This window comes from Ricinus communis, chromosome 9 (genome assembly GCF_019578655.1).
Source record: "Ricinus communis isolate WT05 ecotype wild-type chromosome 9, ASM1957865v1, whole genome shotgun sequence".
NCBI classification, from domain to species: Eukaryota; Viridiplantae; Streptophyta; class Magnoliopsida; order Malpighiales; family Euphorbiaceae; genus Ricinus; species Ricinus communis.
Window position 1 is genome coordinate 25,772,194 of NC_063264.1, and position 72,089 is coordinate 25,844,282.

The following is a 72,089-nucleotide window of genomic DNA, read 5'->3' on the forward strand; positions in this document are numbered from 1 at the left end:
TTTTTAATTACTATTCTCCTATTTCCAAGAAAAAAATACTCTTAAATCCCATTTTTCAGTTATTTACTTATCTCTTCTTGTCATTTATTTAATTTATTCAGAAGTAACCATAATTTTGTTCAAGTCAACTTCTTCTTTCTTATATTTGTCATAATTTTCTTTCTATGGACGAGTAAATTTATTTTTATCCTTTTTTTCTTATTCTATGTAAGATTAATTAAATTCAAACAAATAGTCATTCTTTATTCAAAAAGAATGTTTTAGGAGATGTTTTTCCTTTTCTATATACATCTCTGTATTTATAAGCTATTTTTTATATATTTAGTATAAATTTTTAAAAATTTATTATCATATTTTCTAACATAATTTTTTTTATACAACACTCTTTCTATTTTTTTAGAGAACTTCTTTTCAATTAGTGTATTCTTTTAATATATTATTATTTTTTTCAATGATTTAATCTTTTTCTCTTAGACTTTCTCTTTTTCTCTTAAAATTAGATAATTAAGAGATTTATTTATTTCATTTAAACTTTTCATCTATCTTTTTTTCTTTACTTTTCCATCTAAGTTTTCAAACTTTCTTTCTTTTATTATTTTTTCTCTTTCATATATAACTATTTCATTTTTTAACTCTTATTCTTCTTTTTTCTAAAAAAAAATTTATTAATCCCATATTTCAGTTATTTAATTTTCTTTTTGTCATGACCTGATCTATGGGACCATGACCGACACTAGGAAATGGGTAAGCTTAAGGCCACCAAATCTCGTAGTAAGCCTGACTATTCACTAACTCAATCAAATTAAAATCTGAACTTAATTCTAAGCACTTTTTCCACAATTAATATTAATCATCAAATTCTACATATTTAATTCGTCTACCAGCATAATTAGGCAAGACTCGAATTTACATAAAATTACCACTGATAAGTCTAAAATTTCTACTGCGGAGAATCTAAAATTTTTACAAGTCAAACATACCAAAATCAATTACATCAACCCGATGATGAAGGAGTCGGGTTGCTAGATAAGAACTGCGAGAAGACTAACAATCACCTGAAAAACAGTGAAATTGAGACTGTCGGTCTCGAGAGTGAGTTAAAATCATATATCCAAAAATAATTACAAATACTTCTATAAAATATTTATTTAATTTGAATTAAACATTAAGTCATGCATAAATATACATGTCATGCCATGCGTAAATAAAAATATAACTTTCACATACTATGGGACAGAGTACTTCAGTAGAACCCTAATCCCAACACTAACATCTCGACTCTCTCATTCTAACAGAACTGGCGCCCAGAGAGCGAAGCTTGACCATGGTCCTTAACTCTAGTCTGGTCACTTAATTATTACTATCACTCTTAGCCTTCAGGCTCTCTTACTCCAACAAGACTGGCGCCTAGAGAGCGAAGCTCGACCAGGGTTCTTACCTCCAGTCTGGTCATTTAGGTTTCCAAATAAGCCGGCGTCCAGAGAGCAATGCTCGACCAGGGACCTATACTCTGGTAAACTCACTTTACTCAGCCCAGAGAGCAATGCTCGACCAGGGCAAGTCCTAAATTTACCTTTTAAAAATTTACAAACCTTTACCCCTTTATTTTTTGTCTCTGATTCATACTAGTGCAACTCATCGATAGTATGTTCTACAGCCGTCCCCTCCCGAGTCAACACGACAACACAAAACTATAATGCATTAATGAAACATATATGAATAGTGATTAAATAAATAATTAAAATATTAAATTATTTAATCAAAACTATCACGTAAAATCTTAGCATGATATGTGAACAGATATATGACTTTAACTCACATATCTAATAACCTCCTAGCTTTGCTCCGATGCCTCGAGTGGAGCGAGCCGAACTGACGGATTATCTAATCACGGAAAATAATTTAATCAATAACATTGAAACATTTGAAAATTAACCCTAGGTCTAGATTCCTAGGACTCACTGTCTAAAAATTCGACTCGGGTAAATTCTACCAAAAATTCGACAGAACCTCCCCTAAACACAGACGTTTACCCTCCGTATAACGGGTTCAGGACCAGCTAGAAAACACTTCAATAATTTCAACAATTTATTTTAACGGGAGTCAGGTCTCCAAGACTTCATTATTTTTCCCCACTCCACAACACATCATAAATCACGACTAATGGTAGACAGTCTGATAAACTATTTATTTAACTAATAAACTTCACATAATTTTTCTAATAATCAACACCACAAATAAACACATAAATTTTATCAATGAATTCTAAAATCAACGGGCCAGAGAATTACCGAGACGCTTGATCGCTCGGTCGACTCGGCTCCAGCTGTTGGAGTCCGATTGACGATCCGAACGCGCCAACGAACTCCAAACGACGCGCTGATGATGATTCTAGCTTTCGATCTTCTGATCCAACCCGATCATTCGGAGAGATTCACAGATGATCTTGGCCATCGATTTTTAAATGGAGTTCGATCGCCACGAAACCAGTGCCATTGGAAAGCTTGAGCTAAGGAGAGTTCGGATATGCTCTCTGATCGGCCAAAGTTCACTAGAGCTCGTCGGAAAAGCCAGAAAACGCCGGCTGCCATCCACTTTCTCTTTCCACCGCAACTACCAACTCCAGTCACCATTTAGGTCGCGACTTCCAAAAGAAAGCCAGCCGCTTCCTCTCTCTCTTTTTCTTTCTTCGCGCTGCACCTCGAGCTCGGACAACTCCTCCTCTCTCCCTCTTCCTTCTTCCCCCGACGCTGATTTCCTCTTCTTCTTCCTTTCTTTTCCTTTTCTTTTCTTTCTTTCCTTATCGGCAATTAGTCCCTGAACTTTTCTTATTTACCATTTAGTCCCTCAACTTTTTTAATTATTAACAATTTTGTCCTGCAAAATCTCCAATTAACCCTTAAACTTTTCTTTAGCTTTTCAATTAAGCCCCTAACTATTTCATTTTGGCCAAAACAGAATTATTATATTTACCCTTGTTTTTAAATATAAAATTACCAAAAAGTCCTTGCCGACATATTTAATTATAAAAATACCAAACATATAAATTTTTATTAAAACCTCATATTAAAAAAATTATATTTTGAATCCTTATTCCAAAATAAATTTCTAATTTAATCCTAACACAATTAATTTAATTAATCAATTTGCTAAATATTTTTTAATTAAAATTAACACCATTTGCTAATTAAAATTTATCATTCCCCGATAATTCTTTTATAAAAATATTATTTACTAATTCTTTCATAACTCTCAAATATAGAATTTTAATTCATATATTCATTTGGGGAAATTGAATGACCAAAAATATAATTTATTTCCCAAAGAATTTACTTAATTAATTCCTTAAAAAATAAATTAATTGGATATAGAAAATAACTCCCTTGTTTGTCTAGCATTAAAATTCCATTTAAATCATTCCAATTTAAACCAAATAAAAATAAAGTAAAATTAATTTAAATAAAAACTCATTTATTAATTATTATTAATATTATCATTATTAAATAAAAATTTCGGGTATTACACTTTTCTTGTCATCTATTTTACTTTATTCACAAGCGAGTCACCATCTTCTTTAACTCAACTTCTTCATTATTCTTATATGAGTCATAGATTTTCTTTTCAAGGACTATTAAATTTATCTTTTATTTTCTTTTGCTTCTTCTATGCTATATTAGTTAAATTCAAACTAGCAGTGTCTCTCTCTGTATAAAAAAAGTATTTTAGGAGATGCTTTATCTTTTCTAAGAATCTTTTCATTTTCTAAAGCTATTTTTATGCATTTTGGTATTTAAGAGTTTATTATCTCATATTCTAGCATAGTTTTTATTCTTACATGACACTCTTTCTATTCTTTAAGTATATTTCTTTTGATCTGGTGTGCTCTTTTAACATATTAAAATTTTTTTCTCTTCTTTTCTTAATGATTTAGTCTTTTTTCTTATGTTTTCTTTTTTTTTTCTCTTAAAATGAAGTATTTAGGATATTAACTTATTTCATTTAAACTTTTTGTCTCTTTTTATTTCATTATTGTTCCTATCTATATTTCACTTATTTACTTTCCTCTTCTTGTCATCTATTTTATTTTATTCATAAGCAAGTTACTGTATGTTCTTTAACTTAATTTCTTCATTATTCTTATGTTAGTTATGTATTTTCCTTTCAAGGACTGGTAAATTTATCTTTATCCATTTTTGCTTCTTCTATGCCAAATTAGTTAAATTCAAATCAGTAGTCTCTCTCAAGTTAGTAGAAAGAGGCTTGTTAAATGATTAAGGAATAAAAGGCAAGTTGAAGCTCAAATTTTAAGAATTTCTACTTGAGCTTGAAAACTCAGAAATTATTTTGATGCCAAGCAACACTAGTGGTTGCGGGTCAAAGTGAGAGTAATAAAATAAGAAGGCTGGTAACAATGGTATGATTAAATCAAAAGTGTTGGTATAGTGGTGGTTAATGGGTATGCAAATAGTTGATTTCTTTTTTATTTGATTTTCATGTCCTAATAGTCTAGAATCGTAGTCCACTAAGGAAGTCATGGATTCTATTGATGGATAGTACAAATTTTAGAAGTTACTTCTATTGACTTCCATAATGGAGCACTTAATTTCGCACAACACTTAATTCTATACTTGGACTAAAAGGTTGTTCTAATACCATTTGTAAAACCGAGCTGCATGAATTGTTAGCCAAACAACTAAAGGTGGGGTTGGACCTTATCTATGTGGCCTGAAAGCCAATCCCTGTATACTAATAATAACTCATTTAGACTCTTATAAACACATTAAATCCATAATCATTTTTCAATATGGGATAACATTACAAACTCCCTTATTCAAAGTGCTAACGTCCTCGTCAAAGTCAGGGTATATAGCCCAATAGTCCAGAATCGTAACCCACCAGGTGAGTCATGGATTATAATAGCAACTCGTATGGATTACAAAGGTGCCTCTCACCGACTTGGCACTTAATTATATACTCGCGTCTAGTATGTTGCTTGGTGTTATAGCTACCTGGCGGTGTGAGTATGGAACTAAGTGTTATGCCAAGTTAAGTGCTACATCATGAATATCAATGGGAGGCACCTCTATAATTTGTACGAGTAACTACTAGAATTTATGATTCACCTAATTGGCTACGATTCTGGTTAAGCTATGATTTGGCTTTAACGAGAGCTTTGAGTGGGGAGATTTTACACCTCATCCATATTAAAAAGTGATTGTGGATTTTGATGTGTCTATAAATGTCTAAATGAGTTACTACTAATACTAAGGATTTGACTTTTGGGCACATGGATAAGGTCAAACTCTGCCTCTAATTGTTAGGTCAGTAGTTCATGCAGTTTTGGGTTTTGTGTTATTCTTGGTTAATGACGATAGTCATTATCAATGGTGGATTTTATTGACAGCAGCAATGGTTAGCTGTGGTAGCGATCTTGTTATTGGTGGTGATGGAGAAAGTGACACCGGTGGTTAAGTTGCGAAGTTTGCAATATTGGTTGGTTATATTTATAATTTATTCAATTTTATTATTTGATTTAATTAATTTAGAGGGTGTTTGGTTCAGAGATTTAATATATCTGACAGTTGTTTCTCACTAAACAACTATATTAAAGTATTTAGTAAAGACTTAAAAAATAACAGCTGATAGCTAATTTGGTCGAAATCAGTTATTGATTGTATCAACTCTATTGTAGAGCTTTTTTTATTAGTTGATAGCTGATTTGATTTTTATTTATTTATTTGGACACTATTATCTTTATTAAAACTTATTAATAATAACTTACTTTAAGTTGATCTTGCATAATTAAATTTTTATATTTTATAATAAATAATTATTATTTGAAATTATTCTTAATAGTTAAATAATTATAATATTTGAATTAGAGAATTTTTTAGTAGAATTTAAATTTAAATATTTATTTTTAAAATATCTTTTATAAATAACTTTTATAATAAATTAATTGAGCTAAAGAAAATAAACTATAATATTTTTATAAGTTATTTTTATTAATTTGTATCATTGAATATAATATAATAAAATATATTTAACGATAAATTATGACTTCAATAGTCATTTAACATAGTAACAATAACTGCTAATAAAACTTTACCAAACAGTTTAATTTATCAGCCATCAGCTACAAGCTATTAACCACTGGCTAGCAGCTGTATTGATCAGTCGAACCAAATAGGCTATTAGTCTATTTTTACTTTTGTATTTTTCTAAAGAGCAAAAAGAGAGATAATATTTTAAATATGACTGATTTATATTTAAAATGGCCTCACTAATCATGCAAATTTTAAGACCGTTAACAATTAGACTTATTTGAACTTTTTATGAAAAGGTAAAGGGTGAGATTGAAGCAATTTAAAGAATAGTGGCTTAATCAGCTATCCCAATTAGTTTAAAGATTCTTTTATATCTTCTATTTAATCAAATTATAGTAGTGTCTAAAAAAAAATAATAAAAATGATACTGTTAACTAAAATTATCATCTATAATAATAACTTAATAGTATATATTACAAAGCAATTTAACAAAATTACTCTAAATACTTTTAAGATAATTGTGTTAAAAATAAGAAAATAAAACAAGTGGAAATACTAATTAATAATGTTTTTTAGACACTAAGTAACTGGTAAAAATTATGGTGAAGTTAATCTCAATCCAAGATTACTTCTTTTTTCTTTTTTGAAAAATAAAAAAATATTTTCTCTTTATCTAGTTTCAATGAAGAGAGAAAATGAAAAGAAAGAGAATTAAAATATAAAATTGATGTTAGGCTTATATTAGAAATAATAATATAAATAATCACTAAATATAATATTTAATTTCATTTTTTATTTATAAAATTTTAATTTATTTATTTCAATTATTAAATATTAATTTTGATTTAATTTAATCATTTTGTAAATAACAGATTGTCACATAGCAAAAATAATTAAGAAAAAAAGTGTAATGAAGAAAGAAAATCGTAATACGGCAGTTTCTTATTGTTAAGGTGACTAAATTATAAATAAAATTAAAATTATATAATTAAAATAAAATAATCTAAAATTTCATGGCTAAAATAAAAGGTTAACTATTTATATCACCATCTACCTATATTAATACTTCTCCCCAACTTTTTGGAGTGAAAATGGATAGAAAATAAATGAAGAGGCAAACATAATCCTACTGTAACTTTTCCAAAAGAAAGAAACAATGGCTAAAATTTAAAGCTCAGTTAGAAGAAAAAAAACAACTTTCTTTTCTAAGAATCAGAATGATTAGGGTAACTACTCATTTAAGAATTTATAAATTTGAATGATTATATAATATTTAAATTTATTCTAAATTCATTTAAAAAAATACATGTGTTATCCGATTCGTCTAAAATCTAAATATAAATATATACATACTACTTGAACTCAATAAAAATTCATTTAATAAATATAGCTATTAAATAAATTCTATGATAATGGGTAGCAGATATCTTACCTGTTAGATATCTATTTATATAAATATTCGTATAATTAAATGTCCATCCATTTATGAACCTGTTTATAGTAATTAAATTTTAAAATATATTAATAAAAATTACAAAATCTAAACTATATAGTTTTAAATAAATTTTATAATTTTAATATTTTTATTATTTTGCTTAGTACACATAATATATATATATGGGTATTAAATAGTGAATTCAGATATATATAGTGTATTCTATATCTGTATCTGTTTAAATAATCAGATTCGAGTAACAGATACTTAAAGGTTCAAATCCAAATCCCACATGGATATTCAAATTTAACGTCTAATCCATTCTAAATCCATTTATAATTATCTATATTCGTTATATTTGGGTTCGGTTGGATCTAGTAGCCAAAAATACCAGTTGGATTGCTATCCCTATTCTTTCCTTCTATTTTTCTTCCTTTCTAAACACAAAGCAATGAGTTCTTTTATATAAAATTACATCTATTGAACAATCACAATTTATTAATTTTTTGACATTAAAATAAGATAGTATATATATATATATATATATATGTAAATTAAAGATAAAAATTTGATATGAATTAAAAAATATAAAAATATCAATATAATATAAATTTACCTATAAATTGAATAGAGAAATGTTAATAGTTTATATTTTGTATTCCTATCACATATTTCATTAAAACTTAAATACATAAACAAAATAGTAGAAAATGAGAATCCAAGGTGTCTTTTTATTTTTTATTTTTTTATCATTATGCTAAAGTTATTGCCTCTACGTTTTGGTCTTAATTTAAACTAATCACTTTTAAAATGCTATACAAGAGTTTGGACTTAATTTAAACTAGTCATTTTGTACGATTATCGTTATATTTTAATTATAAATAATAATATAAAATAAATTTATAATAAATATTATTAGAAGTTCCAAATATATTATAATTATTTGTCATATTATAGAAAATAATAACAGTTTAAATATTTTTGGTGTCTTTGTTAATAAATTTTGAAATATGAAATTTTTATTAATGCAATAAAAGCAACGTTTATTTTAAAAATATTAACTAATTAATTCTTTAATTCTATATATAAATAAAACCCAAATATATATTTTATAATTAGAAATCATAATATAATTAACAAACTAACTTAGTAGTTTATATATATTAAACATATATTAAAATATTATTTTTTAAAATTAGAATCATTTTTAATTAAATAGTTAATTTATTAATTAATATAATTTTTAAATATAATTTTTAAATTAAAATTACTGTTTAATTAAAAATAAATTTATTAATTAATAAATTAAAATAAAAAATTATAAAATTATAAAAATTTGAATTGCATGTGTATTTAGATAAGCATATATCTCAGAAAGAACTTTATAAATTAAAATTGTAATACATTTCAGAAATATTCTTTATCTCATATATATATATATATATATATATATATTATTTTAGCTAATTAATGGTCTCAATTTATAAAGAAATTTTTTTAATATTTTCACATAATTTATAGTTTTGATAGATAAAAACTAAGAGAAATTTGAAAAAGAATATATACTCTTCAACTCACTCAATAAAAATTGGCCTTTATAGAGAATGTTGATCAAAGGCTAGAAGACAAGAGAATGTTGAACCTCAAGAAATATTTTCTTTTCAGGGGTTGGAAACATTAAATAAAAATCCTCTAACTAAAAAATAAAAAATATAATTAAATGCCAAGAAAATAAGTTTAAAATATTTTAATTTTATATTATTATATTTTTATTTTATTAATATTTCGAAATTATTAGTTTGAATAAAAATAAAAATAAAAACCTTAATGAAAAACTATAAGACATGTATAGATTTTTTTAAATTCTAAATCAAAAAAAAAAAACACAGGAGTTTAATAAAATAAAATAAAAGTACAGGGATGGATAAAATAAAACTGAAAAGTTAAGGGGCTCAATAATAAATTTTACCTAAATAATAATAATTAATAAACAGTACCAGAAAACAAGAAGTTTCCCTTTGTAAGTTGCAACAGCTAGTTTTCACAAATAATATTTAAATAATTTAAATAGAAAAATAATAAAAGCATAGTGGATAAATGAAGAAGAAGACAAATAGATTTTCGCCATATAAAAGCAACTACCCTGCTCCCCTTTTCATTTCTCTTTTCTCTCTCTTCCTCAGATCCATACATTACTTGCAGATCTCATTTGCAGCTCCACCGACATCTATTCTGTTGTATTTCCAGTTTCACTTTACTTCTTTTACAATTTCAAGCTTGTTTCCCTCTTTATTGGATCTTTTACTAAATTTTGTGTTAGTATTTTGTGAAAAGATTGAAAATTTGAAGTGGGTTCTTAAAAAGATTGAAGAGGGTTTCTTTTATGTTTTGTTTTGATGGTTGATGAACATAGAAGGAGTTTGAAGAAGAGAGTGAGGAGGAAAGTTTGAAAGTAAATGAGGCTAATTTTGCATTAGAAGAGGAAAAGATTTGAAGTGGGAACCCATTTGTTTTTTTTTTTCTTTCTTTTCTTTTTTGTTACTGTTGAAATAAAGCAAAGCGATTTTTTTTTGTTTTCTTTTTTTGATCCAACAAGAACAAGAACAAGAACAAGAAAGGGTCTTGTGGGTTTTGTAAAAAGATGCAGCGAGATCACCAAAAGAAGGTTTGCCCTTTACTTTTCTCTCTTTAATATATATGATCTGGGTGGTTGTTAACTTTAAAAATTATGCAAGATCATGGGATACTTTGAACTTAACGAAATTTGTAATTTTTGATTCTTTGTGCTTCTTTCTAAAGATTACTAATAGGGTTAATAATGGGTTTTTTGTAACATTTTTTTTACCTTGATCATGGGAATATTTTCTTTTATTTTTCAACTTCAACTTTATTTTTGTAGATCTCTGAGGGAGTATGCAATCTTTTTGTTTCAGTTTGTGAAAGTTAGGATCTGAATCAATCTTATTATTAACTCATGTCTCAATGTACTTATTTTGGATTAAGTTGAAATTACATTTCAAAATTTGGATAATTAGTTTATGTAGAGATGATGAAGTTGAGTTTCTTTTTGCTGTTTTATAAACCTTGATTGTTTGTTTATGTTAAGTTCTGATTCTTTTAATTTGCTGTATTTCCAAATCTATGAATTAATAATGGCGATTTTTCCTTTTTCTTTTTTAACTTTCTTTAATTTCGTTTTCAAAGTTGGGGAATCGGATTAACAACAGCAGAAGCATACTTTTTCTCCATTCTTCTTTTCTAAAATTTTAATGCTGGGTTTCACACACACATATATATATATATATATGTTTTCTGGTTCTTGATTACATATTTTCTTGTTTAAGTATATTTCATATGAATTGCTACTATAATAATTGGGAGTCAATTGGATTTTGCAATAGATTCTGTATTTGATTATTCACTAAAGCAAATTGTTGGGCCGTGGTCACTGTTCAGAACCTGATTCTGTTTCCTAAAGTTGATTACCTGTCTAAATCCATCTATTTATCTCTTGCTTTTCCAAGTTCCCTTTTATTTCGTTTCTAGTACACTTGGAAGTATGCTATTAGTCATTTGCTGGTGATGGAATTGTACCTCTCTATGGTGAGGATAACATAGTATTTATACATGTCCAAGAGTTGACAATTTATGTTATTGTATCCTGATTATTTTGGCTTCATGCCATTTGTATGTGTGGGAGTTAGAGCATTCTGTATTTTGTGGTCACATGCATGTTTATTATTTCTCATACTTCTTTTATGTATTTTTTCCAAAGGGTGTCCTCTTGGATGAATTTTGGTTTTCTGGATTTCAATTTTACCTATTTTATACATGTAGGAAGATCTATACAAGCTTGAATGTGAGACTTTGTTTTATTATGTTTCAGGACTTGAAAGAAATTGACTTTTTCACTGAGTATGGGGATGCCAATAGATACAAAATTCTGGAAGTCATAGGAAAGGGGAGCTACGGAGTTGTTTGTGCAGCAATTGACACCCACACTGGAGAAAAAGTGGCAATAAAAAAGATACATGATGTTTTTGAGCACATTTCTGATGCTATTCGGATATTGAGAGAAGTCAAGTTGCTTAGGCTTTTGCGACATCCTGATATTGTTGAGATTAAGCGCATAATGTTGCCACCGTCAAAGAGGGAGTTCAAAGATATTTTTGTCGTTTTTGAGCTGATGGAGTCTGATCTTCATCAAGTTATCAAAGCTAATGATGATTTGACCCGCGAACACCATCAGTTTTTCCTTTATCAGATGTTACGGGCACTGAAATACATGCATACAGGTGGATTTTCTTTTTAATGGCATTGTTGTCTCTTCATTTTTTGTTGTTTTCTCTTGTTTCATTGATGCTCTTTGTGACGCCTTTGGTGCATTTGGGTTTGTAGTCTTTTATTGGCAGCAAAAACTGCTCCATTGTCATTCTGCACCATGCTTACGTACTCGGTTTAACTTAAGATTATTGTTAACATTTGGCCCATCCGAACTTAATTTGATTTTGTCTTTCTGTTGCAGCAAATGTTTACCATAGAGATCTTAAACCCAAGAATATACTAGCAAATGCAAATTGCAAGCTTAAAGTTTGTGACTTCGGATTAGCTAGAGTAGCATTCAGTGATACACCAACCACAGTTTTTTGGACGGTATGTAGGTATAGTGCAATTGTTTTTAATGCATAAGAGCTGATTTATATCTCTTACTTACAAGTATTTATTGGCGGTGCATCGTCCAGGATTATGTTGCAACAAGATGGTATAGGGCACCAGAGCTATGTGGATCATTTTTCTCAAAGGTACAGCTGGCCTATCCTGTGTCTTTCTTTTTCTGAGTGGCAACATGACTGGAGCATGATATATATATATATATATATATGGTATCATAGACCCAATTTTGTTTTTTGGCCCGTTTGTTATTGTTTTCATCTCAACCTTCTACCTGCATGTTCACAAGCAGATGGATCCATTAACCTTCCTTTGGTATTATTTGACTTTAAATTCTGTGCTCAACTTCTTGGGATATTTGCTGCTTTAGTTTCACACTGTATCTCTTGAGTTTTCATCTTTGTCAACTTTGACATAATACTATTTCCTGTTCCTCTTTTAAATTTTTGAACTAGTATTATATTGTTTTGTGAACACGTCACTTGTCTGTGGGTGTTGGGGATGCTGATTTGGTCACATGCACTTGTTTCATGACTTTTTTTTTTTTTGAAATCTATTAAGCTGAAGCCCATGCTAATAGATTCAATAATTTCAAACTCCTCTCCCAAAATAAATAAATAAATAAATACAAATGAAAATAAAATAAAATAAAACTCCTATTATATGTACTTGAATGTTCTTGAAAAGTGCTGTAATATCCGTAGATTATGATGAAAACACACGGTGTTATTTTATGTTCTTTACAAGTATGTTAATGCATGTTGACAATGATGGACAAACTTCTAGTCAGTGTTATTCATGCTACCCCTTAGTCCTACTGTGTTTTCCTTAATTCCTCCAGGTGAACCTTTGTCTGGCAATAGAAAGCATTAGTCCTTCGGGATGCTTATCTGGCATAGCATTGAAGAAATATGGTTATCTATAAAATGCTTCTAAGTGCTTTATAGTAAGCAGTAATGCCTAGATTATAATAATTCTTGTTCAGGAGGACTATGAACTCTCCTGGAAGTGAATATCTGTCATTCAGGTAATCGTGTCAGGTTATGCCAATTTTCTGGAGTAGTTAAAGTGTGAATTGAAGTTTATAGTACTCTTCTGATCTGCGTTTTAACCTTTTCTGCAGTATACACCAGCAATTGATGTTTGGAGTATTGGCTGCATATTTGCTGAGGTCTTATCGGGGAAGCCACTGTTTCCTGGTAAAAGTGTTGTTCATCAGTTAGATTTGATCACTGATCTTCTGGGGACTCCTTCACCAGAAACTGTATCTGGAGTATGATGCCTCTTTAAGCCTTTTTTTTTTTTATTTTTCTTTTCCCTGTATTGTTGTTAATTTTAATGTTCTACATTCATGTATTGACTGCATTTTTGGGAAAAAAACACAGGTTCGAAATGACAAGGCAAGGAAATACTTGACGGAGATGAGGAAAAAGCATCCTGTGTCATTTACTCAGAAATTTCCAAATGCAGATCCTTTAGCACTCCGCCTGTTGCAAAGATTATTAGCATTTGATCCAAAAGATCGACCAACTGCTGAAGAGGTCATTGCTTTGTCCTATTCTCTGGCTTGTAACAAATGCTGTCCTTTAAGATGTTTATAGTTGTTAAACTAGTGTAGGTTCTTATTTTTGTTGCCCGAGTGTCTACGATTCCTGTTTTATTTACTATACTGAAGGCCTGTAATTCTTGTTTTTCTTAAACTTAATAGGCATTGGCTGATCCTTACTTCAAGGGCTTGGCCAAAATTGAGAGAGAACCTTCTTGTCAACCAATTTCAAAGCTGGAGTTTGAGTTTGAAAGGCGAAGGGTGACAAAGGAGGATGTCAGAGAACTGTTATATCGGGAAATACTGGAGTACCATCCACAGCTGCTGAAGGACTACTTGAATGGAAATGAAGGCACTAACTTTCTCTATCCTAGGTTATAAATGCTTTCATCTAATCATCATTCTATATTTTAGTATGTTTAAGCTTGTTCCCCACAACTGATGGCATGTAATTTCAATGCAGTGCTATAGGTCATTTTAGAAAGCAGTTCGCTTATCTTGAGGAAAATGGTGGTCGAAGTGGACCAGTGATTCCTCTTGAAAGGAAGCATGTTTCCCTTCCACGGTATGAACATTTATGAATGGAATTCATCATTTCTAGCAGTTAACTCTTAACTGCTAAATCCATGAATGCTTGAGATGCTTTTCCTATAATTATGCTGATCAAGTGTGTTTTTCATCTTCTCTACTTTTTGCAGGTCTACTGTACACTCAAGTACAATCCCTCCTAATGTGCAGCCGACTTCAACTGCATTTGATAACCGACAAGTTGCTGAAGAGGCTGCTAAAAATTATAGAGCAACAGATTCAATTTCTGGAAATGCATCAAAAGTTTCTCGGCCACCACCACGGGTACCGGCAGGTATTCACATATTTATTTTGCTTGCGTAGTGTTGAAGGGCCGTTGATTTGTGGAGGACTTGTGAAAATTGTGAAAGCCTGAGTTGCTGAAGTTGTGAATGGATTAATTGGAATTTCAGATGGCTTAATCATCAAGAGTTATTGCTTTAGAGGCCAAGTTCTTTATATTTTAGACTATTTTAGATATAGAAACGTGAATAACATGAAATCTCTGATATTGAATTTACCTTCTGATAATATTTTGAATCTGGTTCCAAAAGTATTGACTAGCATCTGTGGCTCAAGTACTGTAAAAACTGATATGGGTTTGAAGACCAGAAGCTGGAGTTACGCTTCTAGGTGATCTTGGAAACTGTATGACTATAATTCTTTGAGAGCATGTTATTCTGCTCATGAATGGAGACTTCCTTTCTTCGCTGTTTTATATTATCCTGCTCATGAATGGGATCTTGCCTTGTTTCTTGGCTTGAATTTTTTCGCTGTTTAGATGACAGTTTCTTTCCTTTGTTGCACAGCAAAACCAGGGAGAGTAGTTGGATCAGTTGTACCATGTGAGAATGGAAGAAACGTCAAAGATGCCTGTGATTCAAGGATATTTTATAGGAACGCCGTCCTCCCTCCACAGACGGTCTCTCCTCATTGTTTCTTCAGGACCAACACAATGATACAAGAGAAGTCCATGATGGCGTCTGAGAAGGATACTTCACAAGTGAAACGACAGCCTCTGCAGTCTAACATAGCAGCAAAACCTACCCCTGTCATGGCCATTGACATGAATGCCAACCCATACTATCAGCCACAAGCAAAGGTTGAACAATTAAACGAGCGAATTGCCATGGATGCAAAACTGCTTCAAGCACAATCCCAGTTTGGTGCAGTTGGTGCTGCTGCTGTAGCTGTGGCAGCTCATAGGAATGTGGGAACTGTTCAGTATGGATTGTCTTAAGCTGGCCGGCTTCATTTGTGAATCCTGCAACCATTCTAAGCCAGAATTCCGAGGGAAAAATGGTGGGTCTCTCCGGCCGGAGGTGGTTTTAACAGGCATAGTATAGTCCAGTCCTCACTGTGTATTTATTTACATCCCTCTGTAATTAGAATCCTACGCCATTTATTTTGTTAATGAAAATAAGTTCTCTTAGATTTGGAAGGAATTAATTCTCCTGGTTTGTGCACATATGATGTAAAATTCTCTTGTACGGGGGTAACATGGAAGAAATAGAATTGGTATTCAAAATTTATTTTGAGGAAATTACCAGTGGTGAATTCAGGTTTTTTATTGGGATTTTAAATCAGCGATTTTATAATTTTTTTATTTTTATAAAAAATCTATGGATTTAATTTAAATTCATTGAATAGTAAGTAAAAGAAAAATAGTTTAAAATTTTTATGAATTTTTAAATTTTTTATCTTTTAATTTTTTTTTTTAAGAGTTTATATTTTTTATTTAGAAGGTAAGAAATTTCAAAATTCACTAATGAGGAATGGGAAGTATGGTTGTCAAATTCTCTGGTTTTTCTCATTTTTTTTAAGGATGATTGAGAATAAATTTATAATAATGAAATTGTCTATTCTTCTCCCCTTTTGGCACCAACAAAAAAAGACACAAGGAAAAACAAAGGAAAAGAAAATAAGGCATAAAAGGAAACATAATAACCAAATAAAATATCCCAAAAGCAGTAAGAGCTACAGACTAGCAAATGTTTGAGGAAGAGTTTTAAAAATAAGTATAAAACTAGTTGGGAGAGAGGAAATGACTCTTGATGAAATCCGCATCCGCTTGACGAGTGTCATATTTTCCTTCCAAGTCATCAAAACGAGCATTCAATTTTTCAAACTTGGCATAAAGCTTGCATCAAAATGAATGATGATTTGTTGTACCCAAGATTCGATGGAGGGGGAGAAGAGTCACCAACTATGTTGCTCATTGCGTGCTTCATTTCTATCAAAATAAGTTCTCCATTAGCATTGAGAAACCTACGCTCAATAGGAGCCACTTCTTTGATCACCTCCATCTCAGCTAGACTTGAAAGATCAATGGAGACATTTTCACATATCTTGAGTGGCTTAAATGAGTACTCTGTAGGATTAAGACACTTAAGAAAAAGGGCAATTTTAATGATCAAGCTCCCTATCACAATTCTAATGTAAGTTCTTTATAAGTGTCCTATATAATATTCACAAAATCCAACCAACCATTTTTAGTTACCAAATCAATAATTTTCTCTTTCAAACCTAACTTTCTAAGGTATCCTAACAAAAATGCTTATAGGGGGTAATAGTTCTAGTTTTCAAATACCCATACCTCTCCTTTTGTTGAGCATTAAAAAGAGTGGCAACATAGTCTCCTTTCCCTTCCTTGGATTTGGCTTTCTTAGATAGAACTTTGAATCTCTTTACCATTGATGAGAAGAGATAGGAAAGCTATGGATTTAAATTAAATTTAGAGAAAGAGGAATTTTGAAAAGCAAGAGTGAAAATATATTTGAGAGAGGAAATTTTCGAAAGAAAAGAGTGAGTTGAGATGGATGAGGGTTGGAAAGACTAAAACTTGAGGAGATAAAGAAAATTTAATTAATTTTTAAAAAGATTCATTATAAAATGAAGTTGCATAAATTGCAGTGTTCACCCCCTTGAAGATAAGTTTTCATAGTTACGAATCTTGAATTTTATGGGTGGCACACCTACCCATGAACCCTACTGTTGCTTAAAAACCATCTTCACGGCTGTAAAGAGCACAATTTTATGGGTGGGAAGAAACACACCTAGCCGTGAATTAGAGGAATAACATAAAATTTTAAAACATTTTAAAATACATGTCAAACAAGTTTGAGCATAATTTAGGCTTCATGGGAGTTAGTATGTATGAGAAAGAGACTGTTTATGAGTGCTCAACATATATGAAGAGATGCACAAACACTAAAGGTTCACAATAATTTGAATCAATTTTCTAAGTAAAATAATCAAGTAAGAGAAACATGTACAAATCACAATAAAGTATTATCAAGCATCCCAATCTCTCAAAAAATGATGCCTAATGTCTATACGCTTGCTTCTAAAGTATTGGATATTACTCTTAGAGAGATTCATAGCACTTGTACTGTCACATTTGATAGGAATGTTGTCAAGTGATCTCCCAAAATCCTTAAGTTGTTGTTTAATCCAAAGCATTTGAGTGTAACAATAATCAATCACCACATATTTGGCTTTGATTAGACAGGGCAACTGAATTTTATTTCTATCATAAGTACTTTATCTATCTAAGATGCTTCTTGCATAGTCTGCATCTAAATAACTAATAAACTCAAATGTATTACCCTTAAGATACTAAAGTCCTAAATGCAATGTACTAATGAGATACTTTAAAATCTTTTTAATCGTATGCAAATGAGATTCTTTAGGACAAGATTAAAAATGGGTACATACAAACGACAAATATGATATTAGGTCTAGTAGCAGTATGGTAAAAAATACTACCAATCATACCTTGATATTTCTTCTCACAAATGGTTTACCACTTTCATCCTTATCAAGTTTGATTGTTCTACTCATTGGGGTCTTGCTTGGCTTGGCTCCATCTATACCGAACTTTTTAAGCAGCTTTTTGGTGTACTTAGCTTGATTGATGAAGATACGCACATCACATTGTTTGATTTAAAGTCCACAAAAATCCTTTAGCTCCCCTATCATGCTCACAAATTCACTTTGCATACACTTAGAATACTCATCACACAAGCATTCATTAGTAGCACCAAATACAATATCATCAACATATATTTACAAAATTAACATGTCATGCTTATGCTTTTTAATGAAAAGAGTTATATTAACTTCTCCTTTTACAAAACCATTTGACAAAAGAAATGAGCTCAATCTTTCATACCAAGTTTTAGGAGCTTATTTTAAACCATATAAAGTGTTAGCCTAAGCCATTTTATGACTTTAAAAATCCTTGATTCTGATTTTGACATTCAGATTGAGCAGTACTAATTGTACATTTCAAGTGTCTCTTTTATAGAATTTTTTCTTAATGTTCAAAAGCCTCAAAATCATTTTTGCCTCCTAAATTATGACCACCATCAACAAGTTGCGAGCACAAAATTAGAAGACTATTGATATAAGTAGAAAAGATATATAATTTATTGATAATCGATACAAAATACATGGAGACCTAATATATAGACAGATTATAAAGGCTAAAAAAAGAAGACTTATCTCTATAAGAAACTACAATTCTACGAGAGTAATCACCAGCTAATGTTTAAGGATATATTCTACAATAAATCAATTATAACTATCACCTAATTTACAGCTTCTAATTTCTTAGTTTGATCTTTAATCTATAAGATTTTTAACAAAATTTATATTCTTAGAAGCTATTGTAGCAAGGTTAAAATCGTGATTGTGATGAAGAGCGATGCATAGTCTTCTTTGGATTAATGAGATCACGACCGCTATTAGGAGATTGAGAATGCAACATTCGTACGAATTAGGTAGATTACCACTAATTACTTTACCTCAACAAATAATGGAGTGCCATATGGATTATAGCTGTTGAAACTTTAATAAATATGATAATTATTTAGGTGTTGCGAGCGCGATTTAGCTATTATGAGCATGACATGGTCATCGCGACTGCGACTGTACTCTGAAAGTGCATTTAATGCACTATCAAGAGCTAAAAGCAAAATATGGCCTATACCTTTAGGATAATGTATCTTTAGTAGTTTGGGGCTATAAACAACCTTTGTATCAGATTTTTTGAATTATTTGTACCATATTTCTAGTCATAATATGTATATTGATAAGAAGCCTATTTAACTTTATCCCATTTTTTATGGTTTTTTAATCTAATTTTTTGAATTATTCAATTTTACATATTTCTTACATTAATTTCTTTATGAATTAACCTTGTGAGGTTATTGTAAGAGCTTTATGCTCTTGTGAGGTTTGATTGTTAACCTAAACACGTAGGCTTGGGTTTAAGAGTTAGCCTAGGATCAAAACTCTTATAAGGTTGTGCATTAGCCATAAAACAAAAGTTGTAAGGTTCGGTATGAGCCTAAATACTAAGTTGGGAGTAGGCTTGTCAAAGCTCTATTGTAATTATGATTGTGGTTAGTGAAACACCTATTTGGAGATTAGAAAGTGGACACAGGGTTAGTTAATATCCAAACCACTATAAACTAAGTGTTCTTTTCTTCTTTATTTTCTTAATTTTAAAATTTTTAATTGCCTGTTATTTTTGGTTTTCATTAATTCAATCCCCCCTTCTTGTCGAGGCTTTGTACTTACAAATCAAGCTTAAGTGCGTGGGTGAAAGATTAAGATGGATAATAAGGAGTTTACCACTTAAGACCATACTTTTATTAGTCCAATTATACCCATTGGAGTACAAGATGGAAATATACTTAGATAGTGATATGATGGACGTATAAGACTGTGTTTAGAAGGAGTGGAGGCCTCCAATACAAGATGTTGATGGTGTTAAAATCGCTCATGATAGAGATGAATAGGTTGAAGCACATGTAAGAGACAATGGTAAAAATAAAAGAGCTTTGATTGTTCTTTTGAGCTCTTTTCCAAAAGAAGAATGTGAGAGTTCAACACCTCCCCACTACTTAAAAGATTTGGAAGACTTTGAAAAATTACCATAAGGGTACATAATAAGTAAAATCTAAGAAGATCTAACTCTTAGTGATATAATATGAACTTTTCAAAATGAAGCCTAATAAAAGCATCATCGATATGACTAATCAGCTTTTTACTATCATTTACAACTTCAGGAAGTTGGGTAAACATTATGAGCTTGCTGACATCAACAACAAGATCCTCAAAGCTCTACCTTTTACGGACTATAGTTTAAGAGTGGCTAGTATTGAGGAAGCAAATGAAGATATGGATAAGGTTTCCATCGATGAGCTTATTGGGAAGCCTCTAATCGATGAGATGGCTTTAAAGAAGGAAGAAGATTAAGACAAAGAAAGAGAAAGCAAGAAAAAGCTCTTGGCTCCTAGAAGCTCCATTAAGCAACATCAAGAGAGTGAAAACTTAAATGCATATATTCGAGTCTAGTGATAATGAGGATGGGGAGCTTTTTATGCTTTTAAGGAGAGTCAATGAGATTATAAAGAATAAGAGAAGGGAGGAAAGGCCTTTCAAGAAGTCTTCATCCGGCTCCAACTCAAGTTGTAATAATAGCAAGGAGAAGAAGAGTGACCTCACTTGTAGTGGATGTGGGAAGTAAGGGCACATCAAGGCCGATTACTACAAAAGAAAAAATAAGAAGAAGTTTAAGAAGGAGAAGGATAAGAAGACGGTTTTCAAGGCAACATAGGATTATTCCTGTTCAAATGAAGATGAAAAAGAAGTTGCTAACCTTTTCTTCATGGCATTGAATGATGACTCTAATAAAATATATTATATTTCTCACACTTGTAATAAATGATGAATGTATTGATAATGTGTATTATGTAAATGATGATGAACTTGTTGAAGCTATGAATTTTAAATGTAAAAAATATTATTTGAAAATAAAATTTTACACAGATAAGTATTCAAAATTTGGACAAGATTTTAAAGATTCGGATAAATAAATTTCTACTCTTATTTCATCAGATGATGATTTGAAAAGATCTTTTAAGTGAACTCTCATCTCAAACCTCCTCTTTTAGATCTCTTTCTAAAGAAAAAGTAAACGTTGAGAAATTGAGCTTTAATTTTTAAATTTCATAAAGGAAAGAATGATGATTATAAAATTAAGTTGATAGATATAATTTAATAAATTTTTAATATTTAAAATTAATTTATAATATTTAAAAAAATAGCAAACTAGCTATTTTTAAATATTCTTCTTAATCTTTTAAGATTTTAACATTTTATTAGTGCAATAATATAAAAATTATCTTAAAAATATTAATTAATTAATTTTGATATTACTTAAATTAATATTATCAAAATAATTGATATTACTTTTTCTAAAGTAAAAATTTATTGTACAATTAAAAAATTAATTTATAATTGAATAATATTTAGAATATAAGTTAAGATATTATTTTCCAGAATTAGAATTGTTATCTAATTAGAAAAGTAATTTATTTACTAAAATATAATTAATATGCTATTTTTTAAGATAGAATTAGTATTATTATCTGATTAGAAAACTATTTATTAGTTAACACAATATTAAAATATAATTAATATGTAACTTATTAATCAATAATTAATAAAAGAACTATAAATTTAACATAAGCTTGAATTCCATGTGTCAAAAATAAGTATACATGTCAAAACAAAAATCCTATATATCAAAAACAAGCATATGTCAAATATTTAGATCTCAAAAAAAAAAAAAAAAAAAATATATATATATATATATATATATATATATATATATATATATATATATATATATAATAAATCTCTAATATAAAGGATGTTGCGAAAATGATAATTCACGCACTAATGTTCCTGATCCTAAAGGAAAGAAAAAAGCACCGCAAAGCTCAAGAGACAAGCCTCAAAAATGCCAATTATTCCTATTGGACTTTTTTTTTTTATTCTTGTTCAAAATTTTTAAACTCTTAAGTAGTTTTCAAAACTCTCAATTTGAACAATAACAATTCAAATTGCATTAGGTATTTGAGCTTTGATGAAGTTATCCCTTTATAGTAAAACTAACGGGTTGTTTTTTGTTCGGGAAAGACAGAAAATGAGGGGGGAGAAAGTGAAGGGGAGAAGATGGCATTATAAAGGTAATTTCCACCTGCTTGAAAGATATGAAGAGAAAATGAGGACAGGAGAAATTAAAGCGAAAATGAGTCTCTCGGGCCCACCAATTTCTATCATCTAATTTTGGGGAGAGAATTGGAAGAAACTCATATAATTTATATTAACTTCCAAAACTATCCTTATTTACATACCAATTTTACCTCTTTTAAGTTTCTCTTTTCAAGAGTAAGATTACATGAGAAAGGGTGTAAAAGTCTTCTTAACAAATATATAACTCCCTCTCTTTTCCCTTCACAGTTTCTAAGGAAGTAAAATTACATAGTCATTCCCCTACTTTTCTCTCATTCCCAAATAATTCAAGAAAAAATAAATATTCTCTTTTATAACTTTTTTCCCACTCGCAGTTTAATTTTTTATATATATTTTCTGCTTTAGTTCTTACATAAGATTGGACTTTTATAGGTGGAATTTGACCCAACAAGAATTGATGGGTGAACATGTTATGAAGGTGGTAACATATTAAGATTGGAAATTATAACAACAATTGGTGGAGATATCTTGCAGTCAAAATGAATGGTGATGGTGGTTTACTATCAGAAGAGGCAATTTGGGTTGATGCAAAAGGTTTAGGGGGTAAATTGGACCTTATTCTATCCGCGCGTTTTAACTTAGTGGTGCATTTATAATTGAGCCAAAAATAATAAATTTTGTACTAAATCAGTACAAAAAACGTAAAAAAGGATTGATTTAGCCCAACGCTATAAGTTTAGGGTGCAAACTTAATCCTTTCTACATATCATAATATTAGTTCAAAACTTAACAAGACTTGTAATAAGATATGGCATAATGGTCCACAATAATATTCAAATACTCTTTTATGAACATTAAATAAAAACACATATTAAAAAGAATTAAAATATTATAAAAATAAATTTAAATATTTACTAAATTGTATTAACTATCAGAGCTTAGATTGACTAAACAGACGAAGTTTAGAAGCATAAATATATATTTAACATACTAACTATAAATAATAAGATATTCAAATATAAAAAAATAAAAAAAAATTATGCACTTTACCATTTTTTATATCAATTATACGACATGTTTTAATGGTTTAGATTTATATACTTTTATTTTTACTTTTTTACATTTTCTTAGTCATTTTCTCTTTGTTTTGTACAATTTCTTTTTCTTCTTTCTCTATTTCTTTAACATGAGAAAAGAAAAGAAAAAATTTCATCACATAAATGATGGATACTACATGATGAAGAACACCCAATCTCCGAAACGTTTTAAAAATTCGGCTTTCAAGACCAAAACATTCGAGTTCTTCGATGAAGAAACCACCATGGCTACCCCTCTACTCAATTTGAATAGTAGAAGAGGCACTCTTAATTTGTGATTTTGATGAGGCTACAGAGGTTGGAGATGCTGGAGAAGTTGCTCATTAGCAAAACCTCCATGTAAAGCACCTTTGTCTACTCCTTGAGTTTCAGCTTCTCTGAAAATTGCCCCACCCTCTTATTGTTCTTGAATTTGGTTATTTTTCTTAAAAAAATCACTTGTTAGATAGATTTAGATAACTGAGTTGTTTGTTTGAATATGGGTTTATTTGTGATAGTATGTCTGAAGAAAATCAAAAGGCTTAATGACTGCAGTAATGCTGAAAAACAATTCAAAGGTATGATTGCCCTTTTTTTCTTTCTTTTTTAGTTTTTTTGCCATTACAGAGGCATTAGTGTTGCGTTTGAATTTGATTTTGGAGAAGTTTATTATTGAATGTGACTAAGGCTATGATTCAATTACATAATTCTAGTCTCAATTCATCCATTTATTTGTATTTTGTAAAAAGAATATTAATTAAGTGGTTCTTTGTCTAACTAAAATGCTCTCACATGTGAATTCTTTTTATTCTCAGTCTTTATTATAGAGTTATTGTCTTCAAAGCTTCATTTTTTATAATTGAGATTTCACTTGTAATTTTTCTTTTAGTATCTAATTCAACGATTTTTTTGTTTAGGTTAAAAATAAAAATATTATTATTATTTTCTGTATTGCTTAATGGGTGATTGATCGATTTATGTAGATAAGATGATTAAATTTATCATATCTCTATTTAATAAAACTTCTAAATATTAAACAAATATCAAAATATATAAAATGGATAGTAAAAATATGAAATATATACCAAAACATAATTTCAGATTTCAATTATATACTAAATGTATACTAGAGATATACAAAATATAATATTAAAATATATAAAATTGATACTAAAAGTATGAAACAAATAATAAAAATAATTTCAGATACCGGTTTCAAATACTGATTTTGTATAACAATTATTATCAATTGGATACTAAAAAGTATGGAATAGATACTAAAAAATAGTTTCAGATTCTTGTAATATACCAAATATATATAAAAGATATACTAAACATTTATCAATATAGATAAAAATATTATAAATATCAAAAGTATAAATCAAATACCAAACAATAGTTTTTCAGATATCGGTTTCAAACAATAATTATGTATACCAATTATTATCAAATAGATACTAAATAAATACTAAACAATATCAAATAATTCAATATTATAAAAATTTTAAGAATATATATACCAAATTTATAAAATTATATATTGTTTTATAAGAATATATATCCAACATATACCTTCGTGAAAATCTAAAAATGAAAAGTTGGAAAGTATTTTTATAAAATTTTTTTAGCAATTATTTCTCTTTTGTATAGATATGTAAATTTCCTTATAAGATAATACTTCCATGAGCTCAAAGGGCTCAAAATAAAAGGAAAAAGAGTTGCCTGATATGTTTAGAATTCATTAAGAAATTGTATCAGATTTGATAAAATTGAATCAAATTTGACTTAATTATATTTAATTTCAAAAATTTAATAAAATAAATTTTTATTGATTATCAAATAAATAAAATATAGATTTATAAATAAATCTTATAGAAATTTATTTAGTCTTTAATCATGTAAACCAAATCTAATATTAGATAAATTATGAAGTTGGCAGTCTTGAAATTTCATAAATTTCATAATCAAATGATTGAAGACAAAACATACCTTGATTCATGATGAATTACTGAAGAGAACAATCAATTGCGATGGAATTTTTAAAAAGAATTATGAGAAAAAACTGTAATTATATTTTTCACCGTAGCTGTTATTTCATTAAAATTATTAAACTACAAGTTATTTTTATTAGTTAAAAAATTATTTTCTCTTAATTAATTGTGCGGGCTTTACTCAATAAATGCAGGCACTAAACGAAAATAGGTAACACGTCAAGGAAAGTAAAACCTTATTATAAGTATTTGAATGATTGCTAAAGAAAAAATAAAAATAAAAAGGTTATTATTGAGGTTCTTTTGGAAGAATAATGTCAAAGTCAGTAACAATCCATTCTGCAACTTGATCACTGCTGATGTATATCTCTGTTCCCAAATCTATTGATGGCCAATGTCTCTCTGCAGGTTCAGTTCCAGGATCCTGTTGTATCAATAGCAGGGAGATTAAATAATTGATTATAATGCAAAAATAACACTTACCAATTTCAGATTTTATAAAAAAAAATTATTATTAATTTTTCAGAATGGAAAAAATATGAATGTGTGTTGCGAAACTATCTAAGCCGATAGGCTCGGCTACAAGACCCGAAAGAGATTGGATTCTAAGCAACACAATCAGAGCAAGAAAAAGAGCAAAATCAGATAATATTGTTTAGTATATGTTTTTTAGTGTAAAGATGATTAATAACTACTTCAATCATTTATTATGATAGATGAGCTAACACTTAGACTAAATGAAAAAAAAAAAAAATCTCTAGCACATTATTTATAAATATATCTAATAAAAATGATTCCATTAATTAACCGTTTCATATCGGTTAAGATAATTAAATTTAATTAATTATAGATATGGAATTAGAAATACTTAAATTAATTACCAATACAGTAATATTTGAACTTACATGATTCATTATGTCCAAAATGATGTATTAGATTGATCTATCTTAAAATTTTCTCGCATAATCGTGTTGATATGTATCTTAAAATGATGAATTTAGGTGTGTACCTGGTAAAAGTATAGTGACTGAGAAAGCCTACCAACATCAAGTTCCCAAGATCTTGGATCTCCTACCCAACCCTGACCCTTGTTTGTAGGATAACCATATTCACCCCAAGCAGGATGAGGAAGAATTTGCAATATCTCTTGCGGTTGAGGATTGCTATATGCATCACATGCACTATATGGCTGTTCAAGGAACATGGCATTGCCTGGTGCACACCACAGGTGGTAAGCGTCATAAGGATAGTTGTCTGTGTCAGTCCGGTGGACTTTAGTTCCATTAGGAAAGGTGTGATAAGGGGGGCAGAGTTTCAGATCATTAGGTTTGCACCATGCTTCTGTTTCAGGGTTTATGATCATCTCACTATATCTAGTAACATCTGTTGTCACATCCCCATCGCAAGGTTTTCCATTGTTTTTCCAGCATCCTCCCATGTCCATTAGGTAGAACTGGCTATGGTTACCACCTCCTTGCTTTACTTCTAGTCTGAATCTTACTTTGAAATCAGGTGACTTTGGAACCTGTAATTGGGCTTTTGTCAATGTCAAAGAAATAACAGATTACATAGTTCTCAATAGGCATAATGATAAAAGTAAAAAATTCAAATTAATATGACTTTTCACAATCACTTGAATTATAATTGTAAAATTATTGGCAAACTTAGCCAATAGCGATTTTGGTAATATTTATATGACATGTGGCGTTATTTATTATTTATTTTTAATTAATATTGGTTAAATTTATAAATAATTTTGTAATTAAAAATAACTAAAATTGTAAATAATTTTACAATTTGAACTATTTTTATTAAAATTAAAAGTTTTAATAGTATAAATTTGATGTTCTTTTTACTATTAGGCCTTCTAAATAAAAGAAAATGCTTACAATTTTTGACATCCCTCTAGTCTGGTAATGGTATCCGCCAGAGAACCCACTTGTAGCATCGGATCTTAAGTACAGCATCAACCATGGATAATTTGATGAAGTTTGCAGGAAATGATGAAAAACCCAACTTCCTTTTCCAATCTCCTTTACCCAAGTGACATTGAAATAAGAAGTGCCATTGTCATTAGCATTTAAATCCCAAGTCCCATGGAAACTCCCTTTCAGCGTACTGTTATTCTGTCCTTCAACATGTGTATACTCATGGTCTATCAAGGGCATGTTCATGCAGCCTTCTCCGAAGCACGGAAACCTAGGTTCCGGCGGAAAGGGGACCGATTTCTTGCCGTTTTCCGGGCAGATTGCTGCCGTAGTATCCATGTTCCCACTTTTGAGCATGATCATCCAAAACTGCCATGGCCTTGGATCATCCTGTACTTGGCATTTGTCACCCAAATATATCTCCTTTTCTGCTGCATAGAGATCTACATCACTGGCACTTATCATTCCGGATGGATCATTCAGTAGACCAAGTTTGTTGTCTTTGTTATGTACCTTGTGCATTAACGTGACTGCGTCATTCAAGAAACATGGCAAAAATTAATAAAAGTTATCCTGGATAATGTACATTACATACAACTAATCAACCCAATAAGTAAAAATAGCGGAATTCACTCGAAACCTTACTGAAATTGATATATGTATCTATCTTCAGGCTGAATCTGTGAATAATATGCATGGTTTTCCAAGTTCCTATCTTTTTATAAGGTTTTCAGGATTAACACTAATGTAATTCATAGCTAAAAATTCAAAACAACGGATGAGAATATTCGGTTTTGAATCATATAGTATAGTTACTAATTGATGATTGTACATAATCATGATCACAGCAACCATATGTATATGTATAAAAGAAGGTATACTTGGGAATGTTGAATGATCAATATCAAAGCAATCTGCCATCCTAGGACTTCCCATGCCAGGAATTTCTTTATTAACCTCATTGCATTGGTTCCATGCCTCAATTGCCACCCTAAGATCATCTCTTTTCATCCCAGGATCACCAATGGCTGATATGTAATCATCTTGGCCGGCTCCGGCCACCACAAACAATTCAAGAATATAAAGTCCTATAAGTACACAAAAAAATCTACGGAGCTTCATCTTCTTCATCAGTATAAACCAGTTGCACACAACACACATATACGGGGAAAAGGTTTCTGGGTATGTGGATGTGAAAGGAGATGTTAGTTCCTAGGAGTACGTAGAATATCTCGAAGAAGACCAAGTTTTGTTAATGGAGATGGATTCTTCTCCATACATTTAGGCTTTGACGGATTTAGAGTTTGGTTAGAAATTTTGTTAGACTTTGTTTTTACTTCATCTGCTAGTTTATAAATACTTACTAGTAATATTAAATATGATACATTCTTTTTGTATATATCCAATATTTATTTGGGGGACATATATGTATTCTATCTTCCAATGAATTCTATGTCAAGTAATCATTCTTTGCTTACACCCTTATCCATTAGTGTGTATATATTCTTTTATATATATATATATATATATATATATATATATATATATAAATAGAGATAAATGGTGTATTTAATTAAGACTTTTATAGATTTTTTTAAATAAATTGCTTTTAAAGAGTTTTTGAATTTTTATTAATGAATTTTATACGGTTCATAATTTTATGAATGATTTTTACAAATTTTACTTAAAAATACTTTTATAGATATTGATAGATTTTTATTTATTTTTATGGATTATTATTCATCTATTATTTAATTATTTAAAAATAAATTTAATCATTTTACTTTTATTATATTTTTATTTTTTATACGTTTACTTTAAACATTATTCCACATAATGTTATATGCAACTCCATACACAAGTAACATATTTTATTTCATTGTTGTATTAGATTCATACAATTTTTAAATTTTTTTATCTCACAATATGAACAATAATTTTTTTATTAAGAGAATAATTATTTTTAAAAAAAAATTATCACATTACATTTTATTTCCAATTAAATCACTAAATTCATGTCATACTCGTCATATTTTATTTAGTACTTATTTGATAAATACTTAAATCAATAATAACCACGTTTACTAATTATTTAATAAATACTTAAACGACAGTTATGTTTATCAAGAAAAAAAATATTCAAATAATCTTCCTAATTAAATTTAGAAATTTATATATAATAGGGTTGTTGTTCAAAAGAATTTATTAAATGCTTCATTTAAAATTTATATTTTTTATAAGGATTCTTTTAAAATTAAATTAAAAACTGTTAATTAATTTTTTTGTATGTGTGAATACAAGAACAGATTATTAGTAAATAATATTTAGCTCCTAAAGTTTCATCTAGTCACTTATATCTTTTAAGATAGATAATATAGTAAAGAGAAATGAAAATGATAATAAAAGAGAATTTGAAAGAAGAAAGATGAGTTTTCAAAAAAAAAAAAAAAATTATTAAGATTTTAAAGAAAAGCGAAAAAGAAATCTGGAGAATTTTTTATTCATAACAATGCATAAAAAGTCATAAAAAGTATATAAAGCCCATGTCTATAAAAATGACTTTTTGAATACTAGCTTACTTTTAAAAACTTTTTGAATACTAGCTTACTTTTAAAGACTTTTTAAATAATAACTTACTTTTAAAGACTTTATAAAAGTTGTAATTGAATACCTCTAAATTTTATAGACTTTTTAAAAGTCTTTAAAAGTCTATATTGGATATCCCATTATTTATACAAGTTTTTTAAAGTTATTATTAAATACACCCTGACTTTTAAACTCTATCAAAGTCTTCAAAAATCTTAATTAGATACACCCTTCTAAAATTATTATTAATTAAGTCATTAAGTTAAAGATTGTATACTCTACATCATGCTATATATTGGTAAAAATATATTAATACATAACAATCTTATAATATACATAATCTTTTAAGAGAAAATAAAATATTTAAATTATATTAAAATAATAATTTAATATTTCATATAAATATTTTTAATATACCACTACAATAAAACCTTTATATAATAATATTCTATATAAGAATAACCTCTATATAGTGATAAAAAATTATATTCTAAATTGGATCATTTAAAAATAGAAAAACATTCCTTTATATGGTAATATTTGTATATATGACTTAAAAAAAAAACATGTTATGCTATATTTTTTGTAGTATTATTTTATCTAATCAATCTTATTTGTATAATATAACAAGATATTTACATATTTTATTTCTGATTTTATCATTTTATCAATAAGATTAAATATTAAGTCTAAAGAAAAATTTTAGCACTCAGACGTCCATTAAGTTATAACCTCCTCACAGTCATAAATTTTATTTGTTTCCAAGTGTATGACTATAAAAAGGTTTTATTTTTTCTTTTTCTTTTTTTTTTTTATAAAAAATTTGTAATAAAAATTTTACTATATATATACAAATATAAAATATAATATGATATTTATTTTATTGCATTGTGAATCTACAATCATCCATACAGTCTTAAATTTAGGTGGTATTTATATAAATTCAATAAATTTATAAAATTCTATAATAATATTTCTTTTAGAATTAATATTAGATAAATTAAGTAACAATCGAATTAATATAAACTTATTTTTATTCTTATTCTTCCTGCTACTACTACTATATTATTACTATTATTTATACATTATTAATTTGTGTAACAGTATTAGGGTATTATCTCGACATATTTTCCACTAATATATTGTGAATACCCACAAATTTACATATAAGATTATGCACATTATTTAGTATATAGTATCTTATTTGATTATTTATTATTTAGTATCTTATTTAATTATTAATTATGACTACTTTGTTTATTATATTGATATTAAATTAATTCTATAATTAATATTAAAATTATAATTAATATATATTTTAATATTAGAAACTATTATATAATTAAAAAATTAATTTATTAATTAATATAATATTAAATATATAATTAAAAAATTAATTTATTAATTAAATATAATATTAAATATATAATTAAAAAATTAATTTATTAATTAAATATAATATTAAATATATAATTAAAATACTATTTTTAGGATTAAAATAATTATTGATTTAAAATCCTAATAGAGTTGAAATTCTAGAATTAGAATTGTATTAAATAAATTATTAATTAAAAATATTATATATTATTAAATTAAATTAATAAAAGATCAAATTATCCTAATTAACTAAAGAATTAGTAGGGTCTTATTAGACAATAATCCTAATTCTAAAAAAAAAATTTGAATTATATTCTTAATATTATATTAACTAATAATTTAGTTTTCTAGTTATATAATAATTGCTAATCCTTAAAAATTAGTAATAAAAATTATATTTATAGTATTAATTTAGTTAATATTAAGATGAATGAATAAATCTTGAAATATTAATTTTTTAAGAAATACAGAACTTTATAAATAATTATACAATAATAAGAATTTTATTAAATTTTATCTATAAACTCAATTTATATTATTATTTATGTGTACTTATTTTTTACACATGGGATTCAAGTTTATATATTATTTTATCGATTATTCTATTAATTTATTGATTAATAAGTTAATTTCATAATTAAACAATGACTTTAATCTTAAAAAATAGTATTTTATTTATATTCTTAATATTGTATCACCTAAAAACTTAATAAATTAATTAGGTAATAATTTTAATTATAAAAAATTTATATTTATATTTTATTTTTATTATTTTTATTAACTTAATATGTTAGTTTTCTAATTATACAATAGTTTCTAATCCTAAAAATAGTAATATTAATTATATTTCTAATATTAATTTATATAATACTAAAATAAAATATATAAATACTTTTAAAATAATTTTTATATTATTACACTAATAAATTTTCTTTGAAATCGATAAAATCTTAAAATATTAAGAATTTTATATATAAACTCAATTTACATTATTATTTATAATCAAAATAATTATAACGACTGTACAACATATGCTAATAAACAAGTATTATGAACTAATTAAGAAGCATGATAAACTTTATTCATCTTTTGTAATATAAAGCCTTTTCTTACATAACCATATTACAAATTATACTTAGAGCATGTTTGGTTTAAAGATTTTGGGCACCTAATAGTTGTTTCTCACTGAACAACTATATTGAACTATTTGATAAAATCTTAAAAATTAGCAACTGATAGCTTATTTAGTCTCACATGTTAATTGTATCAGTTCTATTTTAGAGTTTTTTTTCTTATCAGCTGGTGGCTGACTTGATCTTTTAATTTATTTACACAATATTATTTTTGTTAAAAACTTATTAATAATAATTTCTTTAAATTAATCTCATATAATTAATTTTTTATAATTCATAATAAATATTTATCATTATAAAATTTTACTTAATAATAAAATAATTATGATAGTTATAATTATGACATTTGAAATTAAATTTTGTTATTAGTGGAATTTAAATTTTAAATCCTAACTTTTTAAAATACTTTTAATAATAAATACAATTGTAACACCCGGAATTTTTTTTATATATTTAATAAATGAGTTATTTTCCATATCCAATTAGTTTGATTTTTAAGGAGTAATTAAGTAAACTATTTGAGAAATGATTATATTTTGGTTATTCAATTTTTCTTTTTTTCCAAATGCATATTTATATAAGTAAAATTATATATTGGAAAATTATGGTAGAATTGTAAAGGATGTTTATAAAAGAATTTTAGGAAAATTGGTATTATAATTGATTAGTAGTATTAAATTTTAAATTGGAAATTTATTTTGGAATAAGGATTAAAAGTATAATTTTATTTTTGTGAGGGTTTAATGGAAATTTGTGAGTTTGGTATTTTCGTAAATAAATATGCTCGGGGGTATTTTTGTAATTGTGTATTTTCAATAATTCGGATTTGGCCCAAATTAAATAGTTAGGGGCTTAATTGAAAGGCTAAAAAGAAGTTTGGGGGTTAAATTGGAATTCGCAGGGATGAAATTGTAAGTAATTAAGAAAGTTGAGGGACCAAATTGTAATAAGGAAAAGTTCAGTGGTCAAATGTCGAGTATTGGAAGGGAAAGAAATCGGGAAGAAGAAAGGAGGAGAGAGAGAGAGTGCTGTCGGGAAGAAAGTGAGGGGCTGCAGCAGGCTGGCGGCCGTCGGGCGTGGGCCGACGGAGGCGGCTTGTGCGGCCAAGGCAGCTTCAGGCGTGTTCCGGCGTTGTTGGCCGAGTTAGGTGGCGATCGGCTCTTCTACGAGGGCTCTCTTCAGCGTGGCGACACTGGGGTGGCCGGAGTTGCAAGATCCGGCAAAGTGAAACTTAGAGTGGCGGTACCGGCGTTTTTGAGTTTTTCCGGCGATATCCGGTGGAGGATGGACGATCGGAGGACGTATCCCGACTCTCACCAAGCTTCGCTGATGGCAACGATTTCGAGGCGATCGGGCTTCGTTTGCAAATCGACGGTCGAGATCGTCCGCAAATCTCTCCCGGATGATCGGGTGTCGGATCGGAAAATCGGAGCTGGGATCGTCATCGGTAGCGTCGTTGTGAGTCCGATGGTGTGTTCGGATCGTCGATCGGACTCTAGAAGTAGTCGACCGAGCGATCGAGCGTCTCGGTAATTTTCTTTGGCCCGTTAATTTTAGAAATTCTTGGTTTAATTGTGTCTATTGGATTATATTGAGTACTTGATGATATTTGTGAGTCATAAATATTTGTCCGGTTAGCTGCCATAGTCGTATTTTGTCTTTGTGTGGCGAGTCGGGAAATAGTAAAGTTTGGGGACCCGACTCCCGTTGTTTAAATTATTGGATATTGGAAGTGTCCTTCTGGCAGGTCCTGGACCCGTTTTTACGGGGGGTAATGTTCGTGTTGTAGGGGAGGTTCTGCCGGATTTTCGGTAGAATTCTCCCGAGTCGAGATTCTTAGACAGTCAGTCCTAGGAGTCTAGACCTAGGATTTATGATCGATTGTCTCAGCGTATTGATAAATTGTTTTCCGTGATTAGATTGTCAGTTCGTTCGGCTCGCTCCTACTGAGGCACCGGAGTAGAGCTAGGAGGTCGCCCAATTCTGTGAGTTAAAGTCACTTAATCATTGCACTATTGCTAAGTCTGAATTTAATATGTTATTTTGAAGGTTTATGCATAATATGGTTATTAGTATCGCAACATAAATAATTTCACTAGATTATTGAAGATAATATAAATATTATTATTAGTAATGTTATAATAATATCAAATATTATCAGTTTTCCACATGAGTTGCATGATGTCTTACTTTAAAATTGTTAATCGTTATTTTGATATAGTTGAATGACTTCTTTAGACAATAATATTTATTAAATGTGGTGATTGCGATTTGGGAAATGTGGCTTGTAGAACATGCCGCCTGATGGGTTACATCAGGACCGCGTGCGCACCGGTAATGATCATGGATATGTAATAAGATATTTATGGGTTTGCCCTGGTCGAGCATGGCTCTCTGGGCTGATTTGAGTAAATTGCCGGAGGTAAGGTCCCTGGTCGAGCATTGCTCTCTGGGCGCCGGCTTATTTGGAATTCAAGTGTTCAGACTGGAAGTAAAGTCCCTGGTCGAGCATTGCTTTCTGGGCGCCAGTCTTATTGGATTAAGAGAGCCAAAATGGCTGTTAGAATTTGGGGTTAGGGTTCTACCGAGCCACTCGTCCCGTAAAAGTAAATATATATTTTTATTTATTTATTTATTATGGTATTTGATTATAATGTGATTTGTATTTACGTGCATGGTTGATATTTTGATTCGAATGATTAATATTTTATGTGAAGGAAATAGTAGGGTATGATTATAGTATGGTTTGATATACCGATTTGAATAATCTATGTTTTTCTGAGAAGAAGCAATAGTCCCTAGATTATTTGATTTTAACTCACTCTCGAGACTGACAGTCTCCAATTATGTTTTTTTTTTTCAGATTCGTGACTGTTAGTTCTCCCGCGACTCTTATTCAATAACCCGACTCCTTCATCATCGGGTGATGTATTTGATTTGGTATGTAAATTGGTAAATCTTAGATTCTCCGCAGTAGTAATTAGTAGATGTATCAGTTGTAAATTTTCTGAGCTTCGGGTCTCGCCTAGTTTTTCTGGTAGACCGAAGTAATTTTGTAAAGTGTAACTATTAAGATAAATTGTGGCTTTAATAATATTAATTTGAGATGAGATTTGTTTAAATTAGTGAGTGTCAGGCTTACTACGGGTTTCGGTGGCCTTAAGCCTACCCATTCCCTAGTGCCGGTCACGGGCCCACGGGTGGGGTCGTGACAACAATTGAGCTAAATAAAATCAATTATAATATTTCTAATTATTATAAGTTATTTTTATTAATTTATATTTTTAGAAAATAATATAATAAAATAAAACATATTTAAAGATAAATTATATTTTCAATAGTCATTTATCATACTAATAATAACCGGTAATAAAATTTTATCAAATAGTTTAAATTAACAACTATCAATTACTAGCTATCAACTACATTAATCAGCCGAACTAAAAAAGTCATTAATCTCAATTAATCAAAACTTTAATTTTTATTAAACTTATTAATATAATTTTGTCAATCTCCAAACTTAAAATATAAGTTATTTTTATAGATTTTGAATAAAGGACATATTCAGACTACTGTAAGGGCATGCATAGTGCTAATATCACTGATATCGAAGAAGGGGAGTAGGAGAACGTTGGTTGATAGGAAGGCCATTAATAAGATTATTATTAGGTATAAACTTTCAATTCCTAAACTAGATTGACATGCTTGATTATCTTAATGGAGCAGTAGTCTTTGCTAAGATTGTTCTTCAGAATGAGTATCAACTAATCAAAATCAGTCCTTGATATAAGTGGAAGACTGAGAGGTTACCCACCTAAATGTGTACTGATTTAGCTATTTGTGTGTATTAAACTCACCAGTCACCTCGTTAAGAAAATCACTATCGCTGGAGAAAGAAAAAAACAACAGAAAAACTAAGCACGATGTCTCAGGGTACTAAAAAATACTGATGTATCATTGTTTCTTGTATTGCAACTATTTTATGATCCTTATTGTCAACTTCCAGAGTACTTTGCTTCTTGCAATCTAAATTTAGGCTTCATGGTGCTCTATTCTCAAAGTATCAAGATAAGATTTCGCACGAAGTTCACGAGAAAATAAGCCCTTGAAGAACTCCTGAACTGTCACCCTTCTAAACCTTGATGGTGTTTGCGCAGTAATCAAACTGGGTGCTGGAAATATTTCACCATCATATCTTGGCGAATGGAATGATGCAATTGAGAGTCTTTTCTGTTGAGAGTTCACTGTTGCACGATGCAAGATGCTGCGATATATGCCATTGGTTATGATCTGCAATGTAACATACAATAACATCATTTAGCTTTCTTTCACAGGGAAGTCAATGTACAGGATTCATCCTTAAGAATCATATTTCCTGTTTGTACATCAAGACAACTTATCCTAACAAAGTGGTAGATGTACATTTGAACATATACATATAAATGCGAACAAGGGAGGAGATGGAAATGAATTATATACCTAGAAGATATTCATAGCATCTGAAGTTGAAAATAGGTGCTAAGCTTCAATTGTAAATCTTATGTTACCTCTAAAATGTCGCCAATGTTGATAACAAAGGCATTTGGGAGGGGCTTGACAGGAACCCACTTCCCATCTTTCTTAATCTGTAGACCTTCAACATCATTAACCTGTAAGAGAATGGTGAGACCGGTGCCATCCGAATGAGGCGTAAGGCCAATGACCTTCTCTGGTTGAGGACATGGTGGATAATAGTTCATCCTCATTGTTTGCCTTATGCCTTCAGTGAACTGGTCTCTCATTTCCTCGGGTTTAAGATTTAAAACTTTTGCCATCTGCTCAAGGATAGCAACTGCCAAATTTTTTACTTCTGATGAGTAACTTTCCAAGGTGTCTCTGCAAGTGAGAAGAAAACGATCACTCACTAAAATGGATGATTGTCCCCTCAAATTGCTATGTGCAACCAGCTATTGGAGAGGGAACATCGCATTGGTCCCAACTCCCTACTAATCGTCCACCTTAATTGAGTACTTGCAATTGGAAAGATAGAGAGGACAGATTACCTGAAAGGAAGAGGGAGCTTTGGAAATAAGTGCGGCTTCCTTAAATGAGCTGGCTGAGTGACCATGAAGAAAAGATCACCCCAGTCAAGCTTTTGCTCCTCTGATACAACAAAGCTTTGTCCAAATCCCTCCACTTCTCCAGGATACTGCCAAAATTTTTTCTTTTCTGCCATTGGGAGGTTGAAGAAATCTTGAACTTCCATCTTCATTTTCTCCAACAATGAAGAACTTATTCCATGGTTTACTAGCTGTGAATTTTTAGCAAATAAAAGAATATAAGTATATAAACTAAGGCTAGCTGCACTATCTGTCTTTTAACTAGGTGATTAGAGATCTCTGGACTTTGAACAATTCCACTTCTGAACATGAAGGTATTGGTACTTTAATTTGAATGTGTAAAATGATCACAGTTCCATTGACTTCTGCTGAAATACATAGATTTTCCATGCACTAATACATAGTTACCCTGTTTCTCCCTCCCCTTCCCCTTGAAACCCCATAAACTAAATGTCAAATAAGCAATCATTTAGCAGATATTAAGGGCATCTCCTCAGCTTTCTTACAATTTTCTTTCTGACTCTAGGTTGGGGATACTTTCAATTTCCAAAAGTTCCAAGCCATTTCTTCATGATTGTCAACACTATAACTACAGATACAAAGTTTCAAAAGCTTGAAATTTCGAGAATTTTGATTCTCCATTCATTTTCCAAAGATTGTAGCATTTCTTTTTTACTTATCTTTCGAAATTTCTTAGGCTGGACCATAATACAATGAACCACGAGACACATATTACTAGGCTCCACTTCCACAAGTGTACAGTGGATCCCATGTGGTACATATCTCGTGCTACAATCAACTACAGTGTTCATATCTCGTGCTACCATTGGAATTCATGCATCACAAGTTTCATGTGTGGACTAATTTTCACTAAGCTAATTCTGACAAACCACAGGCACAAAACCAATCAACTAAAGTGTTCACAACCGTAATCAATCCAAAGACAATACAATTCTTGAGAACGATTGCAATTAGGATTGATAATAATTCTGGGTTCTATCATTTCTTCCATTGATGTAAAAGAAAAAAGGATTTAATCATACCTGGAAGAAACCCCAATCTTTGCAAGCCAAGTGGAGCTTAGCCAATTCAGAATCTATGGAATCTGGATCATATAATCTCTGCATATCAATAACTGGAACCTCCCCATCGTCACCAGGGGCAGCGATGGAATAGTCTTGATCAGGGCGTATATATCTTGGTGGGACAGTAGCCATAGGCTCCTTAACCAATTCCTGTACACAAGGCACCAGCAGTGAGCTTCCAAGACTGCTGCTGCTGCTCTTTGTTCCTTCTGCTTCCATTTTTGCTCTTTCACAAAATTTTCACTATGCCTCTCTCTCTCTCTCTTGTTTTTCCCTGAAACAAAACCTATCTCTCAGAGACTTTTATGAACATTTCAGGTCAAAGTCATTGGGTCCATAACTGGACTTAATTTCTGTCACTGACCCAGATGAATTTAACAGGTTCCATCTTTTGGTCATAATTCTGTAATTGGTTGAAAATAAGAGGTCTTTATAATCTCTTATCTCATATGGGTCATTTTTGGAGGCTCCCTTTGTTTCAAAGTCAATGGATCAAATAATACTGGCCAACAGGTTTGGTGTTTTTTTTTTTTTTTTTCCCTTAAAATTTAGTGCAAGAGACAACTCTCTGTAATTTTATAAGGTTGTAAAACTAAAAAAACTGTATAAAAAATAACTAATTAATTACATGGCAATAAATTATTTACTTATTTATTTCTTAGAATTACAGGGTTGAAGTTGTTTTATAGACTTTTCCTCCAATTAAAAGTGTTTCTAGAATTCTAACAACCTAGAAAAAATAGGAAAAAAAGTTTCCCAGAATTCCAAGCCTACTAATTTGGTCAATATATATATATATATATATATATATATATATATATATATATATATTGTTGACACATAAGAATTAAGCTTATGTATAATTTTATAATTTTTTCTTTTAAATTATTGATTTATAGATTATATTTCTAATTAAACACCGACTCTAATCCTAAAAATTAGCATATTAATTATATTTTTAATATTATATGAAATTGGACAATTAAAGTTAAGTGAGATATAAATATATATTTTTATCGTATTATACATAAAAAATATATTTTTAAAATTTTAAAATATCTTAAATAACTATATATAATCCGGACCTATCAGCAATCAAGCTAAACAAAATACTCCCTTAAATTTAATATTGTAACTGAATTGAGCTCTAGAGAAAAAAAAAAGAAAAAATATAGTAGGAGAGTAAGGAAAAGATTTTATAATTAATAATATATATATTTTATAATTTCTTTTCTTTAATCTATTTTTAGTGTAATATATCCTAAAATTGAATATAAAATTATTATTGAATACTTTTAAAATTTTTAAAAATGTCATTTATTTGACAATTGAATATAATATACCAAGAATAGTAATCAATTTCCTTTTCTAATTAAAAGAAAAAAAAAAAAAGAACAAAGGATCTCTTCTGGCAACCATTCATGTGTGTATAAAATGGAGAGAGCCACTCCACATTTTATCATCATAAAAAAAAGTTGGTATGGGAAGTAAAGAAACAACACCTTTTCCAACAACTGGAGATAAGTATAGGTCTTTCTTATATGATGAAGCTGAGACTACCCAGTGGAGAGATGGTGGCCCTCCCAACTATGATAGTGTTAATCAACTGTTTGAAGAAGGCAGATCTGAGGTGTCTCACCCTCTTCCACTTCCTCTTCCTGGTTTCTTTCCCCTTATCTATATTCGTAATATGTATTTTTATTTGGTTTACCATTCAATTTGTAGGAATGGCCAAAAGGGTCACTAGAAGAAATTGTTCAGAATGCTATCAAGTCATGGGAAATGGAGCTTTCACACAAGACTTGCTTACAGGATTTCAAGACCATAAACCCTGACAAATTCAAGCTTATTGTAAATGGTACATAGTTTTAGCCCTTTTTTTATTTTTGGCTTTTTTAACTCTCTTTTTTCTGAAAAAAAAAGAAGAAGAAGAAGATGTTTATTTGATGTTAAGGATAACAAAATATTATGGAGGTTACACATATGTCCATCAATTTTTTGCAGATCTTTTATGTTATTTTACAATTAAACTTGAAAAAACAAAACATGTAAACTGCTTTCAGGCAAATCATGTGAAGGTATGACTCAAAAGTTTAGTTGAACTTAAAAAAAGCAGTTTCTTTTTTATATTAAATGGAAGATGTATTATTCTTTAAATGGACAGATGAATATTTCCTATTATAGAGTTATTCTTAATTAGATGTGGATCTTAGCAAGGAATTAACTTAACAAATAGAAGAATTGTATCTATTATTAGAGCTCAAGGTTGAGGGGCTATTTCTAATTACGGTATAATAATAATGTAATATTTGAGATTGATAGATAATCTAATCGTACGGAAGAGATTAAAAGATTATATTATTTTATATATTATATATGCACGTTAATTGCGAAAAAGATCTCCAGAATGTAATGGGTTAGTACTATATATGTGTGCACGAATTGCCAGAAAGATTTTGAGGATAATGTAAATTGATCAACGGATTTATTTATGAGTATTTGAATTATTAAGAATATATTGATTTAATACAAACGGAATTAGGCAGGAAGAAAGGGGCTATCAGCAGAAGAGACCCTTAGGATTGGAAGCTACAATGCTTTGTTGAAGAGTTCAATGCCGAAGGAGCTTCAGTACTACAAAGCAGATGAAGAGAGCTTTGAATCATCGCATGAAGCATTTAGGTTGGCTCTTCCTCGTGGGTTTGCATGGGAAGTGATCAGTGTGTATTCAGGACCTCCTGTGATTACTTTCAAGTTTAGGCATTGGGGTTTCTTCGAAGGACCTTTCAAAGGCCATGCTCCCACCGGAGAAAAAGTTCAATTCTATGGCTTGGGAGTTCTCAAGGTATGAATGAAATAAATAAATAAATAAATAATAAAGTCTCATATGCAATATTGCTTAATAATAATAATAATAATAATTAGGCAAATTCTAGAGTGTCGTAGCTAGAATGAAAATTTATTTATTTAGAGAAAATTTATAAAAAATTTGGATTAAATTTATATAAAATATTTTAATATGAAATTTTTATATAAAATTATATACTAAAATATTTTTATATAAATTTTTTTAAATTTTCTTATATGAATTAATATAAAATTTTTTAATTTTTATTCAATAAATACATAAAGGTATTAAAAAATTACTGAAACTATCGCACTCTAAAATTCATTTAATAATTAATAAAGTGAGAAAAAAAAAGACCAAGCACGACCGGAATCAAACCTAAGAATTACTTATTAAATCAATTGGTTCAATTTTAAATGGTTGTAAAGTTGGTTTTAACTAAAAATACAATGGTGAACTGAATCTATGCATTTTATTTTTATTTTTAGTTTGTATTTTTATATAAATTCTATATAAATAATTTTTAATATAATACTTCATATAATATCTTAAAGTACTTTTCAAATATTTAAATTATATATTTTTATTATAATATTCTCAAAAATAATTTTAAAACTCACCGTTTAATGGAAAAACTGGTAAATTAAAGCATGTTATTAAATATTTGATTCACAAAATTAAATTTTTTTATATTTAGCATTATAATTGTGTAGGTTAGCATGTTATTTTAATTGCTTACTTATTACATGATATTAAATTAAATATATAATTACTAATGAAAATATAATTATTGTATTCTATTTTTAGGATTAAATCATAAATTATATTTCAACAAAATTAGATAATTAGAATTAAATTTATATTAAATTAATTATTAATTATAAATATTATATATTATTAAATAAAATTAATCTAATTAACTAAATAATTAATAAATCTCTATTTATTTATCTTCTTTCTTCGTACTTTTATATAATATATAATAAATTTGCCAACTTTCACCTACCAACTTAAAGCCTTAAATTATTATGATATTCTAAATTATTAATTTGAAAAATAATAGGTGATAAAAGCTCAAAGTTCACTGTGTGATCACACTGGATGCGGATTAAATTTATTATTAATATTATTATTATTATTACTAAGTAAAATATATTATTAAGTTTTTGGACTTTTTTATTTTTAAATATCTTTTTCTTGTTTTTTTTATTAAAAATTACTGAATTTCTTATTAAAATAAAAATAAAAAAAAATTTAATAAAATAAATAAAAATCTAAATATAAAAAAAATGCTTTATACGAGTAAAAAAATGTAAAAATTTTAAAAAATAAAATAAAAAAATTAAAATTTCAGTAAAATAAAATTGAAAGAGTATATATATATAATCTTTTCAAACAGGACAAGACATTAATTAATTGTCACGATAACTTATATCAACTCATAAATTTAATGCATTTCCTTTCAACTAATCTTCTTGGGGAAACCTGTCCACTATTAATTTTGGACCCCTCTCTTTATCATGGATTTAATTTCATTGGCTACTCTAAAACTACATCATTAAATGAGTCAGAGCCAGGATTCAAAGCTTATACTCAATATCATATATTAATTCAACTAGTGGAGATTTTTATTAATTTATCTACACGCTGTTAATTTTTAATGTATTAATTTTAATTGAAACTTTAAGTGGTTTATGAAAAAAATAGCGAAAAAAATAATTTTTAAAAATAAAACTAAAAGAAATGTATAAATATTGCTCCCATAAATTCAACCTTAATTTATAATTATAGCTTCCATACCTATTTATTTGGAGTCGTTTTCCAGATAAAATAAAAAAAGAACAAGATTCAAATAAAGGAGGCAATTCAAATTTAGATATCTCTAGTACCTGTGTCAAATTACAAAAATAATATAGAACAGAGGCGGAAAATAAGAGATATCAAATATTAAATCAGACTACTTGTCTTCTTGTAGTCGGATCTCCAATTTTTTAAAATGTTTCAAATTTGATTTAAATATCTAAATCTGAGTGCCAGCAAAAGTATCTCTAAACAAAGTTCGAGCACCAGACCAAATAAGTCCGAAAAAAAAAAATAAAGCGAATGAAGCATGTTCAAATATAAACCGATCCTTTGGACTGCTAGGAAAAACACCATCAGATTCCAAAGTAGTATGATCTAATTCAAAAAATTTGTTAGATTAAAAGTGTCTAGCATATTTTTGTACAGTAGCAAAATCATTGTAGATAGGTAATATTTGAAGATAAGTGTATAATCAACAACTTCTATATATGAGTTTCCTAAAAGAAAGAAAAACAAGCATTAATTTATGTAGCATGTGACAATTTCAAAGAAAGTTACTATTTCAGTGATTAGTTGTTCTTTATATTACTTGAGTTTATATTGAACTTTTTAAACAAAAGTTAAAAGAGATCCTGTCACTCTCTTTGACAAGTTTTCTTCTAAGATATATATATATATATATATATATATATATATATATATATATATATATATATATATATATATATATATATAAAATACCATATAGGAAACTTATTAATGCAATTGTAATTTGATAATGAATTCTATGGTAATGACAGGTGGATGAGTCTCTAAAGGCAGAAGAAGTGGAGATTTACTATGAACCAGCAGAGCTATTTGCTGGTCTACTAAAAGTACCAATGGCCCCAACAGATGACACCTTCAAAGCTCCAACCCTAACTGGCAGTTGTCCCTTCTTCAATTAGATGCGTTTGTTGTTACTCTGCGTGTGTATGTGCAAGGAATTAAAAGTTGTGTTTGGGCTTGTTTTTTTCTATTCCACCCACTTATGGTGGCTTCTGTTGTGCTTGCATTTATAATGAATACGAATTATTTATAATGAACTAATTATAAAAATAATGTGTGAATTTATTAAGATTTAAAAATTAAATTTTCAAATTTTAAAATTACAATTCTATATACGAATCTAGTAAATATTTATAATTAAATGTATATAGCAGATTAACAATAATTACAGATTATCCATACAACTTCATTTAGAGATAATAAAAAAATAGTGTGCAAATTATTATAATTTTAATAATGAAGTATTTAAATTTTTTAAATTTACATTCTACTATATAAAGTTAAAAATTATTAACATTTGAGCGTGTGGGATCAATCACTAAAAGAAAAGCTTATGTAGATAAATTATATCCTATTATATTTTCATAGTGAAAGTAATTTATATTTAAGAGAGTAAGTCTTTCGTTTAAACAATAACATTCACAAAAATATATTAAAAGAAATATAAATAAATACTATACATATTATATAGCAGAAGTACTAATAATTTAGTCAAATTCCTAAATTATTGAATTAATTATAAGCAGAAGTACTAATAATTTAGTCAAATTCCTAAATTATTGAATTAATTTTTAAATTAATTTTAAATAGTTTTAGTGTATTAAGTAAAAATTATTTAAAAAGATAATTAAGAACTTGATTGATTAAAAATTAAGATATGAAGATTTAATAGGTGAGATTAAAAAATACAGGAAGCAAATAACATATTTTGCATATTGAGTTAATATTGTTTACAGCTTCCGTTAAAATATGATTTAAATAATATGAAAATAGAAATAGAAGGACTCAATGTCACTGAATGAAAGTATAAAGACCTAATCCAAAAAAATAAAAGTACAGATAACCAAATATGGGTTATTCCTTTTTAATATTACTTCTCTCTATGTGCCAAAGTAGCTAAAAGGCCTTAAAGTATTAAAAAAATGCTAAAAATATGAAATTTTTTCTTATAGATATATCTAAATATTAGAGTTGCCTAACTTTTATATAAGGATCTGCAAAATCTTACAAAAATATACTCCAAAGCAACAAACTTACTTCTATACAATTTATAAAAAAACACGCGTGTATTATTCAAAAACAACATATCCAAAAGGTCAAAAAATCACGGCAACTAATTCAAACAAAATTAACACACCAAGTCTCAAGAAATCAACTAGAAATTCCGACAACAATCTACAATAAACAACAGAAATAAGAGAACTTAAAGCTTCTTCAACATACATTTATCAAATCCGAATATGAAAATAGGTAATTCAATCTCATCCATCTATCTTTTTTTATTTTTTGTTGTTTTGAAAAAAATACATTAAAATCCTTCAAAACATGTATATTATATGATTTTCTTAACTAATTACATGTAGAATAAGACGATTAAAAAATTTAAGTTATCAGATCTAAAGATAAGTAAGTAATTAAAACTGTCTGCAAAAATCTAAAAAATTGTATATAGCGAGTATACCGAGGTATACTATAAGTATATCGTTTGAATTATTATAAAAATAGACTCAAACTCATGCATGTTATTGATACATATCCTATAAAGTACATGTATTGATTATTATATTGATATAAATAATAAAAATAAAAAATAAATCAATAATAGATCATTAAAAGAATTTTAAAATAAAATTTAAAAGTTACAGTAAAGAGTATATAATGAGTATGCTATAAGTATATATTAGAAGAAAAAAAAATATACAGTAAAAAGTATACAATGAGTATATAGAGATAGATAATGAATATATATTATAAAATTATAAAAAATAATATTTAAATAACTTCTGATTCATATATATGTTGTACAAAATTTGTATATTAAGAATTAATTAGTATATACAAGTATATAATATGTATATATTTACAATAAGTATATAAAATAAATTTAAAGTAAATAGTAAAAGGTATAACGAGATAAAACTAGTATATTTAAAGTATATTATACTGCTACTATTACTGATTATGAAATAATTTTTCATATTTTTCCTTATGTACAGACATGACAACAATACCTATTTTTCTTCATCATAATGGATATTGAAAAAAAAAAAAATCAGATATATAAATATTAATGTAAATAGTATTCTATTACCAAAGGATAATTTAAAAAGTGTGCAGTGAATAGTATATAGTAAGTATATAACAAGTTTATTTCAGGTACATGATACTCTGATTCTTATTGAATTTTTTTCATTCAGATCTTAGTTTTATGAAGTATACAATGAATTTTTTTTAATGTATTGATGAGTTTTTTTTTTTTTTGCACTCATCAATATCGTTTGTCATGTTTTTGGTTATGTAAAAATGGAAGACATAAGACAAAAAATAAAAGATAATAACAATATTGTTTGTTGTTTATTGAGCGAGTTTTATTAGAAAGATGGATTTTAATTAGCTCAAAATTTTTATGAAACATTTTTATTCAAGAAAAATATTAAACAAATTAAAAAATTACTAGATATCATCAATTTCAAAAAGACAAAAAATTAAACCAAACAATCAAATTTATTAGCACTTAATCAAAATCTATAAAGACAAAAGAAAATAATGGCTAATTACACTCCCAAATGATGGAGATCAACACAACAAAATTTTGGAATAAATAGAGTATAAATCTCAAAACTAAAAAAGAATGTACAAATTTCAAATCAAACAATCTAATTTACTAGCATTTTATAAAATCTATAAAAGACAAGAAAAAGGAGTAATTATACTTACCAAAAATAGAGACTAAAGTAAGAAAAAATCCTCTTTAAATTGTGATAAATTGGATATAAATTACGCTGAAAAGTAAAAATAAAAATTTAAAATACAAAAAGCGTAGAAAGAAAAGAATATTAATAAAAATATAAATTTCTAAAAATCCATCTATAAAAGTAAATTATATAAAAAAAGATATATAATGTAATTTCCTCAAATATGAACTAGTGTTCGATCAAAAAGAAAATTATAAGTCAAAAATATATTTTCTATATTCTGATACACGTGTCTTTCGTACAATAAGAAATTGGACAGGGATACTTGTCTTCCTTGTTGGATAATCCAGCAAAACTGGCCTTGACTTGGCTCGCTTGACTTGAGTTGAAAAGTCTTCTGATGTGCTCAAGCCATGAATTTGCAAAGTTTTTTCATCAATCCGGATCCATCTTACAAATTCTATATAATAAAAAAAAAAAAAAAAAAAAACAGAACCTGACAGGAAAAATGGACATGTAAAAGAAATTGATTCACCAAATGAAATCTCAAAAATTGTTCATAATCCTATTATTCTGGCTTTGTCTTGCCAGTAGCACCGAAGCACAGGCCACTTGTATAGCTCATGAGTGCTCAAACGGAACTTTCCCTGCAAACAGCAGATGCGGTACCAATCTAAAGCTTTTGTTCTCTTCGTTATCTTCCAATGCAAACAACAGTTTTGGGTTCTACAATGTCTCGGCAGGACAGGACCCTGACGATGTTAATGGCCTATTTCTCTGCCGAGGGGACATCAGCGCTGACGTATGCCAAGGTTATGTCAGTTTTGCCACTCAGGACATTGCCAAACGTTGCCCCATCGATAAAGAGGCCCTAGTCTGGTACGATGAATGTCTCCTGCGTTACTCAAACCGTACCTTCTTCTCCATCATAGAGAAATATCCTTGGCGTACATGTGGGACGACGGTCGCAAGATCACTGACCAAGAAGCCAATTTCAACAATTTATTGGTCACCGCTTTGACTGATGCGACTACCGAAGCCGCAAATGCCCCATCAGGATCCAAAAAGTTTGCTACCGTGGAAGCCAATTTCACGGTGTTTCAGACTCTGTACAACTTTGTTCAGTGCACACTGGATTTATCCAGCTATGATTGTACCCAGTGTCTTCAGTGGGCTATTTGAAATCTGCCCAATTGTTGCAGCGGAAAGCAAGGAGTAAGAATCTTGTCGGCGAGTTGCAATCTTCATTATGCGTTAACCCGTTTTTATAATGATACTGGAGTTGGGGGGCCATCAATATAGCCTACAGGTACACTGGTATACTGGAACGAGGTCACAAGGATAAAGTTGAGATGTTTGGAGCTAACTTGATTTACCAATAATATGCTTTATAATCTATGCAGGAAAAGGCATATCAACTTCTACCATTGTATCAGTCGTTACTCCAATTGCTGCCTCCATTATTCTTTTCTGTCTGGTTTGCTGTTTCTTCGTCAGAAGGCGGGACAGAAAGAAGACTGTTCCGGAACATCATGATGGTAACAAAATCAACAAACTTCTATTACTAATGATAAAATAGCAATTTCTCCTTTATTTATGTCTTCTTTTGTTATTTTTTGCTCTTGTAGAAAGGAAATTATGTTGAAAAATTTAACTAACATGTCATTGGTTATGTGCAGCTGGAAATGAAATTACAACAGTTGAGTCCTTGCAAATTGATATGGGTACAATAGAAGCTGCTACAAATAAGTTCTCTGCCCATAACAAGCTAGGTGAAGGTGGATTTGGTGAGGTTTACAAGGTTAGCAATTTTTATTTTTTACTCTCTAAGATTATCCATGCAAAATGAGACTGTAATAATTGGTGGAAGTAAATTCTCAGGGCACACTTCCTAATGGGCAAGAAATAGCTGTGAAGAAGCTATCAAGAAGCTCTAGGCAAGGTGCAAAAGAATTTAAGAATGAGATTGTGTTGTTAGCCAAGCTTCAGCATAGAAATATAGTGAGGCTGATAGGATTTTGCATGGAGGGAGAAAAAACAGATACTCGTCTATGAAATTGTCACCAACAAAAGCCTCGACTACTTGCTTTTTCGGTTTGTATCTTCTAAACATATGCCCAAAAGGCTTTTCCTCTTGAGTGATATATATGTAGTGTAGTTATATTCCATCTAACCTGATGCAAACTGACTGGAATGTTTGATTTGATGAATTTGTGGATCCAGAAAAGCAAGAAAATTTGGATTGGTCAAGACGTAATAAAATAATTAGAGGATAATAAGAGGAGTTGCTCGAGGACTTCTTTATCTTCATGAGGATTCTCGGTTTAGAATTATACATTGTGACCTTAAAACTAATAATATTTTATTAGAAAGAAATATGAATTCAAAACTATCTAATTTCAGTCTGGCCAAAATATTTAGAGTTGATCAAACTCAAGAAAGTACAAATAAAATTACTGGGACACTGTAAGTTTGCAAATTTTCTACTTGTTATGCTTATTCGAATTGTTATGTTGAAATCTTAGAGTTGGTAATGGAAAAAGAAAAAGATCATTATGTTTGTTTTCTGATTTGTTGTGCTATGGTGATGATTTTCAGTTGATATATGTCTCCCGAATATGTAATGCATGGACATTTTTCTATAAAGTCTGACGTGTACAGCTTTGGCGTCGTAGTTATTGAAATTATATGTGGAAAGAAAAACAGTTCATTCTGTCAAACAGATGATGACGATGACCTTATGATCTACGTAAGTAGGATCATCTCTCCCTTCTGTTATATGACCAAAACCGCCAAGAGAAACAAATAGATTATGGATTTTTCGCTGCAACTAAGTGGCCCTTATTTTAATTACCTGACATTTTACAGGTATGGAGACATTGGAGAGCTGGGACACCTTTGGAAGTGTTGGACCCAATTCTGAAAGATGTATATAAAAGAGATGAAGTGTTAAGATGCATTCAAATAGGCTTATTATGTGTTCAGAAAGATCCAAAAGTAAGACCCAAAATGGCAATAGCAGTTTCGATGCTCAATAGTCCTTATGTTCCTTTACCATTGCCCCAGCAGCCAGCATTATTTCCTCACTCGGAACCAAGTACTGAAGTATACTCATGATGAACTTTCTTTGCAAAAAGAAACAGCACTGAACATGTTGGGTTGATAGATTTGTAGATGTGGGTGTTGGTTCTTTTTTTTCTCTTTTCTCCTAATTGCCTAAAATCTTGTACTCTTGTTGTGCAGTAAATAATTTTGTTTACATTAAATAAATAAGGGAAAGGTGGATTTTTGCCCTTAACGTCTGATATGAGGAGTGAATCAGCCCTTAAATTATTTTTAGGTACAAATAAGCTCTTAAAATGTCAAAAATTATAATTTATATCCCTCTCTATTAGGAACAGCAGTGGGTAGGGTACCCACCTATTTAAAAATGCCCCGACCGATTAACTATACATATATTTATATCCAAAACTCGTTCTAAACCTGTTTAAGAAATTACATTTATTATTCGAACCCGTTTCAAATCCGAATAGAAATATCTACATACTATCTGAATCCGATAAAAACACGTATAATATATATAGTTATTAAATAGATTTTATGAATATTTAAATGTGTAGTAGGCACCCTATCCATTAAATACCCATTTATATAAATATTCGAATAATTAAATGGATATCAATTTATAAATCCGTTTATAATAATTAAATTCTAAAAATATTAATAAAAATAAAAAATTATAAAATCTAAACCATATAATTTTGAATAAGATTTTATAATTTTAATTTTTTTTGTTATTTTATTTCATACACATAATACATATGTATGTTATTTAAATGGATATCAGGTGTGCTATATCCATATCCATTTAAATAATCAGATTCGTGTAGCGGGTACTCAAAGGGCCAAATCCGAACCTCACCCTAACATAAGTATTAAAATTTAATCCCAAACCCATTCCAAATCCGTTTATAATTATTGTATCTATTCTATTAGGGTTCAGTTGGGTCAGATACTCCGAAATATCCTCCCGATTCCCATTCCTACTCTTTGTTTACAAAAAGTTAAATATATCGTTAAATCGTGGTCGCATGCCAATATTCTTTATTAGAATAAAAGATATGAATCATATCACATCCTCTCTCTATTGTCATGTAATTGGGTATTGATAATGGAATTGTAGAAATTACTTATCATTATATAGAAGAAACTAATAGATTTCTGTTTTCAGTATTCCTTATTATCTTTTTCTTTAGGAATGCAAATGTCACTTTTCTAAAGAATCTTTAAGTTGTGGGTTTTGAATGATTTTTCTTCTTCCTTTTTGTAAAGCAAATGACATGATGCATCGTTTCATTGTTAAGAATAGTTTCTCGGGCTTTCAGATTCCTGTTGAATTAGTTGAGAATCATAATTTGGATATGTGTTTGAAAAAATAACTAGGAATCAAACAAAGACAATGAAAATATTATTGAACTACCAAAAGATTATTTTAAAGAAAAATAAGTCAATTTCATACCCTTTTTTAGAAGAAAAAATAAGTCAAGTTTCATACTTGTCTGGTACTCTTTATGAGAAAAAAATTTATTGATCATGTTTATAAAATGAAGAATTTTAAAATTGCCATTTTTTTATGAAATACATCTTATAAGTCTATAATTATAGTTTATTCAAAAAAATAAACAACTAAGATATCAGCCTGTTTAATATTGTTAATTACATGCTCAAACAATTTAATTAGCTCAGCCTAATTTTGTAATTTAGTTTTAAGCCCAACTCTTTTATTTCAGGAAAAATAACAAAGACACCCATGTTATTTTACTTTTTATAAAATATAATTACTTTTTTTTTTAATTTTTACTGTGTTAAAATATCATAAATACGATTTTTTAACTTTTTCTCAAAATACGATTTTGGTTGTTTTTTAGTAAAATAAAAAAAACTAAAAAAACAATTACTTCGTATTCAAAAAAGACTTACACTAGTAAAAATGATATATTTTATTGATTTTAGTATTATTTCTAACAACTTTCATTTATTTTAATTAGTCACGGTTCGAAATGGAAAGACCCATTTAACCATAAAGAGTCGATGTTTCTAGGTACTTTAGGGTATTCTTTACGGTTAATCTAATGGTCTGTATAGTCTCTCAATTATAAATTTTTCCCTTGTAATCATATTAATAAAACGATCCTCTTTATACTAAAAAAAAATAATATTTAAATAGTTTTTTGGCCAGTCCACTAAAGTTGGCATAATTTCAAACACCAACTCCATTTACATAATACTTGATACAGTCCATTTACTACATTGACCCAAATAGTTGAGGCAGTGTAATGTAATGATTATTTTACCGATTCATATACTTGAAGCGGTACAATAATTATTTCACTGACTCAAGTAGTTGAGGTAATGCAGTCTAAATAATTACTGCACTGATATAGCTAGTTGAGGCAGTACAAAATAATAACTACTACTCACTTAGTTAATTGACGCAATGCAATTGAGGCGGTGGATGAATTATTTCTAACTCAAATATTCAAGGTGATCTAGTGATGAGTCATTATGCATGGATATTGTTGAGTCCACAATATTTACTGCACTGACTCGACTATTTGAGGTGGTGTAGTAATTATATCACAAAATCAGATAGTTGAAGTAGTGCAGTAATCTTTTCAAATATCTAAGGTGGTGCAATGGAGAACCTTAATGCAGAGACTTTATTGAATCAGCATGTATAAAATATGAAAAATAATAAATCAATTGGTTTGAAAAGTTGAAGATAATGGAAAGATGTTTCAGGAAAAAGTACTATAAACTTTTGAGAAGAAATTTTTTGTCTTCCCTCTTTTATCACAAGCCAAAGAGGACCAATATATATACAACATAGACGTGCTAACCAATCTCCTAAACATAGAAATCAAATATCCTAAATATACTCTTTACATAATTGACAGATATTTACAGATTCTAAGATATTCTAATACCTACCCTCAAGTTGGTGCGTGAAGATTGCAAACTCCCAACTTGCGTAGAAGATACCCAAACTACTGTGTCCCCAATGCCTTAGTAAAAATGTCAGCGAGTTGCTCAGAGCTACGTACATAAACAGTCTGAACATATCCATGTTGAATCTCATCACGAATAAAATGACAATCAATTTCGATGTGCTTTATTTGCTCATGAAACACAGGATTTGCGCCAATGTGTAAAGCTGCTTGACTATCATAATACAACAACATAGGATGAGAGTGTACAACACCGAGAGACAGCAAAAGACCCTTTAACCATTTCAGTTCACACACAGTGGTAGCCATGGAATGATATTCTGGTTCAGCAGAGGATCTCGACACTGTATGTTGCTTTTTAGCCTTCCAGGAAATGGTAGAAGTGCCTAACATAATAAAATATCCAGTAAGAGATCATCGAGTTAAAGGCAACTCCCCCAATAAGAATTACAATAAGCATACAACCGAAAATCACTATCAGCTCATAAAAAATTCCTTGTCCAGGACTGCCCTTCAAATAACGAACCACGCGCAGAGCTGCTTCCCAATGAGCTTCCCTTAGTTGATGAATAAATTATGCTAAAATATGAACACTGTAGGACAACTCAGGTCGAGTAAGAGTCAAGTAAATCAGTCTTCCCACTAATCTCCGATACTTCTCCGAATCTGTCAGCAATGCATTTTCTGCTAAGGCTAAATGATGATCTTGTTCAATGGGAAAACCATATGGTTTAGCACCCAATAATCCAACTTCACTGATAATATCCAAAGCATATTTGCGTTGGCAAAGAAATATTCCTTCTTGATTTCAAGCCACCTCTACACCCAAAAAATATTTCAATGTTCCCAAATCTTTCACGTGGAAGCAGTGGCATAAATATTCTTTAAACTTATGAATGGAAACTCCATTATTCCCCTCAATAACAAGATCATCGACATACACTAGTATACTTAAATATATCTTGTCTCGATTTAAAGTAAACAATGAATAATCAGATTGAGGTTAAAGAAGTCCATATCGCTTCAATGCAGTTGTCAATTTGGAAAACCAACACCGAGGGGTTTGTCGTAACCTATAAAGTGATTTACATAATCGACAAACTTTGCCAGGCTATTGAGTAGTGAACCCAGGTGGCATCTTCATATACACCTCTTCTTTTAAATCTCCATGCAAGAATGCATTATGAACATCCATTTGATGGAGTTCCCATCCCTTTTTTGCTGCCACTGAAAGAAAAGTATATACAATAACCATTTTTGCAACAGGAGCGAAGGTCTTATTGTAGTAAATTCCTTCAATTTGAATATTGCCAAGAATCATCAATCGAGCCTTATAACGTTCAACCGAAGCATCGGAATTATATTTGATCTTGTAAACCCATTTACTTCCTATAGCTCGCTTTCCCTATGGCAAATCTTCCACAGTCCATATCTCATTAGCCTCAAGTGCCTCAATTTCTTTCGTCATGGCTTGTTTCCATCGAATGTCTTTTATGGCCTAAACATAAGAAGCAGGCTCCTTTTTGGCTGTCATAGCTGCTAAGAAAGAACAATGTTGTGGAGAAAATTTGTCACAATTTACATAATGTGCTATAGGATAGAAGGTACCTGTGGATAGAATTGGATTGGAGGAACATGCAGTGGGACTTATTTATTGTGCAATATATGTCACAAAATCTCGCAGCCGAGTAGAAGCTTCTTTTGTTCTATGACCATGTCCAAGTTGTTCTGGAACAGATTCACCCAAGATTTCAGCGACACCCCCCCTGTCGTCATTATCACTTTGAGTCACAGTTGAATTCTCAGGTACCTCACTTTCTTCTTCCTCATTCAATTCACCATTAGAATGATTGGTGATATCAAAAGAAGAACCTTGTGCAAGATATGGTTGCACACCTTCCTTATCAGATATGGAAATTCAGATTCAGGGAACACAACATCTTTAGATACAAAATATTTTCCTGTATCAAGATCATAAACTTTCCACCCTTTTTTTTTTGAAAGGATATCCTATAAATAAACAACATTGACTTCTGCTAGCAAACTTGTCCTTTTCCCTATTCAAGTTCCGAGCATAACACAGGCACCCAAAAGTTTGAATATGATTATAACTAGAAGATCTACCAAATAAGATCTCATACGGAGTCTTTCCTCCTAATAACATAGAAGAGTCCGATTGATCAAATATCCAGCCGTCAAAACACATTCTCCTCAAAACTTGATGGGCAGATTGGCCTGAAATCTTAAAGCTCTAGCCACATTTAAAATATGACGATGTTTCCTCTCAACACATCTATTCTATTGAGGGGTTCCTACACATGAGATCTTATGTAAAATTCTATTTTCAAAAAAATAATTTTACAAGCATGCAAATTCAGTCCCATTATCACTTCTAACTACCTTTACATCTTTTTGAAATTGTCTTTTAGTCATGGCAAAGAAATTACGCATGACAAGTTCCACTTCTTTTTCTTTCAGTTAACAAATATATCCATACGCCCCTAGAAAAATCATCAACAATGGTCAAGAAATACGAGGCCCCACAAGGGGCATTAACACGATAAGGTCCCCACAAATCACAATGAATTAATTCAAAAATTTCATTTGCTGTAATGTCACTAGAAAAAAAAACTTCTCTTGTTTGCTTAGCTCTCAAACAAATGTCACATGGTTTATTCTTTACTGAACTATTACTAAATTCAACCTGAGGAAGAGATTCTATAATTTTTGTAGACAGATGTCCCATCCTCCTATGCCATAATTCAAAGAAATCTACATGACTTGTCTTGCATGCTTGGACTGATACTGCTGACTTCAAATAATAAAGTCCCTTGCATTGTTCACCCGCTCCAATCACCATCCTCGAGGTGTGGTCCTGTATAACATAAATTTTATTAGTAAATTGGATATTACAATTAGAGCCATCAAGCAATTGTGAGACAATTATCAAATTACAATTTAAATTTGGAACATAGAGAACATTGTCTAGTTTGATATATTTTCCTGAACAAATTGATCCCTCCTTTAATGCCATCACTTGCTCTCCATTAGGTAATCTAATTGGACATGCTATAATTCTTTCAAATTTGTTAAACATTCTAAAGTACCTATCATATGTTTTGAAGCACCATAATCAATAATCCAATTCAAATTATCCTTACCATTCATCTTCTCACTAGTACCCGATTTGCACGTGTTCAACAAATTGAGAAAGAATGACCATTGTTCTGTTGTCAAGGTCCCAGAAGCTGTATTTTCTTCTGTTGCTGCTATTGATGATGATGGCTGCCCAGTTACAAGGGTTGTATTCACCTTTGGTGTATTACTACGTCCATGCCATGCACTCTGTCTCCCTCATCCACATCCAGCCCCTTTGGGTCGGTCACCCCACCATTTCGGATATCCAATGAGCTGGAAACAAGTTTTAGAATCATGTCCCTCTCCTTTGCAGTGTGAGCAAACAACAAATTTATCTTTCACTTTTGTTTTATACTTTCGCCCTCCTGTATTAGTCTGCACTACAAAACTCATAGCTTCTCCATGTTCCTCCTTCCCTCATAACACATTCTTCTTGGCACACCAACGAGTATGCCTTATTCAAGTTTGGCAATGGTTCTGGGCTCAAAATATTGGAACAAACAACTCCATATAATGCATCTTCCAACCCTATCAAAAACTGATGAAGCCTCTCTTCTTCTTGTTTCTTGTCAAGTTCAGCTACAATATTACAATTGCATTTTCCACAATGGCACATGGGAATTTGCTCATAATTCCCAAGCTCTTCCCATAGTTGTTTCAATTTTTCATTATAAGTCACAATCGACAGACCTCTCTGTTTACAGTTGGCAAGTTCTTCCTTGATCTGCTGAACACGAGGTCCATTAGCGATAGAGAATCGCTCTTTGATATCTTCCCATAAATCCTTATATTTATGGTAGATCGCAGTGTTGGCTCGATTGTGTTGAGCATCCATGAAACCAACATTGAATTTACAGCCCACTAATCCTCTAATTCAAAGGAATCATCATCAGGTTGTTTAATCATTCCATCAATAAATCTGAATTTCTTCTTGGCCCTCAATGACGTTCGCATTGCTCGAGCCCATTCATCATAATTTTCTCCTTTTAATTGCACCTGAGTAATTATATTACCAGGATTATCACTCGAAGTCAACAGGTAGAGGGAGGCTGGTTTCTTTTCCTCGCTAGTCATAGCATTTTTGTCTTAACCAGGCTCTAATACCATATACACTTTTGAGAGATTTTTTATCTTCCCTCTTTTATCACAAGCCAAAGAGAACCAATATATATACAACATAGACGTGCTAACCAATCTCATAAATATAGAAATCAAATATCCTAAATATACTCTTTACATAATTGACAGATATTTGCAAATTCTAAGATATTCTAATAAGTACAAAAAAAAATTATCACGTTGCTGGAAAATGGAGAGTTTCACTGCACCACTTTCTTGATAACAACTTCTTGTATTCAACTGTTGATAAAGTTGAAGAGTTTAATGACACCATTTTCTTAAAGATAGCTCCATGTCAAAGACGTGATCACCAAGTTAAGGAAGTTTATAAATTGAGAAGGTCGCTTCAGAATTATGGGACCAACAATCCTTTCAAAAAAAATCATATCAAGAAATCAACAATAATTAGCAATATTTTCTACATAGTAACGTGGCTTTTTTATTTATTCAAGTTTTCTTTCAATTTGTTAATTCTCTTAACTTAGATTTATTTTAGTATTCATAGACACTATTTTCTCAGTTCAATTTCTTCAGCTTTCAATTTTATTAGTCTTATTTTCTTAGCTTTTAGTTACAGTTTTTATCTTAAAACAGTCATTTCATTTAAATTTAACAAAGCTTTTAGGAGTTAAGAACCTAGAAAACTTTAGATCCCTTAAGTCCTCTCATGCAATCGTCCTAGTAGAAGTTAGATCGACGCAATTAATTTATTTTTTATTAAACATATTAATTTTCAGATAATTTGTTTCTAGCACGCTCGAAATATTAGCGCACGTGAAGGGCCAAATATTATGCATATAGTCAATTTCCAAATATCTACTATATACAATAATAAATTAAAAAGTACGGGTGTAAAAAACACCAGGATCATAAAATATATTACATATCCATAATCTTACATACTAAATAGAGCTGTAATAGAAGTTCTTCAACCAACAAATATTATAGATAATGTTATGCAAACGTACTAACTATCTGTTTCTGAGTAATTACCCGTTAAAAAGAAGAAAAAAAAGATCAAAGACATAATAAAAGATATACTACATGAAAGTTTTAGATATATGACCCATCAATGGATCTTTTCTCTTGAAATATGATTTGATTGTGAATTTCTTATAGCATTGGGGGCACTAGGCAGTCATATTCTGAGGGTATGAAGATGAGATTTGCTGTGGAGCTCACGAGCAAATAGGCTCCTGAAATACTCTTCCACCCCTATTCTCTTAAACAATGCCGGAGTTTGTTGAGTGATCAAGCTGGGAGCTGGCCCTATCTCAGCCTCAACTTTTGGAGCATAAAAAGTTGCAATTGAGAGTCTTTCCTTCTCCGAGTTCACTGTTGCCCTGTGCTCAATGCTACGGTATCTCCCATTGCTTATAATCTGCCAATACAGGGAAAATGAAAAGACCAGGGAAACCCTTGTCAACCAGTTGAGATTCTATTGTCGGGTTTCAACCCAAAAAACAATTAATGTTAGGTCGACTAGCAAAAATACAAACTCTTATGAAATATTAAGATTCTATTGGATTGAAATCTATAAATTTAATGGAATTTATTTGAAAATCTAGAGTTTATATATACTGATTAAAATAAAAGTTAATTTATAATTCTATATTATTAGATTTTTATGTAATTAGTTATACTTAAACTAAATTGTTAGAAAATATGTGGAATTTCTAATTAAATTTTATATTAGTAAGTCAATATATTTCATAATATTAAAATATTTTTTTAACTTTATCATTTCTATTTTATTCTCTCTTATATTCTTCTCAAATAAAATGATTTCTTTAATAAATTTCAATCAAACATAATATAAGTATAAACATATAATCAAACCGAATCAAATTGTTCCTATCACATAAACTGAAACTTTCTCAAGCATAAGCCGACCTAAACCAAATTTTTGGCACAAATCTAATTATATACAAATATAAACCGAACTAAAGTAGAAGGATAGATCACAAAAATTAAACCAAATAATCTGAACTGAACCAAATTAATATAATTTAAATTTCTTAAAATTAAACTGAATGTATAAGAGAACATATAAACTGAACCCAATTATCAGTTCTGGTTCAATTTTCTTTTTTTTTTTTGGATTGTTTGAAATTTTGATTACCCCTATCCACGAATGATGTGGAATAACACCATTAACAACTATCGTTTCTAGGGTCAACATACTTAATTAATTGACCTACAAATATACATTTGTTTGTTAATTACACAACTAATTTGGACCTGCCAATAAAATCAAGTCCAACAATTCTAACACCAAAGGAAAAATAAAATAAAAAATTGAAGGCAATAGTTATTAGTACCTCTAGAATGTCTCCAATATTGATAATAAAGGCATTAGGGATGGGCTTCACAGTAACCCACTTGCCATTTTTGTTGATCTGAAGACCTTCTACTTCATTAAGTTGTAGGAGGATTGTGAGACCTGTTGCATCAGAATGTGGGGTAAGACCAATGACTTTCTCTGGTTGAGGACATGGAGGGTAATAATTTATTCTAATTGACTGATGTCCATCTTCAAAAATTTCTGTCATTTCCTTTGCCTCCATCTCCAGTGTTTTAGCCATCTGTGCTAGGATAATCTTAGCTAAATTTTTCACTTCCCATGAATAAGTGTCCAAGGTCTCTCTGCAGAAATTAAAAAAAAGGGGCTCAATTAGCAAACCTATTTTCCATAATATCAGTTAGGAAGTTATCCGAGTGTTTATCACAAACGGCGGATCACAACTTCGTCTGATTAAAAAAAGAAAATGTAGCAACAAGAGAGAGAGAGAGAGAGAGATGGAGGTGACCTGAAAGGAAGAGGGAGTTCTGGAAACAGATGGGGTTTCCTTGCATGAACAGGCTGGGCGACCATGAAGAAAAGGTCACCCCAGTCAAGTTTTTGTTCCTCAGATACAACAAAGGCTTGTCCGAAACCCTCTACTTCTCCTGGATATTGCCATAATTTTTTCTTCTTTTCCATTGGGAGGTTGAAGAACTCCTGAACCTCTATCTTCATCTTCTCCAAAAGCGAAGCACTCACTTGATGGTTAACCAACTGCAAATACAACACTAATTAATGATTACTTTGCTGTCATAATTATTTACAGAATTGAAGAATATAAAGAACTAATTGGCTCTTACATCAGAGTAAACTCTGAATCCAATCCATACTGCATGCATAAATTTTGAAATAACACATATTAGCCACTGTTTTAAAGATTAAAACACTCATCCCACCCATCAAGTTTCGCTCACCAATTCAACCGGTTGAACTAGTTGGATCACTGTTTCAGTTGGTTTGATAAAATCTTTAACTCTTCTTTTTAAAATCTTTTTTTACAATATTATGCAAATCTATTCAAACAATCGGTTTAACAAACTGATCAGGATCAAGCTATTCAACAGGTCAATTCTATTCATTTTTAAATGCTGATTTAAATTTGTCTAAATTTAGTTTATGCACCGAAATAAAGATAAATTACAGTTATTATAATTATTTTAATTTTCTCGTTGAATAATAGACACTTATATATTAACTATTTAACCCTAATAATATATGTCACTCATTTATTATTTTGATATGTAAATGAAGACGCATATAAATATTTGATAAATATTCTTTTACTGTTAAGCGAAAGAAAAGGAAATAATTTTGAATAAGTCACTTGCGTCAGTTTGACATTCTAATTAATTTAAAATCTTTTTTATGATATTCACATGCTTTTATTTTTTTTCTTAATGTCAAAAGTATGTATAAATACCATATATAATAGGAAATTATCATTTTCACCCTCTATCATTATTAAAATAATATTTTATGTAATAGTTAAAAAAATTATAAATACGTATCACTATCTTATCTGATTAGACAGCACTACCAATTTAATAGTTCGGAAGTGTTACTTAAAGAATTACATTTTCTAGATTAGGTTTACTATAGTTTTCAATTACTGTCAATTTAGGCCTTTTTTCTTTAGCTTGAAAGGATCATGTAAAGTAGGTATGAGCATTGGAGTTTAGTATTTGTCTTTGTCATGTAATAATTTTTTTAGCTTGTTTTGTAATTAATGTTGGATCAGTTTAGTAAGAATATTATATGCCACATCAGATGAACAAAAATTAAAATAAATAATAATGAGATGTTTAATATCTTCTTTGTTAATTATATATATTTGATGAAAACTCTTAATGAATCTTATCTTAACAACTCCTCCTTTTATAGCATTATTCATAAATTCTTTAGGGAATGAAGCTCTCCTTTAATGGTGAAAATACTAGTAGCTGACTAAAAATAAATATTTTCCATTGAGAGTTCTATATATTATGGTGAATTTTCAATTTGTCATAAAAGTTTTTGTGAGGTAATATTAAGCGGCAGAATTTTAGATTTCGGCGACTAAACATAAAAAGGAGATCAATAATTTTCATAAATAAGAAATTATAGTTTTTATTTTTTTTATTTTTTTTTTTAGTAATTTAGAATAATCTAGAGTGTGCTAAGTAATATTTTTACAGGTGATAAAATATTATTTTAAAAGTTTTAATACAGTTACATATTTAAAGCTTAAATTTTAAATTTTATTTAAACTAAAAAATATTTTTATTATTTCATCTATAACTATAAATTAGAAGAATTATATTTTATGATGAACTTTAAATTCATTATAAAATTTACTATAATGTATTTTTAGCGATAATCCTGTGGTAAATTTTAAATTCACTATAAATATTTTAGTGGTAAGATTTTGAGTACTAAGTTTCGTCGTTAAATTTTCCTTTCGTAATGAAAATAATTTATTATATATAAAAGATCTCATTGACTTGCATCAATATGACTCTTTGGCAAATATAGAATATGTCTTGGTCCTTGTACTAATCAGTTAAAATTCAATGGAAACCTGAAATTAAAAAGTGAAATATTTTCTGTTTGAGAACTCAAACTGAAACAATACAGGATATAGGATTCAAAAAAGTATTTAAAGATTATGAAAGCAATAAAGATTGGTGTGGTGTGTATACCTGGAAGAAGCCCCAGTCTCTGCAAGCACAATGAAGTTTGGCCAGTTCAGAATGCATTGATTCTTGAGAAAGTAGCCTTTCCATATCAATCACTGGAACCTCAACATTCTGATTCTGAACATTGATGGGTTGATCTTGGTCTTGGCGTACGTATCTTGGTGGAATAGATTCAAGGCTCAACTTTGCCAGCTCCTGAACACAAGGAACAAGAAGAGAGCTTCCAAGACTCAAAGCATTAGTTTCCATTTATATGCTTTTTGTTGTATCACAGGATGACGAGAAGTTTTATTAACAGAAAGTATTTTCTTTCTATGCTTTGGCACTTGGCAATGCCAAAGAGTTGTCAATTATAGTACTTGCTAGCTAATGCCTATACATGTAATATTTATATTATGCAGCCACCATAATTTAACTTTTTTTTTTTTTTTTAAGAAAAGACTGGTAATAATAATTCTCTTTACGTGTAATTATATAAATATTTTATTATAAAATCATAATTAATTTAATCGGAGTCCAAATTTATTACCGCAATATTAATGTCAGAATTATATACCAAGAAATTCAATCTAGACGTGAATCTAAAAAATTAAGAAAATATCCCTTCTAGGATTTAAATTCTGGTGGTTGACTTGCTTGATGAAAGCTACTTCATAATTTTTAATGTTAAAAGAAAATAAACCAACATCTAGAACAGGCCAGGCCATCATCATTGAATTAATAAAATGTCAAAATGAGAGGATCACTTTTCAAACTCTAAAAACTTTCACACAATCATTTCCATGGGTTTAAACATGTTTTCCTTTGACAATTCTAGAAGGTTAACCTTTCTTTTCTTCTTCTTTTTCCCCTCCAAATTGGGGTACTGTTATCGGTAAAATATTATTCTAAAAGTTTTAATACAACAGCATATTCACGACTTTCATTAAATTAAAAAAAGTTCTTATCTCTTATTTATACACTTTTGATCAAATAAAAGATTTGTCATACTATATGTTTGTTAGGACCTTATTTTTCAATGCTTGACTAATATAGTTATAATAATATATTAACTCTCTTTTATGTTAAATTTAAATCTTACTGTTAATTAAATAAAAGATAAACAGTAATATTTTTTTATGAAGTTCACCATATTATAATAATTAGTTTTTGATTTTGTATTCTTATACTACATTTCTCATGTAGTTTGTAATAAATATATTAATTTACCGTTTTGTTATTTTTGATTAAAACATTATTTTTTTAATTTCAATTTAAGATGTTACTTCTTCAAATTACCAACCATTATTAACATTTTTATTCAGTTAATTTTATAGGTTAATTAATTTACAAAATATTACGGTCGCATGACATAAGAGCCGGAAGTACGGTAAACTCGGCCAAAATAGGACACCCGAAGGTTTAAGTTTATAAAATAATTAAAACAATATTAATAAGTAATAGTTATGGTCTTTTTTGAAACAAAGTAATAATTATGTTAATTTGTTAAAAATGTGAGATTTTAAAATAATTACTAAAATTAGTATATATTGAAATTTATAATTCTATTGATAGGTAATTACTAATAGCTTCTTTAAATGTTTTAGTAATCATTAATAATTTTAATAAATACTTAAAGATGGATATCTTGAACATGTTAATATAGTAATTACTAGTTTACGTTGTCTCATTTTTTCCATAAATTTAAATAAATCCATCAAATAATATAATATGATATAATAATAATTTTATTGAAAAGAAATTCTACATAATTACTAAATTTGAAGAGTTTAAAATATAAATAGTTTAAAACATAAATATTATAGATATAAAAGAATAATTGGAATATAACGGAAGAAAGATGTTTCATGCAAAATAAGCTGAAATTAAGTAAAAAAATAATATAAGGGAGAACTAATATATCATTATAAAGGTCTAGCTTTACACAATTTAATAATTTTATCTAATTATTTTAAAATTTAAAAATAAATATCCATAATTTATTTTATTTTTAATAATATTTTTTAATAATAACTTTTATAATTTGAAAATGACGTTGTAAATTGATTTTGCTTATTAAAAGGAAATATCTGAGAATTATAAGACCTTTAATGGCTGCATTATTAAATTTATGATAAATTTTGTACTAATTTTTATTTTTTTTTCAGTAGGCATATTCAATTTGCGATATCATTCTTTTTTACTATAAAGTTACAAAAAAATTCTCTGAGAAAAATATTTTTAAGAATAAATTAAAAATTTTAATATTTATTTTTAAATTTTAAATAATTAGATAAAATTGTTAAAAGATATAAAATTCAAAATTTATTAGTAATTAGGCATATTATAAACTATAGAAGAATGTAGTATAATATCAAAAAAAATAGTAACTAACTAACTAATATAAAAATAATAATTACTTCTTTAATTTTTTGTTTAAATAATTGAAATGTATGTCTATCTTTTCAATTTAACTTAACAATAAAATTAATATAAAAAATTCACACAAAAAAATAAATTAATATATTGTCATAAACTATAAAGAGAATATGATATAATATTTAAAAATAAAATCGTAATTAATTGAATACGAAAATTCTAGAGCAAATCATAATTACCTTTATTTTGTTGGTATTATAGCTAAATAGTCTCTTAATACTAGTGATATATTAAAAGTAAGTCCAATTTTAGCCTCGAAAATATTTATCATTATAATCAAACTATTTAAAAGCACTATATACTTTTTAATTATGTTTTTCCAAATTTGTTTTTCCCTCTCTTTCTCTCACGCAGTCCAGGTTCTATTGAGGTTGAGCATGGAATTGAGAGATCCGAACCGAACGGAAAAATCAAACTGAAAGTATTAAGAACTGAAAATATCAATTTCTTCTCTACAAATTGCAGATATCTTTACAAAGGCATTGTGTAAAGTTTTCTTAAATCACTTTCGTAACAAACTTTATCTTCGGTCTCGGTATAGTTTGAGGGAAGGTATTAAATATCATTCCTCCAACCACCATCTTGAGTCTACAGCATGGAGTGATAAGGATGAGAATTAGAGTAATAAGGCAGTAGACCAAGTTGTGGTTATCCTTCTAATAAATTAGAAGAACCATAACCAGTAAGTAATTCAAGGGATCTTGTTGGGATCTAATCACTACATAATAGGCAATCCGTTCAATTACTACATCATTGGAAAAATGGAAAATCAGTTGAGCAATCTACTCCTTTAAAAATAGCTGTGTGGCAGCATTCTCATATCTATATAAATTGACTACCTTTTATCTTTTACTTGAAAATTTCTTTCTATGTAGATTTTCTATTATTTATTGTAAAAAAAATTTACATAATAGATTAATAAGAACTCTCCTCTCACGTTGAGAAGCAAAAAAAGGCTTTCCACAAATATTCTCTTTTTTATTTTCTTTATGGTATCATAGCTATTGTGAGACAAGAGAGTTATAATTTTTTTTCTCACCAATGGCTTCCACAATTTCTCACAATGTTGCCAACTTTGTTACTCTCAGACTCACACCAGAAAACTACCCTCTCTATCAAGAACAATTACTTGCTTTAGCTGAAAGTAAAGATATGATCGGGCTTCTCACAGGCGAGAAAATTAAACCCGCCATGTACATCAATGTTCCGACAGAAAAAAATCAACAAATAATGAAAAAAAACAACAAATCTTAAAAGATTTTCTCAAATGGAAGAAAGAAGATCATCTCCTACGTGGATGAATCATTGGGACACTCACAGAAGAAACTTTAGATCTGGTTATTGGCCTGAATTCATCTCAATCGGTTTGGAATGCTTTGAAAGAAGCATATGACTATGACTCACAAGAACAAGAATTTACTCTCCGACAACAACTCACATATTTGAAAAAGGAACCAAGTCAATCCTAGTAGAACATTTGAAAAAATTCAAAAGTATATGTAACAGCCTAGCAGCCGTAGGCAATCCCATACCCGACAAAATAAATGCTAATTTTGTCATCTTTCATGTCCTTATACTCCTGAATAGACAGGAATTGTTGAATGCCGAGATCGAACCATTCGAGAACTTGGCAGGACTATGATTTTTCATAGTGGTGTGCCTAAGTCTCTATAGGTTGAGGCTTTTACTACAACAGCATTTTTAATTAATCGGTTGCCTTATTCTTCACTAGCATTTGATACACCTTATTTTCGCTTATATGGTTCTCACCCTGCGTACTCTATTTTTCATGTTTTTGGAATTAGATGCTACCCTTATACCTAGAATATAAAGAGAAATAAATTTGATGCTAAAACTATACCTTGTATTTTTGTAGGTTATAGTAACCCACATAAAGGGTATCGTTGTCTTGATCCAAAAACCAACAGGATTTTTGTTTCACGACATGTGGTGTTCGATGAAAATCTTTTTCCTTACAGAACAAAAATGTCTCCATCTCCTTCTCCCATTAGCTTCACTAATTTTTTGAAACAGTTCCCATCTTTAACAACGGAACATACCACTGTTCTTCCACTAGATGCATCTTCACCTCTCCTATAACTAAGCAATATTTTGTCTAACTCTTCGACTATTTATGATCTCATAGTCGAAGATGCTTTCTCTGAATCTCCTTTGGCCTGTGATTATGACCATTCTCCTACACCTTAATCACCAACTGTTACAAATCATTTGCCACATCCCAATAATCTCATGGATATCTCACCTCTTTCTCCTGCAGCTGACATCCTTCCTAACACCGGTAGTTCCTCACCTATTTCTTCCACCTTAAATTATGATTCTTCTTTATCTCTTGAATAGGTACCACTGGCATCTCATCCTATGGTCACTAGAGCTGAACATGGTATCTACAAACTCAATCCACATTATGCTCTCCTCCTTGAATGTGGTGATATTCCTAAAGAGCCCACGTACTGTCAAAATGGCTCTTCAACATGCTGGCTGGAAACAAGCCACGATTGAGGAACTTGATGCACTGCATAAAAATCAAACATGAACCTTGGTACCTCGAGAACCTCATATGAATATCGTCGGTTCAAAATGGGTGTTTAAACATCATTCCTCTAACCACCACCTTGAGTCTACAACATGGAGTGATAAGGATGAGAATTGGAGTGATAAGGCAATAGACCAAGTTGTGGTTATCCTTCCAAAGAATTATAAGAACCATGATCAGTAATTCAAGAGATCTTGTTGGGATCTAATCGCTGCATAATGGGCAATCCGTTCAATCACTGCATCATGGGAAATGGAAAATCAGTTGAGCAATCTACTCCTTTAAAATAGCTGTGTGACAACATTCTCATATCTGTATAAGTTGACTACCTTTAATTTTTTACTTGAAAATTTTCTTCTCTATAGATTTCCTATTATTGATTGTAAAAAGTTTATATATAATTCTCCTCACATTGAGAAGCAAAAAAAGGCTTTCCACAAGTATTCTCTCTTTTTTATTTTCTTTAAGTTGATTATTTGACTTTTTCCGAACCGAACCATATCGAAATTTTCTTTTGATACAGTTCTAGATCTCATTAATTCTCTATGCTAAGAACTATACTGAACTATCTCGTACTGTCTCAAATCGAAGAACTGAAACTAGAACCAATTTAAAATTTTATTTATTTATATAATAATTATATTTATAATAGATAAATTCAATCTTAAGTTCAAACTTAAATTTAAATATAAAAATTATTATCAAATACAAATCTAACAATTCTGTTCTGATACAAAACAGATTAATTTATTAACTTATGATATTTATCAAGTTTACAAAATAATTTTTATTAATAATATGTTTTTTTTAAAAAGACACTATATTATATTAGAAAAGTCAGATGAAATATATTTATTAGTTGGATTTAAATTTTTTGAATTTTCATTGCCCTGTATTGTACCATATCAAACTGAACTGTACCATTAGACCCAAATTTCCGTAACATCTCAAAAAATTAGTACTGTTCAAAATAAAAAATTATATACTATGTTACCATTCTACAAATCTAATTTTAGAATTCTTAACATTTAATATGGTTCAAAAGAATTTTAAATTTTGGGACTCTCCTGAACCGTGGTTACCCTAGATTCCATGCCTTCTTCCACTTTTCACCATAATCAAATAGATAATGGGTTCTATATCTCTCCAGCTTGATTTTAGCTTCCACAACTCTACTAATCCACTAGTCCCACTCCAGCTAGTTATAGATGGCACCAAAATCAAATTTGAAAATTTTTTAGTCAAATTTACTGAACCATATTATTTAAATCAAATTAAATATTTAATATATAATATTATTTATTAAATATTATATTTATATTGACAAATCCATTTATTATTATTAACCATGTATGATTTAAACTAATTGATATAAATATAAAAATTAATAAATAATTAATTATTTGCAATGTGCTGTTATTATTTTAATTATAAATTTAAGTTTATAATATTTAATATTTATTTATAATATTTTAAAAAATAACAATAAATTGAATATTTTAAATGCCCTTCTATACAAAGTGTTTATTAATTAATTTTAATATTATATAAAATAGTACTATTAATATAATTAATATTACTATTTTTTTGAATTAATAAGTATTATAGAATTAAATAATTAATTCATTGAAGATAATATTTAAGATGCCCCTCAATAGATTAATGACAATCCTTGAAATGACATTGTAAAGACTAATCAGGAGATACTCTTATGATAAAATGAGGATACCTATAAGTTTACTTTAGTTTAATTTTGTTACTCAGTAAATATATAATATACAATATTGCTATTATGGTTCTAATCATATGGACTTCAAATCATTTTTATAGTATTGTTACTTTCTTATAAATTATTTTATTACTTTATTTTTATTACAATTAAGTTAATTTAGTAGTTAATATCTTTAATAGAATATTCAATAAGAAAAAGATATTCTAATATATTAGAAACGGAATTGATTTACTGAAAATAGGACTTTATTTATATTAAACAAGACTTAATTGTAAGAGAAAGAAAGAAGAAGAAAGAAATTGATATTAAATAAAAAAATTTAAAATAAAAAAGAGAGAAAAAATAGAATACAATTTAGTTTTTAATTGTAAAAAAAGATCATCTTTTAGAATTTAGATTATGTTTCACCGAAACTCATAAAATTTATAGAATTTATTTACAAATCTAAAATTTATATGCTTTGAACGAAATGAAATCTGATTTAGAATTGTTCATAATTAAATTTGTGTAAAATTAATTATAGCTAAACTAGATTTTAATAGAATATGTAAAATTTTTAAATAAATTTCATATTAATAAGTCAATATATTCAATAGGACTAAAATAATTTTTTTAAATTTTATCATTTTTTATTAAAAAATAGATTACTTAATAAATTTTAATAAAAAATAAAAAATAGCATTAATTATAGAATTAAAGTTACCAAAGTAGCGTAGAGCCCAGTGTGATAAAGGTTTGTGTAACAGTAGAGTCAAGTTAATAATATTTCATTAAAGTTGACAGAGTAAGCCAATGGAAGATCTTATATACATTTCTAGGACTGAACTTTTTAAAAAATTAAATTAGAAACTTAATTATAAAAAACAGGTAACTTGTAGAAACTTTGAAGATCGTTATCCTTTTACAATATTATTACCCTTTATTAAAATACCTTTCTAGAAAACTGATTGTAAACCGTAACCATATTGGCAATTTCAGATTCTAAGCTTGCTTGTTAGGAGAGGAGAATCGAAACCTGACTATCTCTTTCTACAATTCCAAACCCAAAATCAAAACTTCAATTCTAATTCGGTTTCGCCAATTTAACCCTATTTGGTTGGATTCTAAACCGGCCAGGGTTATGATTAATCTATAGAGACTAGATTTCTTTTCTTTATAAATCCTTTTTAGGTTCGATTCTAAACCGGCCATGGTTATGGCTAATGGTTACTGTAGGAGTATAGACTCTTTTTAGGTTCGATTCTAATCTGGCGAGGGTTATAGCTAATTGTTGCTATAGGAGTCGGTCTTTTTTTTCTCTTTATAGACCCTTTTTAGGTTTGATTCTAAACCGACCGGATTTATGGCTAATTGTTGCTATAGGAGCCAGATATTATTTTTTTCTTTATAGATCCTTTTTTGTTGATATATATATCTTTAAATCTTTGACTTATAATAATGTACATATAATACAGGGTTTTTATTTCTTTTTGTTGGCTAAAACCCATTAAGAAGCTTCTAATACCCTTCTGTACTTTTGGCTATTTAACCATCCCTTTCAATTCAAGTTACATTTTATTTATTAATCTCATAAACTAGGTCAATAATTTAATTCTTAGAAGTATAAAATTAGTTAGTTGACTAAATTGCATTTCTTTTGTCTTTTCAAAACATACGCATCCAAGATCAATTACCCATGATTATTTTGTATATAAAAAGTAAAGTCATTTTAATTTATAAAAATCTGTACCAGTATTTTATGAAAAAAGTCTGATGAAACTCTAATGTCAGCTTTGTGTCTATCATATATTTCAATTCGTATGCTTAAGTATGATATGGTGTTGATTAGAATATTGACTTATTTGCCTAAAACGTTAGTCCAAAGAAATATTTCATTTCTTTCTCTAGCATGGATTGATTCTTATGAAAAAATAAGAAAATTTAATAGTCTATAAAGAAATACGGACAAAAAGTTAATTTTTCGCTTAAATTTATGTGCAAGAATCAAATATATCCAATTTAAACTTTTTCAAAAAATAGTCTTCCGAACTTATGTTAAGAATCAAATACATTCAATTTAAGATTTTCAGTAAATAGGACAAAGAAAAATAATAACAAAATATTATTCTCATATATATATATATATATATATATATATATATATATATATATATATATATATATATATATATATATATATATATATATAGATTTATCAAATTATATAAAATATTTAATTTAGATATTATTTTTTAATAAATATATTAAAAATATTTTATTTATTAATATAAAAATTAATTCTATTAACAAACTCCTTTTACTGGATACTAAACTCTGTCAAAATAATCTCAATAAAATATATATAAAATAAAATAAGAAGAAAGAGAAGAGTATAAATGTAACGAATAAAAAAATAATTTTTAATTAATAAAATATTATTATATTATAAAATTAAAAAAATTAAAAAAATCTTAATCAAAATTTTAAATTATAGAAAGTAATTTGAAGAAAATTATTATAAAATAATTAAGATTTATAATTAAATTATTTTATGATGTAATATAATGCTTAAAAAAATTTATCCAAAGTGGAAGTTATTAAAAAGAATTCAAAAGGATAGGAGAATGCAAAATAATTATATATCATAATTAAGATATTAAAATTGTAATATAATACTTTATATAAAATAATTAAAAAATATTAAAATAATTAATGCTCCGAGAATTAAAATAAATAGCTTAAAATTTATATAATATACCATGTAGGAAAGAGAAAATAATATTAAAATAACATATATATATACATTGAGATGTTATGCTAAATATTCAATCTTGCCTTGAGTCGCATCCTTTCACATTAAAACTGATGCTTAATAAAGTATTGGTAATATATATGTGCATTAACAACTCTTAAAAATTAAGATTTCCTACCAATAAAATTGTTAAAATAATTAATTGAGTTCAATAATTGCATTGGATATTAATTAATTTTGAATACATATTGCTTTTGTCAAATTTTTTCATTTCTTTGACCTTTTTTTTCTTCTAGAAGAGCATCCTCTAATAGTCAATATATCAATTAAAAATTGATTGCTGAAATCTTTTGTTTTCTTATAAAATGGTTGAGCTTCATTAA

The 72,089-nt window shown here is 28.9% G+C and overlaps 6 protein-coding genes and 1 pseudogene across 7 annotated transcripts; 3 read left to right on the forward strand and 4 right to left on the reverse strand.

Annotated features, from left to right (window-relative positions):
• Positions 1-9,637: 9,637 nt before the first annotated feature.
• Positions 9,638-15,809, forward strand: LOC8258703 (mitogen-activated protein kinase 19). Its single transcript, XM_002528431.4, has 10 exons — positions 9,638-10,147; positions 11,369-11,777; positions 12,008-12,135; positions 12,225-12,284; positions 13,277-13,426; positions 13,539-13,694; positions 13,862-14,073; positions 14,163-14,264; positions 14,398-14,561; positions 15,076-15,809. Exons 1-10 carry the CDS (start codon positions 10,124-10,126, stop codon positions 15,504-15,506), a joined length of 1,836 nt encoding a protein of 611 aa, XP_002528477.2. The 5' UTR covers positions 9,638-10,123; the 3' UTR covers positions 15,507-15,809.
• Positions 15,810-25,597: 9,788 nt separating this feature from the next.
• LOC8258702 lies at positions 25,598-28,635 on the reverse strand. Its single transcript, XM_048378923.1, has 4 exons — positions 28,195-28,635; positions 27,275-27,843; positions 26,395-26,910; positions 25,598-25,809 (listed from the first exon to the last, which is right to left on the reverse strand). Exons 1-4 carry the CDS (start codon positions 28,472-28,474, stop codon positions 25,675-25,677), a joined length of 1,500 nt encoding a protein of 499 aa, XP_048234880.1. The 5' UTR covers positions 28,475-28,635; the 3' UTR covers positions 25,598-25,674.
• Positions 28,636-36,343: 7,708 nt separating this feature from the next.
• On the reverse strand, positions 36,344-39,072 carry LOC8258701 (protein SRG1). Its single transcript, XM_002528429.4, has 4 exons — positions 38,552-39,072; positions 37,452-37,699; positions 36,957-37,284; positions 36,344-36,699 (listed from the first exon to the last, which is right to left on the reverse strand). The coding sequence occupies exons 1-4, from the start codon at positions 38,810-38,812 to the stop codon at positions 36,442-36,444; spliced, it is 1,095 nt and encodes a 364-aa protein (XP_002528475.2). The 5' UTR covers positions 38,813-39,072; the 3' UTR covers positions 36,344-36,441.
• An 895-nt stretch (positions 39,073-39,967) lies between these two features.
• On the forward strand, positions 39,968-44,345 carry LOC8258700 (pathogen-related protein). The gene is made up of 4 exons (XM_048379208.1): positions 39,968-40,223; positions 40,319-40,451; positions 41,140-41,438; positions 44,045-44,345. Exons 1-4 carry the CDS (start codon positions 40,074-40,076, stop codon positions 44,189-44,191), a joined length of 729 nt encoding a protein of 242 aa, XP_048235165.1. The 5' UTR covers positions 39,968-40,073; the 3' UTR covers positions 44,192-44,345.
• Positions 44,346-46,409: 2,064 nt separating this feature from the next.
• Positions 46,410-50,280, forward strand: LOC8258698 (putative cysteine-rich receptor-like protein kinase 23). The gene is given in 8 exon segments (XM_048379767.1): positions 46,410-47,943; positions 47,946-48,166; positions 48,290-48,296; positions 48,391-48,525; positions 48,667-48,788; positions 48,869-49,021; positions 49,023-49,736; positions 49,856-50,280. Coding segments are annotated over 7 exon segments (1,179 nt in total). The 5' UTR covers positions 46,410-47,525; the 3' UTR covers positions 49,146-49,736; positions 49,856-50,280.
• Positions 50,281-52,980: 2,700 nt separating this feature from the next.
• Positions 52,981-57,207, reverse strand: LOC112536345 (annotated as a pseudogene).
• Positions 57,208-58,050: 843 nt separating this feature from the next.
• LOC8258697 (protein SRG1) lies at positions 58,051-62,619 on the reverse strand. 2 transcript variants are annotated; one of them, XM_048379206.1, is made up of 4 exons: positions 62,275-62,619; positions 60,063-60,310; positions 59,574-59,898; positions 58,051-58,633 (listed from the first exon to the last, which is right to left on the reverse strand). In XM_048379206.1, the coding sequence occupies exons 1-4, from the start codon at positions 62,518-62,520 to the stop codon at positions 58,391-58,393; spliced, it is 1,062 nt and encodes a 353-aa protein (XP_048235163.1). In that variant the 5' UTR covers positions 62,521-62,619; the 3' UTR covers positions 58,051-58,390. The 2 variants fall into 2 exon arrangements, with proteins under 2 accessions (XP_048235163.1, XP_048235164.1); XM_048379207.1 differs by lacking the exon at positions 62,275-62,619 and adding an exon at positions 60,397-60,608.
• Positions 62,620-72,089: the final 9,470 nt, after the last annotated feature.

Coding starts and splice junctions, on each gene's coding strand:
- LOC8258701 (XM_002528429.4), bottom strand. CDS start 38,812: ATGGAAGCAGAAGGAACAAAGAGCAGCAGCAGCAGTCTTGGAAGCTCA. Junction 37,700..38,551: donor AAGATTGGGGTTTCTTCCAG/GTATGATTAAAT, acceptor AAAAATTCACAG/CTAGTAAACCATGGAATAAG. Junction 36,700..36,956: donor ACATTGGCGACATTTTAGAG/GTAACATAAGAT, acceptor GTTACATTGCAG/ATCATAACCAATGGCATATA.
- LOC8258700 (XM_048379208.1), top strand. CDS start 40,074: ATGGGAAGTAAAGAAACAACACCTTTTCCAACAACTGGAGATAAGTAT. Junction 40,224..40,318: donor TTGAAGAAGGCAGATCTGAG/GTGTCTCACCCT, acceptor TTCAATTTGTAG/GAATGGCCAAAAGGGTCACT. Junction 41,439..44,044: donor ATGGCTTGGGAGTTCTCAAG/GTATGAATGAAA, acceptor TGGTAATGACAG/GTGGATGAGTCTCTAAAGGC.
- LOC8258702 (XM_048378923.1), bottom strand. CDS start 28,474: ATGTGTGTTGTGTGCAACTGGTTTATACTGATGAAGAAGATGAAGCTC. Junction 27,844..28,194: donor TGATCATTCAACATTCCCAA/GTATACCTTCTT, acceptor TGAATGACGCAG/TCACGTTAATGCACAAGGTA. Junction 26,911..27,274: donor CTAGAGGGATGTCAAAAATT/GTAAGCATTTTC, acceptor GCCCAATTACAG/GTTCCAAAGTCACCTGATTT.
- LOC8258697 (XM_048379206.1), bottom strand. CDS start 62,520: ATGGAAACTAATGCTTTGAGTCTTGGAAGCTCTCTTCTTGTTCCTTGT. Junction 60,311..62,274: donor GAGACTGGGGCTTCTTCCAG/GTATACACACCA, acceptor TTGTATTTGCAG/TTGGTTAACCATCAAGTGAG. Junction 59,899..60,062: donor GAACTCCCTCTTCCTTTCAG/GTCACCTCCATC, acceptor TAATTTCTGCAG/AGAGACCTTGGACACTTATT.
- LOC8258703 (XM_002528431.4), top strand. CDS start 10,124: ATGCAGCGAGATCACCAAAAGAAG. Junction 13,427..13,538: donor CACCAGAAACTGTATCTGGA/GTATGATGCCTC, acceptor AAAAAAACACAG/GTTCGAAATGACAAGGCAAG. Junction 14,074..14,162: donor ACTAACTTTCTCTATCCTAG/GTTATAAATGCT, acceptor ATTTCAATGCAG/TGCTATAGGTCATTTTAGAA.